This window comes from Aegilops tauschii, chromosome 3 (genome assembly GCF_002575655.3).
Source record: "Aegilops tauschii subsp. strangulata cultivar AL8/78 chromosome 3, Aet v6.0, whole genome shotgun sequence".
Classification (NCBI taxonomy): domain Eukaryota; kingdom Viridiplantae; phylum Streptophyta; class Magnoliopsida; order Poales; family Poaceae; genus Aegilops; species Aegilops tauschii.
This window is the reverse complement of record NC_053037.3, coordinates 164,960,950-165,033,038: the sequence shown is the minus strand read 5'-3', so window position 1 is coordinate 165,033,038 and position 72,089 is coordinate 164,960,950. Positions and strand designations below refer to the sequence as shown.

Below are 72,089 nucleotides of genomic sequence, written 5' to 3'. Positions count from 1 at the left end.
CTCCCCGCTCGTTGCTATGCTTCTCCTAGATAGATCTTGAGTGATTGTAGGAATTTCTTTGAAATACTATGTTCCCCAACACTACCTTCTTGTAATGGATTGAGTTTTCCCTTTGAAGTTATCTCATCGGATTGAGTCTTTATGGATTTGAGAACACTTGATGTATGTCTTGCATGTGCTTATCTGTGGTGACAATGGGATATTCGCGTGATCCACTTGATGTATGTTTTGGTGATCAACTTGCGGGTTCTGTGACCTTGTGAACTTATGCATAGGGGTTGGCACACGTTTTTGTCTTGACTCTCCGATAGAAACTTTGGGGCACTCTTTGAAGTTCTTTGTGTTGGTTTGAATAGATGAATCTGAGATTGTGTGATGCATATCATAGAATCAAACCCGCGGATACTTGTGGTGACATTGGAGTATCTAGGTGACATCAGGGTTTTGGTTTATGTGTGTCTTTAGGTGCTATTTTAGTACGAACTCTAGGGTTGTTTGTGACACTTATAGGAATAGCCCAATAGGTCGATCAGAAAGAATAACTTTGAGGTGGTTTCGTACCCTACAATAATCTCTTCGTTTGTTCTCCGCTATTAGTGACTTTGGAGTGACTCTTTTATGCATGTTGAGGGAGTGTTATATGATCTAATTATGTTATCACGGTTGAGAGAACTTGCACTAGTAAAAGTATGAGCCCTAGGCCTTGTTTCTAAGCATTGCAATACCATTTTCGCTCACTTTTGTTACTAGTTACCTTGCTGTTTTTATATTTTTAGATTACAAAAGCCTATATCTACCATCCATATTGCACTTGTATCACCATCTCTTCGCTGAAATAATGCGCCTATACAATTTACCATTGTATTGGGTGTGTTGGGGACACAAGAGACTCTTTGTTATTTGGTTGCAGGATTGTTTGAGAGAGACCATCTTCATCCTACGCCTCCCACGGATTGATAGACCTTAGGTCATCCACTTGAGGGAAATTTGCTACTGTCCTACAAAACTCTGCGCTTGGAGGCCCAACACGAGTCTACAAGAGGAAGGTTGCGTAGTAGACATCAAGCTCTTTTCTGGCGATGTTGCCGGGGAGGCTAGGTAAGCGGCACTCACACCCCGTCAACTAAGCTCTTTTCTGGCGCCGTTGCCGGGGAGGTTAGTGCTTGAAGGTATATCTTTAGATCTTGCAATCGAATCTTTTAGTTTCTTGTTTTATCACTAGTTTAGTCTATAAAAGAAAACTACAAAAAAGGGAATTGAGGTTGCCTCATATGCTTCATCTTTATATTGTCTTTCGTGAAAATAAGGATTCCGATAATTGTGCTCAATTGCTAGAGGAAGAATGCAATAAAATGTTTGGCACTAAATATTTGTATGATGAGCATGATTGCAATGCTATTAGTATGAATTCTTTGAATATCCATGATGCTAATGATATGCGAAGCCACAAGCTTGGGGATGCTATGTTTGATGAAGATTATATTTTTTGTCCCCCAAGTTTTGATGAGAATATTTATTATTATGATAGCATGCCTCCTATTGATGATGATTATATTGATAAAAGTGGATTTGGAGAGGTCATGACTTTATTTAGTAATGAGTCCACTATTTCGGAAGAGGTTCCAATTGTTTATGAGAACAAAGTTGCTATCTATGATGATTATTGTGATGACATGTGTGCTATAAAGAATAATGATAACCATGAAACTTGTCGTCATGATTTTAATTTTCAATTGGATTATGCCTCACATGATAGTTATTTTGTTGAGTTTTCTCCCACTACTATTGATGAGATAAATTTGCTTATGTGGAGAATAATAAAATTTCTATGCTTGTGCATCATGAAAAGAATGATTTATGTGATAGTTATATTGTTGAATTCATTCATGATGCCACTTAAAATTATTATGAGAGAGTAACATATGATTTTACATATCTCATTAATACCAAGTTTCCTCTCTATGTGTTGAAAATTTTGAAGTCATGCTTGTTTTGCCTTCCTATGCTAGTTGATTCTTATTCCCATAAGTTGTTTGCTCACAAAATCCCTATGCATAGGAAGTGGGTTAGACTTAAATGTGCTTTCCACATATGTTTCATGATGCTCTCTTTGTGTTTCAACTATTTACTTTTATGCGAGCATCATTGAAATCATCATGCCTAGCTAGAAAGGCATTAAAGAAAAGCGCTTGTTGGGAGACAACCCAATATTTACCCCTACTGTTTTTGCATGTTCACGTGATTAAGATACTGTAGTAATCATGTTTTATAGCTTTTGTTTCAATAAAGTGCCAAGTAAAGCCTTTGGGATACTGTGGATGATAGTTGATTCAATTCTGTCGAAAACAAAAACTTTTGCGCACATTCATAGAATTGTTAAAAATCACAGGAGCGTCGAAAAATTCTGAATTCTTTACAGTATGTTTATATACAAATTTCTCAGGTTTTCCTAATTTTTCAGAATTTTTTGAGTTAAGAAGTATGATCTAAATTCAGATCTTTACAGACTGTTCTATTTTTGACAGATTCTGTTTTCGATGCATAGTTTGCTTGTTTTCTAGTTTCTATGGCTTATATTGCTTAATATAAATTGTAGAAATGATAGGGTACAGTAGGCATCATGTGAGAAAAAACAAGAACTGGCACTGGGCTCTAGGTTAATAGGTTAGTCCACCAAAAATAATATAAAATAGCATATTAACGCATATAAAACATCCAAAACAGATAATATAATAGCATGGAACAATCAAAAATTATAGATACATTGGATACGTATCAACCATCCCCAAGCTTAATTCCTGCTCGTCCTCGAGTAGGTAAATGATAAAAACATAATTTTTGATGTGGAATGCTACCTAACATATTTATTCGTGTAATTTTCTTTATTGTGGCATGAATTTTCAGATCCATAAGATTCAAAACAAAAGTTTAATATTGACATAAAAAATAATACTTCAAGCATACTAGCAATGAAATTATGTCTTCTCAAAATAACTTGGCCAAAGAAAGCTTATCCCTACAAAATCATATAGTCTGGCTATGCTCCATCTTCATCACACAAAATATTTAAATCATGCACAACTCCGATGACAAGCCAAGCAATTGTTTCATACTTTTGACGTTCTCAAACTTTTTCAACTTTCACGCAACGCAATACATGAGCGTGAGCCATGGACATAGCACTATAGGTGGAATAGAAGGTGGTTGTGGAGAAGACAAAAAGAGGGAGATAGTCTCACATCAACTAGGCGTATCAACAGGCTATGGAGATGCCCATCAATAGATATCAATGTGAGTGAGTAGGGATTTCCACGCGACGGATGCACTAGAACTATAAGTTTATGAAAGCTCAAAAGGGAACTAAGTGGGTGTGCATCCAACTTGCTTGCTCATGAAGACCTAGGGCAATTTGAGGAAGCCCATCGTTGGAATATACAAGCCAAGTTCTATAATGAAAAATTCCCACTAGTATATGAAATTGACAACATAGGAGACTCTCTATCATGAAGATCATGGTGCTACTTTGAAGCACAAGTGTGGTAAAAGGATAGTAACATTACCCCTTCTCTCTTTTTCTCTCATCATTTTTTTGGGCCTTCTCTTTTTTTATTCGGCCTTTTCTCTCTTTTTTTTCCTCACATGGGACAATGCTCTAAAAATGAAGATCATCACACTTTTATTTACTTACAATTCAAAAATTACAACTCGATACTAGAAGAAAAATATGACTCTATGTGAATGCCTCCGGCGGTGTACCGGGATGTGCAATGAATCAAGAGTGACATGTATGAAAGAATTATGAATGGTGATTTGCCACAAATACGATGTCAACTACATGATCATGCAAAGCAATATGACAATGATGGAACATGTCATAATAAACAGAACGGTGGAAAGTTGCATGGCAATATATCTCGGAATGGCTATGCAAATGCCATAATAGGTAGGTATGGTGGCTGTTTTGAGGAAGGTATATGGTGGTTTTATGGTACCGGCAAAAGTTGTGCGGCACTAGAGAGGCTAGGAATGGTGGAAGGGTGAGAGTGCGTATAATCCATGGACTCAACATTAGTCATAAAGAACTCACATACTTATTGCAAAAATCTATTAGCCATCAAAACAAAGTACTACGTGCATGCTTGTAGGGGGATAGATTGGTAGGAAAAGACCATCGCTCGTCCCCGACCGCCACTCATAAGGAAGACAATCAAAAAATATCTCATGCTCCAACTTCGTTACATAACGGTTCACCATACGTGCATGCTACGGGAATCACAAACCTTAACACAATTATTTATCAAATTCACAACTACTCACTAGCATGACTCTAATATCACCATCTTTATATCTCAAAACAATCATAAGGAATCAAACTTCTCATAGTATTCAATGCACTTTATATGAGTTTTTATTATATCCCTCTTGGATGCCTATCATATTAGGACTAAATTTATAACCAAAGCAAATTACCATGCTGTTTAAAGACTCTCAAAATAATATAAGTGAAGCATGAGAGTTCAATAATTTCTATAAAATAAAACCACCGCCGTGCTCTAAAAGTATATAAGTGAAGCAGAGCAAAATTTCCTAGCTCAAAAGATATAAGTGAAGCACATAGAGTATTCTAATAAATCAGAATTCATGCGTGTCCCTCTCAAAAGGTGTGTATAGCAAGGATGATTGTGGCAAACTAAAAAGCAAATACTCAAATCATACAAGACGCTCCAAGCAAAACACATATCATGTGGTGAATAAAAATATAGCCTCAAGTAAAGTTACCGATAGACAAAGACGAAAGAGGGGATGCCTTCCGGGGCATCCCCAAGCTTAGACTCTTGGTTGTACTTGAATATTACCTTGGGGTGCCTTGGGCATCCCCAAGCTTAGGCTCTTGCCACTCCTTATTCCATAGTCCATCAAATTCTTACCCAAAACTTGAAAACTTCACAACACAAAACTCAACAGAAAATCTCATAAGCTCCATTAGTATAAGAAAACAAATCACCACTTTTGGTATTGTTGTGAACTCATTCTTTATTTATATTGGTGTAATGGCTACTATATTCCAACTTATCCATGGTTCATACCCCCCGATACTACCCATGGAATCATCAAAATAAGCAAACAACACATAGAAAACAGAATCTGTCAAAAACAGAACAGTCTGTAGCAATCTGTATTTCTCGAATACTTCTGCAACTCCAAAAATTCTGAAAAATTAGGACAACGGAGTAAATTCAGAATAAAGTAAATATTTTTGGTATTTTTGGTTTATAGATCGGAAAGTAAAAGCTTGCAAAATAGTAGATCGGAAACTTATATGATGGAAAATAGACCCGGGGGCCATAGGTTTCACTAGAGGCTTCTCTCAAGATAGAAAATATTACAGAGGGTGAACAAATTACGGCCGAGAAATTGATAGAAAAGCGCGAAGTTATGACGATATCTAAGGCAATGATCATGAATATAGGCATCGCGTCTGTGTCAAGTAGACCGAAACGATTCTGCATCTACTACTATTACTCCACACATCGACCGCTATCCAGCATGCATCTAGAGTATTGAGTTCATAAAGAACAGAGTAACGCATTAAGTAAGATGACATGATGTAGAGGAATTAACTCAAGCAATATGATGAAAACCCCATCTTTTTATCCTCGATGGCAACAATACAATACGTGCCTTGCTGCCCCTGCTGTCACTAGGAAAGGACACCGCAAGATTTAACCCAAAGCTAAGCACTTCTCCCACTGCAAGAAAAACCAATCTAGTTGGCCAAACCAAACCTTTAGTTGGAAGAGACTTACAAAGATATCAAATCATGCATAAAAGAATTCAGAGAAGATTCAAATAATATTCATAGATAAGCTGATCATAAATCCACAATTCATTGGATCCCGGCAAACACAACGCAAAAGAAGTATTACATCGAATAGATCTCCAAGAACATCGAAGAGAACATGGTATTGAGAATCAAAGAGAGAGAAGAAGCCTTCTAGCTACTAGCTATGGACCCGGAGGTCTGTGGTAAACTACTCACGCTTCATCTGAAGGGCAATAGAGTTGATGTAGAAGCCCTCCGTGATCGTATCCCCCTCCGGCAGGGTGTCGGAAAAGGTCCCTAGATGGGATCTCACGGGTACAGAAGGTTGCAGCGGTGGAAAAGTGTTTTCGTGGATGCCTCTGGTGGTTTGGGGATATATGGGAATGTATAGGCGAAAGAATTAGATCAGGAGGTGCATGAGGGGCCCATAAGAAAGGGGGCGCGCTCTACCCCCTGGGCGTGCCCTCCACCCTTGTGGCTGCCTCGTGGCTCCTCCGACTTCATGTCCAAGTCTCCTGGGTGTCTTATGGACCAAGAAAAATCATCGCGAAGGTTTTATTCCGTTTGGACTCCGTTTGGTATTCCTTTTCTACAAAACTCCAAAACAGGGAAAAAACAGGAACTGGCACTGGGCTCTAGGTTAATAGGTTAGTCCCAAAAATAATATAAAATAGCATATTAATGCATATAAAACATCCAAAACAAATAATATAATAGCATGGAACAATAAAAAATTATAGATACGTTGGAGACGTATCACCCAACATCTTCACCAACACCGCCTGGGAACGAGTTGGAGACGTATCACCCAACATCTTCACCAACACCGCCTGGGAACGAATATACACTCTATGTCTTCAAAACTTTTTGGTCATTCATGACAAAAGGGGGAGAAGCATATCGGTTGATAGTCTTGAAGCGGGTCCATATGGATCGGGTGCTCATTTTTGCTAAGTTTTTACAACTCCCGTTCTTGAACTGTTGGCTTTTGAGTTGTAACACTTAAAACTTGATGGTCGTCTGCCACCTTTGCTGCTACTGTTTACTGCGATGATAAATTTTGCATGAAGTCATTCTGCAGACGCCCATTTCTCATTATGCATTTCATTATCTTCGTTACATTTGTGTATGCATGATGAATTGTCTTCAAGAGTTGAAGAAGATCTCCACAAAGCAAAACCTGTCATGTGCATTTTCATTCAAAGGCAAAATATCTATAAGCACATCTTCAGGGGGAGCCTCTTTCAACTTATGAAGCCAATGACGTACTCTAACTTACACATATTTTATCCCCGTTGAAAACTTCAACCAGTTTGTCATCAGTCACCAAAAAGGGGGAGATTGTAAGTGCATCTAGTGCCACCCCTAGTTGGTTTTGAGTATTGACGACAAACATGGTTGAGGGACTAATGTGTTTGTGAGAATTGCAGTATAACACAGGTAGTAGTCCCTCATTGATTCAGTTTTCCTACCAGAGATGACCCTTAAAAATGTATGAAGACATTGAAGACAATGGTGGTTCGTGAAGACAATCATATTGAAGATAATGACGTGTGAAGACATTCACTTGAAGACTATGGAGTGAGAAGACATAGTTTCTTTCGTAGTTTCCTTTTCTTCTTTATTGAGTCATAGGAACCACCAAACTGTTAAGTGGGGTCCAAGTGAAGAAAGTTAGAAGACTGACGTGACGCTCAACCCAAATCCTATGTCTTCAAGTGAAGACAATGAGAGCAAATCTTATCCAGAGTTGGATGAGTCAGCTTTGCTTGTATCCCAAGCCAAGCTGTCGCATGTGTTTGAAATCCGACCATTGGACACGTGTTGGTTCCTTAGTGACCCAGGGTCATTTCGGACATATCATGTCAGGTTTCCTCCTGGCTATAAATAGCCCACCCCCTATACCATAAATTCGTGGCTGCTCAGAGTTAGTTCACAGCTTTTGTCGTTTGAGAGCAACCCACCTCCGAAGCCTTTGAGAGAGAGATCCTTGCGAGGACAACGCCCAAAACACCCACAGCCAAAGAGTGTTAGGCATCACTGAAGTCTTTCTTTCCGCGTGACCTGAAGACTTGGTACACTTGAGGACCGTGTATCCTCCAGCCGGTTAGGCGTCACGTTCTGAGGATCCAAGAGTCATTGCGGATCGCCGGTGAACGGAGTCTGTGAAGGTTTGGAAGTCTACCTTGAAGACTTACCAGAGTGATTGGGTGAGGACTGGGTGTCCTTAGATCAAGGGGAATAAGGTGAATTCGTGGTCTTCTGAGTTCAATCTCAGCCTCCCTAACCAGACGTACAGTTGTCACAGCAACTGGAACTGGTCTACCAAATCCTTGTCTTCACCAAGCTACTGGTTCTATCCCCCACCTCATTTACATTTATGTTTGTCTTCGTGAAGTCATTGCTTGCTTGCATGATCTGTTTGACTTCACTGTGCGAAGACTATTGCCTGTTTGGCTTCGTACTGTCTTCCATTCCGATTTGTACTACCTACCTGCCATTAGTCTTCGTGCTTTCATTATGTTGCCTACTTGACTATGGTTTGTCTAGAGTAGTTTATCTTCCGCTGCATATCATATAGGCTCAACTTGATTGTTTGTCTTCAAAGACCTCAGGGTTTGAAGGCTTTCATAAAAATCACCTATTCACCCCCCTCTAGTCGATAACTCAAGAGTTAAGATAAATCTAACCATAGCATTAAACAAAAGGATCCAAAAATGCCCCTTACAGAACAGCTCATAAACTGGGGTTTAGGGTTCCGCCACTCCCGCAACCCATCATCTACAAACTAATTCCACAATGACTTCCCCTGGGCCCAAGCATGGTGAAGTGTCATGAGTCGATGTTCACACGACACCACTAGAGGAAGAACAACATAACATATCATCAAAACATTGAACGAAAACCAACTTCACATGATTACTTATAACAAAACTTCTCCCATGTCCTCAAGAACAAATAGAACTACTCACAAAGCATAATTGTGTTCATAACCATATGATAGAAATATGTAATTAACAATCTGAACATATAATCTTCCACCAAGTAAACTAACTAGCATCAACTACAAGATGTAATCAACACTACTAGCACCCCGAGGAACCAATCTGAGGTTGGATACAAAGATTGAATACAAGATATGACTAGGGTTTGGAGATGAGATGGTGCTGGTGAAGATGTTGATGAAGATGATTCCTCCCACGATGAGAGGAACATTGGTGATGATGATGGCTTTGATTTCTCCCTCCCAGAGGGAATTTTCCCTGGTGGAATTGCTCCGCCGGAGAGCAAAAGTGCTCATATCCAAATTCTGCCTCGAGACGACAGCGGCTTGTCCCAAAAGTCTTCTCTTTATTTATTTTTCTAGGTCAAATGGCTTCATAGAGCAGAATATGGGCCTCGGTGGAGCCCACAAGCTCGGGTGGCGCGCCCACGGGGTAGGGCGTGCCCCCTGGCTTATGGACCCACCGAGGATCTTCTCCGGTACTTCTTTCTTCCAATATTTTTTATATATTCCAAAATAATTCTCTGGCAATTTTCAGGTCATTTGGAGCTCTGGAGAATAGCTATCTCTGTTGTGGCCTTTTCAAGTGAGAATTCCAGTTGTCGGTAATCTCCCTCTTTTGGTGTATCTTGCATTTTAAGAGAGAACGGGTATTAGAATTACATCATAAAGTGGAATATAACTTCGAAACAATAAAAATATCAGTAGGAAAACACGATGCAAAATGGACGTATCAAACACCAGAAACAACACTAGTACTAGTGCTTGCCCAGCTAGGTCCTAAGCGAGAGCACCCTATGGGCATATGCCATGGCAACAAACCCAACACTTTGTGCATTGTTGTCCAGCAGGTGGCTAAGAGAGGTCATCAGAGCCTCCGGACTAAAGCTATGACGACAATGTAGAGGTTAGGGTCGACGTAAACCGGATTGCTTTTCGTAATGGCGGTTGCCACCTCCTTGGCGATGTCAGTTATGTTGCTGAAGACGTTGAGCTCCTCTTCCATCAAGCCACCCATCTTCGTCTTTCTATCAAACACAGTAACGTGATCATCACCCTTATCAGGACCATCAACAACGATGGTCTTTGAGTCTTGGGTGTCTGGATATTCAGGCATAGGCGAACCGAGTGGCTCACTGGAGCCTATGGCATGCTTGTCGGTTGCCAAACAAGAGGACTAGATATGTTGCATATGCAAGTGGTTCGGTATGGGTGTGTTGAGGATAACTGCATCTTGGGGCTGGTCCTAAGGGAGAAACACGACGTGTTTAGTTGTGATTCGCACGTTAGACAGGTTTAAAAAGTGGTATGTGAGCTAACCGTGTTGTGGCCTTGGTAGTGCTCTGCCTCCAACGGGATCGTTTAGGTGCCCTAATCCCATGACGCGCAGCTAAGGTCTCTTAGCTTGGACACTTGGATCCATCTGGCTCTCCAGTTCCTAAGCTGTTGTAGACCTTAGTCGAGGTGACCTCTTGGCCACGGAACTCGAACACTTGCTTGGTAATAGAGTTCAAGTGAACCTCCTTGAAGCCCTTCTGAGTCATCGCCCCACTGGCTATGATATCACACATCTTGTTAAGCATGAAGGTGGACTGTAACGGCTGCCATTTCATCAAGTTTCCTCTCCCAGCTATCTTTGTCTTCCTAGCCTTGACGGTTGCCTTATGTGCACAACCAGCGCATCTGTTGTAGGAACAAATGTTGGACGCACAACAGACCCCTCAAAGACATCTGAATCTGGAGGCATCTTCTTGGTCGTAGGCTCGAGTCCTCAACATAGGATGGCGGCAATTAGCTCTCGCACAAGACAATAGCCTGACTAAACTCTTGAATGTTCATGTCCTACAAGCATTAACGTCGGGACTAGTGGAACACAAGACACATCGACAGTAAGCACAGTACAAATGGATCATGAAGTTCTACGCACCACCCTATGACCGATCGACAAACTCATACATACAATGGAGTTCAACACAATAGCATTCCTACATACTTGCAAACTAGCATAGTACACATGCTCTGATTCACGGGCTAGTACATATCTACCATACTATCATCCTTGCCGACATGGTAACAACATGAACATCATCAAAGCCAACAAGCAACACTCATCCTGCTACCAATCCATCACCACTAACTACCACAACATCACATTCTCATAGATTTATAGTCTACAATGCTACTACATGCTCACATAGTTAGCTAGAATGAGTAGAGAGGAGGGAATGATCGAACTTACAACCATCAGTGTAGTCGGGTGGAGGCGCATAACTGGTCGGAGAAGAGGAGGGAGATGAATCGCCACCACTGTCTACCGCCAGCCGAAAAAGGCGTGATTGCTACCTGCTCGTCGGTGAATATCCGCATGGGATGAAGAACTTGAAGTGGGGGATGGTGGCGGGAGTTTGGGCAGTGAGCCGAGGGTGGCTATATAGGGCAACCAATTCGGTGGGAGGTGAAACAATTACATGTGTAGATTTTTTGGGGGTGCGCACGAGCTCGCACCATCTCCTTGCTCGCATGAGCTCGCTGCCGCATTCCCCTCCCCTACATCGCCTGAGCCTAGCTGAGGGGAAACGGTCGATTCAACAGTTCCTAGCGGTTTTAGCTGGGGTGCTTTAAGTTTCATGCTATGAAGGTCTGACAGTGAATACAACCTACCAAACGGCCCATTTTTGCACCGAGCAGGCCTGGTTGGACCTAATGCAGGCTACAAACATGTCATACATGAATTTGTGGAGTGACCGGAACACCCATGTAATTCTAAGACTTATCCATGTATTTTGAGTCACCATAAAAGTGTGCCAGTGGGATACAGTGATCACACGCCTTGTTGGTAGTCCTTCAGGCTCACCAAAAATACAGAGAATTGGTCAACGACCTGTTGTACACATGAAGGAATTGGTCAACGACCTCTTTTTCTGGAACTGTCACTTGATATAGTTGCAACATATTACATGTGAGATGCTGCTCCTTGATGGCTTTGAAGTTGCAAACTGTTAATGACACTGGAAATTGATGTTGATGAATGCCAGTGAAGATGAATAGTTCCTTTGCTTGAGACGATTGCAATGTGTTTGTCTTTCCAGTCCACTGTCATGGGGTTGTGCTACTCGAGATAGTCCATACCGAGGATTACATCGTACGTGCCCAGCAGTAACACCTTCGTCTCTATAGCAAATATATGCCCCCTACAAAAACTAGTTGCGTTGTGGTATGACAGAGTAACAGCTCAATTCACCTCATGTGACCTTGACACGCCCATGTTGTTGCTGAGGAACCACTCATCTGAGCTTGGTGGCCAGCTGCTAGTCGACAAAGGATGTGGAGTTACCTGAGTCCACCAATATGAGGATTTCGTGGCCTTGGATCCACGCATGCAGCTAGAAGGCGCACGGCGAGACGCCGCCCATGAGCCCTTGCCACGAGATGGCCATCGCAGTGTCGTATGTGGCCAATATTGGAGTAGTTGGTTGCTTGTCAAAACCCTTGTTGATGCCGAAGAGCTCGAGCAACTCCTCCACCGTGTGGAGTTGCACCGATGTGGGGCACGTGTGGTCATGCCCCCACCATTCACCGCACTTGAAACAGAGGTCGCGCGCGGCGGTAATCATGCAGTGCCTTGACGTTGGAGTTGTCGGCACGTGCATCGTTGACGTTTCACCGAACTATTGTCGGTGTTGGTGTAGGTGTCGGCGGGGTTCAAGGCGATGGGGGTGGCAGAGGCCATGGAGCACTCGGCGTACGTGCTGCAACCAGAGCACACGGTGTAGGAGGAGGCGCGTGGGGTGGATACGCCAAATCCACCATCTCCTCCTGTAGCAAGGCCAACAAGCACGCGGTGTCCAAATCCGGTGGCCGATGCATGAGCACCACAGCCCGGATATCCGCGCGGAGTCCCTCCACAAAACAAGTCAAACAATAATGAGGGTAGATGGCCTCAGAATATGAAGCTAGATGATTAACGGCAAGTTCAAATCGCTCAATATAATAAGCTACAGAAGAAGTCTGACGAATAGTGTAAAATTGTCAGATCAAGAGTTGGTGACGGTCATGACCAAAACGAGTACAAAGCAGTGCACAAAATGACTCCCAATCGAACCCTGACAACTTGTTTTGCACCGTCTGTAACCAAACCGAAGCGGAACCCGAGAAATTCAGCGCGGCCATCGGCACCCCGAATGGTGAATGAATCCCAAACATGTTAAAATATTGTTCACAAAGGGTTTTTTAGGGCTTTGGATTTTCACGCGTGAACATAGGAAAAGAAATTGATGGATGAGCCTAGCCCAGACCTGCGAGCAACTGGCTAGCATGAGCGAACAGACACAAGGCAGGAGTAGGTGACTAAAGAGGAAACCGCACTATGCCCGGGAGAGACACCGGTGTGGCCACCAACGTCTGCTCACGGCAAAGGAATGCATCGTCGTAGTCATCGGACCCGTGGGGAAATTCCCTCCTGTTGTTCCCGCCGCCGATGGGGCCACCGGTCGCCGCAAGGCTTGGATTATGTGGTTTACCGACCATTGCCGCACTAAATGCCACCGTCGCAGGCACTCGTCCCAATTGAAGAGCTTCCACCACCGCGCTGATTTCAGACACCTACTTCTTAGATCCAATCGCCAGGCGACCAGATCATCGAGGCGAGCAGAGTGCGATTGGATGGCGTTGGTGTTGTTGCGAAGCTCGTTGCAGAATTCCCCATCAAGGCTGAAAACTTCTCGAAGTAGTCATTGATCGACGGATCCATGGCCTCTAGATGTAGCGAGGTTGTCGTAAGTTGCGTGACTTGATGAAATGCGCAAGATTCGGCAACCGAAAGGGATGGTGACTGGTCTCTAATACCAGATGATAGGGCATCAATAGCTCTCTCTCATCTACTACTAATACTCACAAATTTGGGCTACAAGTTCTGATTACACGACTAGGGATTATGACGTGAGGAGGAAGATAGCCTAGCCGTTGTGTCGATGCCTTTGATTCTCTGGATGCCGTCACTGTTTTGCAATGGGTGTTTAGTAGGCGGGTGACGTGTTGGGCTTCATTAGACTCACTCTGGCCCAACCACCTTGGCGTTGGGCTTGCGTTGACGAACGGGCCTCAACCTTGTGGGAGAGGTGGGAGTGTCACCACCAGATGGGATTGCCATGTCATGGGTGCTGACATGTGAGTGCTCATTTTAGATGAATGCACTTTGATGGTTTGCAATAAGTTGTTAATAAGTGGCCCAAGATGAGGAGCAAGAACACAATGTTTGTGGAATTGAGCCAATAGAAGTTTGTCTCATTAATGCTTCTGAAAAGATTGATGACTTGCATGAGACCTAATGGTTTCCCAACATCTATTTGAAAAATAATCCGGTGAATCCATCCGACGCGGGGGGATGTCGCTAGGCATTTGATTGATAGCGTCACTTACTTCCTCCTTGGAGAAATGATCGGCATGCCCAAGTACCAATGGTCGTCCTATATCCATATTATTAAGGTAAACAGGAGTCGGGATAATGTTCAAATGCACTCCACTATTCAGCTCCACACAAGTGCATGTCGGTAGGAGTGCAAGCTGATTCATCACCAATGTAATGGGGTACCCATGGGCCATGGCACTGCCGACCTTGCATCTGTTTTCTTCAAAAAAAAAAAAATCCTAGCCCTTTCTCTTACCTATAGGTTGCCTCGTTGGCGCTACAAAGCGCAGATGCTCCGCGTCGCTTTCCCGAAAAGGCACCGCGGCGAATTACCCACCCCAGCGGAAAGAAGAAGGTGCCCTCCTCTCCGCCTCATCACTGGTGAAAAAGAAGGAAAGGCGAAACGAATCGGAATGTCTCCCACCGCGGCACGGCGCAAGAAACCCCGATCCCCTCACCCACGCTCCCATCCCATGCATCATCGCCATGCCATCCATGGATTCCTCCCGTGCGGCGTCTCCCAACCCAAGTTCCTAACCCCACCCACACCCACACCCAGCAACCCCAATTCCTTCCTCTCCCACCAACGCAACCACATATTCTGTCGTCGCCGTCACCTTGACGGCTAGACGCGGTTAGAGACCGACCGGCCCCATATATACCATACGTGACTGGGCAACATCGTATCCGGCCGTGGAAAGGAGAAGCCTAGCCTAACTGCGAGGAGTGAGGTCGGTACCGGCTTAGCCAGCAATCTGCAGGTGAATTGGGGCACTAACAGCAGCAGCAGCATCAATCAAGTGAGGATTTCACAATGCGGCCGGCCGTGACGCACGACGACCTGTCCCTCCGCAAGGCGCAGGAGCGCCGGGCGGGGCGCTCCGGCAGCCAGATCGCCGTCGCCCTCGTCGCGCTCTCCGTGCTCTGCGGCCTCGTCAGCTTCATCCTCTGCCTCGCCGCCGAGGGCTCGCGCTCCGAGGTACGCGCGCACCCCGACCAACCAACACGCGGCTTTGCTAGCTCGTGCTGATGCTGCCTGGGCTTGGCACTCTGCAGGTGTCCAACTACCTGATGACCGTGGCCGGGAGCGAGGCGCAGGTGGAGCTGTGCTTCTACAACGGCAGCGGCCGCTCGGCGCTCGCCTTCTCCATCGGCGCCTTCCTGCTGCTGGCCGTCGCCATGTTCGCCGTGCACGGCTACATGCTGCTCGCCGTCGCTTCGCCGGACTCCGCCGCCGCTGGCCTCGCCGTCGCCGAGGACCACCCCCGCGTGTCCTCCGCCACCAACACCCTCACCTGGCAAACCTGCTGCCTCTTCTTCGTCACGTGGTACCAACATTACTTCAAGCATGCATTGGGCAAGATTGATGGTGTGGATTCATAATAAACACTGATCGATGGGTGCAGGATTTGCTTCGGGCTCGCGGAGGTGCTGCTCATGATCGGGATCGGGGTGGAGTCCGGCCACGTCAGCGACTGGCGGAGGCCGCGGCAGGTGTGCCACCGGGTGCGCCCGGGGATGTTCGCGGCGGCGGGGATACTGGGGCTCATCACCGTCGTCGTTGGCTTCGTCGTCTACGTGACCGCGGTGCACACGCAGAAGCTGCTGAGGCAGCACGGCGGCGGCCACTACCCGCCGCACCCCGGCAGCGCCCCGTACCCCAGCGTCCAGCAGCACCACCTGCAGCCGCCCGTGTCGTACCCACCACACCCGGCCCCGCACCCACACCCTCATCCGGCGCCGAATGCGCCGGAGATTACGGCGGCCGCGTGCCAGGTGCAGTCCAGCAACGCGTGGTGCATCACCAAGGACAAGGAGTACACCGATGTTTGAATGCCTGAGCCTGACACAATGAATGGTCGAAGAAGTGCAGAGACGATGAGCCTGACACAATGAATGGTCGAAGAAGTGCAGAGACGATGCACGTAAAATTCCTTTTCGTTTTCGAACAATTGCTTGCTGATTTGAGCAATTGGATTATTATTTGCTGATATGTAAAATAATTTGTTTGTACAAGGACAATATTCATGTTTTAACTTGTTATTATGCTGTTCATTTGGCCTGCCAACACTGTAATCACAATGCCCTTGTCAAGATTGGAACATGCAAATCAAAATTGATCACACAACAAAACTGAGCAACGACACAGGTATACTAATAATTAAGTGAAAGCTGGCATTGACATGTTCGGACAAACTGCAACTCACTTCATTCCTGAAGAACCCCACAAACCAAACCATTCAAGAATTGTCCCCTAAATGCCTCGCAGAGTTGCAGAAGCTTAAACTCAGGCTATACAGTAGCAAAATAGTGCACACCATACTAAAGATGCAAACCCCTACATAGTAGCCTGATAAAAAAGACCCAGACTCCTCAAGTTTGACGATTATACTCCTCTTACAAACGCTGCGATATTGATACCCAGGACCAGTTGCTTCCTTGAAAATCTTCAGCTTATTGGACCCACCACAACCATGACCTTACCCCACACACCGACTAGACCAAATGGTGACAACTGCAGCGACAAGGGAATTACCACCATTGGTCAAATCTGCAAAAGGAATTTAAAATTATATTATTGGTTGTCTCTTTGCTCAAAAGCTGATTCATGCTACCATATCGAGCAAATATGACGAGAGAAACAACAAATATGGTTATATGTTGAGAGTACCGACCTGTATTCAGCCCAAGTTCAGATCAGGGTTGCCACCTTGGCCAAAGTCAAAGGCAACACCTGTGGGAGCTTCCATAGTTGCCCCCATCGCATCATCTTCCTCCTCCATCCAGTAAGCCTCGAGAATCTTCACAGCCTTCTCATAGATTTCATTGTTATCATGGCTCTGCAGGTTCTCAATCTTTTCCAGGCCCTCTGCTTCATCAATCATCTGCGCATAGACATTCCCCTCCCCAGAAGCACCCAAATTCTTATCAGTTTCTCCAACTTTGAGAATGTTCTCAAGACCCTCCAAGCAAACAGTAACAATCCTTGGATCTGGGCAAAGCAGGAGGTCACACAGTGGCTTGATGCAGCCCTCGCTAACCAAATACCTGTTTACATAATACATACACATCAGCACGGGAAAACTCAAAATAGAAGTGCAATATTTGCATGTAATCTGAATAACAGCAAATGAGAACATACTTGATTTGGTCGTGGGAACCACCGGAGGTAGCATTCGAGATGGCCCAAGCAGCCTCCTTCTTGATATCGAATTCAGCCGTTTGCAGCAGATGCACCAGAGGTCCAATAATCCCAGCAGTAATCACAGCCTAAGAAGCCAGCATAGCAAGGTATGTGATCAATGATTAACCTTTAAGAACATATAGATTCAACAAGCTTGATGACTAATACATGGATCCTCTAAACGCTCTTATATTTCTTTACGGAGGGAGTAACTCATTATGTTGAGACTATTAGGTACATAGGCACCCCAACTGGGCAAACGAAGTCATAATGCTTACAAATATTCCAAAAGGAATAGAGCAGTTTTGAGTCAGCAACCAGTTTGTACAGAATAAAGACTGTCATTTACATCTAGTTGAACCAACAATTGAAGGAAATCTTAGTTCTTAGGCGTGTTACTTTTGAGTCACCGGCATTAGTTCTTTGTACCACTAGCATATTGATAACATTAGTTACAATATTTCCCACTAGCCACAATGAACACAGCACAATCTAACATATATGCACCACACAATACATACAGTTATCAAACTAAAATCAATCAATGTCCTGAGTATTTAATACAAACAAAGGTAATCCCCTAAGAAGAAACCATGTGAGAATTATGTAGAACCCGTACCTGTATCTGATCTTTGTTACCAGCAGTGATATTTGAAACAGTCCAGCAGGCCTCTTTCTTGATGCTTTTCTTGTGATTTTGTGTCAACAGACTTAGGAGACACCCAAGAGCTTGATGATCAATGATGCACTGTAGAATAGAAGACAATCTTAATAACACGGAAAAATGAACAAACGAAACTATACATCTCTAAGGAAGCTAGTAATCACAGATACGAATTGTAATTTGCCATGCAAGTGAACACATAATTATTTATTAGTGTGATCACGAAGCAGGCTATGTAAAACTTGACGAGCATTTTACTTGAATAGGGAAACAGACTTGGCAGGATTTCAGTTGACTGTTGGGGTAACAGTGTAGTAAAGTGAGCAACCAAACTATCAGAAGAAACTGTACAGTAAACAAACAAAGATGAGTGATTCAAATTTCAAATATATTTTGTAGACACTAGTCAAATCTGATGTACAATGGCAAACATGATGGTTATAATATATCCAAATAACAATATCCTCTGTAAGAGTATAACTCAAAAGTCACAAAAATTTAATGGTGCAAAATGTAGTGAATCCAAAGAACAAAACGAAAATGAATGAGTTACCTGAGTTTGCGAGTCATCTCCTGTGACAATATTTCCAACAGTTCGTAGTGCAGGTATAAGCACTGAAGGTGATGGATGGCTTCATGTTGTAAACAATATTGAAAGAACAGAAATGAGTGAATGAACATATATTAAGATAAAGAATCGTATAGCAGAGAGTTGTAACGCAGGGTTGAAACATACAGGAGAAGCTCCACAAGCCGGGGACAGACACCAGCATCAATCACAGATTGGATCTTGTCATTGGTGCCATCAGAGAGATACGAAAGAGCCCAGCATGCATCAGTTAAAACTTCCTCATCATTGGAATGGATAAGTCGTGCAAGTGCTGGCAGAGCAGGCTTAGTCTATGGTAACAAATAAAGAATATGTCAACTGCTATTGACTACTAATCACAGGAGAATCTAAATGCAACAGTGTATAAAACCTGATCAAATGCTGGCTGTGGCTTTCCTCTGCAGAAATTTGATAAAGTCCAGGTCGCATTCCTTAACATGGAGAGTTTAGCATGCTCATTCAACTGTGCTAGCAGAGGCATCAATGCACCATTTGCGAGTACAAGGTCGCGGCACTTTGGGGAGTCACCAGCAACATTGCCCAATGCCCAGACAGCCTTGAAATTATTTTCAAGAAGTATCAGAATTGATGACTCCCAACAAACATTCAACCAGGACAATATAAAACTAGTAGCCAAGCAAGTGATCAAATACCTGCTCACGAACATCATCGCTGCCAGATGCAAGAAGCTTCACAAATATTGGAACTGCCCCATGATCAATGACAACCTTGGTATTCTCTGATGTGCCAGACGCAATGTTTGTGAGTGCCCACGCTGCTTCAAACTGCAAAAGTTATTCAAAAACACCAGGGTAAGAAGTTTAGTTGGTAAGGGTCCTGACTTCCAGATTACAAGAATAAGATTCAGTTGACACACACCTGGAGTTGGGGGAAATCCTCTCTAGTAAGAAACTGCACAAATCGAGGAACAACGCCTGATTGGATAACTTCTTCGATTGGGGGGCTCCTTTCTGATTAATACAAGTTACAACCTCAGTTAATGTTCACTCACTGAGTGATATAAGAGATTAGTTTTACAAACAAACAAAAACTGAGAAGTTGGTACCTATAGAAAGCAACTTGCGGAATTGTGTCGTTGCCTCAAGCTGCAGGTTGTTATCCTCGGAATAAACCCCACCAACCATAGCAGGTAAGCTTTCAAGCTACAAAATCCAAACAGAAAACAAAAATGATCAGGTTAATAATGTATCAAAGCAATAAAAGGTCTACAAACAGCGCACTGTTCTAAACAAAGGTAGTTTTGGCAAAGATGGGAGCACCCAAATCAAATGAAAACTGAAGAACTGATTAAATTAACCACTGGAAGTGCAAGACGAACAACTAACTGTGTGTCTCCAATAACCATAACTAAAACAAAGGACAGAGAGGTCACGAGTCATAAGGCTGGTGTGGGCAGGCGTGCCTCAGAAAGTCATGACCAACGAAGCATGTTTATCAAACCACCAACTAATCTGGCCTCTGAACGATCCCCACAAGTCAATAGTCACTAGTCAGTATCTGAAGAACTACCACGAGCCTACGACTTGATATTTCTTCAAGCCGCAACGCAAGCAACACACACCCACACACAAGTAGACATGCGTGCGTTCAGTCGCGCGGACGCAAACATCTCTTGAGCATAACGAAGCAGTTACTAAACCAATCTACTGCAGACGAAGCAAATACTAAACTCATCTGGAACCTCGTGTACAATTCACAGTAGAAATAAACTACGATTCAGACTCCAGAAGCACTGAAACAGGAAGCTAGGGGAAGGGGAGTGGGGCAGAAGTGTGCAGTATCCTCACCTTCTTCTCGACGCCGGCGGCAGGGATAGGAGCCTGGGCCTGGAGCCCCTCGCGGCGCTTCTTGAGGAGGCTCTCCTCGCGGCGGTTCTTGCGGATCTCCACCATGTTGTCCTCGCGCCGCCGCCGCCCCTCATCGGCGTCCACCGTCACCTTGTAGCGGTTCCGCCGCGCGTCGGCCCGCTCGCTCGGACGCACCGACATGGCTGGGTTGGTCGCTGTGGTCTCTCTCTCGCGCGCGCGCGGCGGTGGCGGCGGGGAGGCAAAAACCCTAGCTAGGCGACGGGGCTCTGGGGGTGGGGAGGAGCGCGCGAGGGGAGGGGAGAAAAGAGGGAGAGGAGAAACCCTAGCGGCCGCTGCGAAAGGGAGTTAAAGCTCACACCACGATCGAGATATTCTCTCGTTTCCTCTCTCCCTTTTATTTCTTTTTTCGGTGCCCATTTTCTTGCCTTTTTAGAACTGCCCGTTTTCTTTATGGGCTGTGCATGGCCCAGATTTATTGGGCCCGTTACTGATCCACCATGTGAGGTGAGAGTGGTCTGGCCCAAATCTAAACATGGAAAACTCTCGGTATCCATAAATTTGTCCGACTATGGATTTTTTGTACTCTATGTGAAGGAGTAGATGTCATGCCACATGCACTTTTGATCAAGCAGATGATGGTAACCCGTTGGGCAATCTAGACAGCCCGGCGGAAGGCATTCATGAAGGAATCCTGCAGAGCCCACATGCCAATCATTCATTTGTTAACGCTGGGCTCGAAACAATCCAGGTTTCGCCACGGGTTCACGTTCAACGGGGAAGCTCATCTGCTAGAAGACCTGATGTTGAGTATGTGTGGAAGAAGCCGGGAGTAGGAGTGGTGAAGATACATGTCGATGGTGGCTTGTCTAGGATGGAAACGTGGGAGCTTCAGCGCCAGTTTGCAGAGACCACGAGGTTAACTTTATGGTTCCTCGGCAATGGTGTTCAGCAACATCCATGATCGGCAGCATTGGAAGTACTAGCTTGCCGAGAAGCTTTAGCCCTTGCGCTTAATCCTCGCTAAGGCACATTGTTATCGCATGTGATTGTAAACCGGTAGTAGGTGAGATAAAGCATGGATCAAAGGGAAGATATAACGCAATGATCAAGGAAGTTGAAGCAAGATATGACGAGTTCATTTCATGTGAATTTATCTTCGAATGGCGTACTCTAAATTTTGAGGCTCATAGTTTAGCAAAAAATTCATCTTCTTTAGCAGTGAGTCCCCATGTGTGGTTGGGCATATCTCATGGCCCGTTTATTATTCATGTAAACCAAACGCCGTCTTAAGGAAGTGTGATTTACCGCTAAAGAATTATTTCTCTGAAAAAACAAGTTGTCCTTAAAAAAATGTGAATCCCTTCACCCGGCTGATCCAGCGCGGTGGGTTCACCGCCTTTAGCGTAGGATGCCTGCCCTGTGTAACTCTCCATGTAACATCCCAAAATTCTAAAATTTGGAATGTTATATTAAATAAATAGATTTGATTGATTATTTGATTGTGGTGTGGTTGCTTGTGTGAAAGTGAGTGAAATTCGAAACTTTTTGAAAGTTAAATGAGAGGGAATAAAAGGACTTTCCCAAACTTTCATTTTTTGCATTTATGATCTCCGTGAATTCAAATTCATTTCATCATAAAATCCTAGAGAGAAGATGACATGACTTCTTCCATTTAAATAAATGAAAAGGGTTTTGAAAAGATTTGAATTCCATTTGAAAATATTTCCAGTTCAGAAACTTTAAGCAACTCAATGATTTTCATGAGAAAAGATAAAATGACTTTTTCAAATCATATGAAATATGAGTTGGAAGTTTCAAAGAATCAAATTTAAAGTCCCCTTTGAAATTATTTTCAATTTGGAGTGATTTGGGTTTTATTCAAATTATTTTTCTTCAAAAATAAAATATATGGAAAATAGGGTAAAATGATTCCCTACAACAGAAAATTGGAGAGAACTAAATTTGAAATCATTTTCGTATTTCTAAAATGACTTTTATTGGGTTTTATTGTAGCAGTAGCACTGTTTGAATTGTTTGAATTTTTGTGGATTTTATTTGATGCTAGAAATATGTACATGTTGTAGAAAATATTTTTTCAGAAAATTTTGATATATTATATGCCTATATAATATTTTATTTTCTTTTGTTTTATTATTTTTTCTTTGTCTGTGTTTAAAAAAAACATCGGACCGACCGGACCGGGCCGGCCCAGCTCGCCAGTCCACGGCCGAGCCGGCCCACGCCGCTCAACCGCTCGTCCCCGAGCTTCCGCTCGGAGTTCGCCACCACGGCGCGCTGCCGCGCCGACCTCGGCGTCCGTGCCGAGGCCGGACTTCTCCGGCCCCTTCCGCAAGCCGTCGCCCCGCCCCGTTCTTTAAATAGCGGAGCCCCACCGCCCTCCTCTCGCTTCGCGCCGCCACCCGCCGCCGCCCGCTGTAGCCGCCGCCGCCTGTCGCTCGCTGCCGTTGTCCCGCGTCGCGCCGCGCCGCCGCTTCGCCTCGCTTCGTCGCCCCGCCCGTAGCTGCCCTGCGCCACCCCGCCGCCGCACAGGAGTCTGCCACCGCCGGACCCGATCCGCCGCCCGACCGTGGACTCGCTGGTTTTTCCCGGACCGGTACGAACCGCAGACCGCCCCGGTTTTTTTGGTTTTCTTTTGGTTTAGACCGGTTTAGTTTTTTTAGTTATTTAACGAACGTTTTCTGTTTAGGTAGTTCTAGTGAACAGATTCGTTAGTTAGCGTTCGGCAGCGAACGTTCGTACGGTAGAGTTTTTCTTTTTAATTTCGGCCAGGGACCCATCCGTGAATATTTTATTTATAGATTAGTCCCTGATCTTCATTCTATCACAACTTTTTGCTCGTTGGTCCAAATCCAACGAAACCAATGCCCACTTCTTCGTTATGATCCCCTCTATCCAGTAATCCAACTCAAACCTATTTTTGAAATTTTTAAAATTTGAATTCAAATAGATTTATATTTAAACTTCGTTTGATCGTAACTTGAGTTTTATAACTCCGTTTGAGTTGATTCTTTTTGCAAATCGAAGCTCTTGACCTAAACTTTTTGATAAGGCCAAATTCACATAATTTTGGTACTGTTAGAAATTGTTTTATGTTGCAAGAGTGTTTGCTTGGTTTTGATGCTTCCCGAATTGTCTTCTTCGTCCTTTCCGATCTTTTGAGTGATTGCTTATGTGTGGTTACTATTGCTTGCTTACGATAGATTGACCGGAGTGTGACGAGTAGATCTATCAAGAGTTATGAGTGCAAATCATCTTCATCAACAGTACAAGGCAAGTTCACACTTTGATCATATCCCTTATTACCCTATTTTATGCATTAGTTTCAATCCTCAAACACTGCATGGTTAGGATCTGATTAACATGTGGGTATTGGAAACTAGTTGATGAGGTAGGAACCTATTGTCCTACATTCAAACCTTGGGAGTTACTACTACGTTATGCTTATACTGCTCTGCTATGCTGGTAGACGTGGATTGGTTGAGTGTATTCATGACAGTTGTGAGAGTTATCATTAATGATTAACTTAAGGTGGCTACTTTAATACACATCTGGGTGGATTGGTTGGGGCACCCTGGAGCACCCAGTGGTTTGCCCGGGCACCTGGAGAACCCAGTGCTTGCCCAAGGGGATCCCGGAGTACCCGTGTGATCACCCTATGGAATGCCACCCAGGCTCAAAGGGATCATAAGATTATTCATGCTAGAAACTTCCGTGTGCAGCCACAAGCTATTATGGGCTCTAGCATAGTTGAGTATGTTGCATGACCTTTTTCAGTGGTGGGCTAGCAGATGTAGGGGAAAGTAGGTGTAACTGTCCACCCAGAGTAAAGAGTTAATGTTTCTGAAAGACTGTGTTTCGGTCATCCGTTTCTCAAACACCATGTAGTGCGAGAAATCCAATGGAGGAGATCGAGTCTTGTGGGAAAAGTGCGCAAACCTCTGCAGAGTGTACAAACTAATCATGATTAGCCGTGTCCCCGGTTATGGACATCTTGAGTATCTGGTTCTTGAATTATCATGTTGATCTCATCACTTTACTTAATTAATTTGTTGGGTTGTTAACTTTTAATTGGGATTGAGTTGGAGGAACCTTCTCAATAATTTTCAACCAACTTGGTAGTTAAATAAAATATATTTCTTTGATGTAGGGAAAAATTAGCTTTATGCAAAATAAACTTAGAGCCTCCACCAGCCAAATATGCATGTAGTGATAGCTATTATTCATCATTATCCTATGGTGTGAATTTGCCAGTACATTCAATATACTGACCCTTTGTGGCTGCAACGTCTCATGTTGCAGGATTCTTACGACGAGTAAGTGATACGTTAGGGTTACGATTTCTACACTCAACTTTGCCGTTGGTGTTGATAGGAATCCGCAACCTTGTTGTTACTTCCGCTATTTGGATTGAGGTAATAGTATTTACGTTACTTTATACATGTGATTTACCTCTGTTATAAATCCTCGAGTACTGTGTGTGTCAGCTTACCGATCCAGGGATGACACTTAAGCACAGAGACTTGACCGTTTGAGGTCGGGTCGCTACAAGATGGTATCAGAGCACATGTTGACTGTAGGACGTGACCCCTAGAAACTGGCAAGCCCATAGAAAAGATTTTTCTCTACAACTTTCTCTTCAAAAAGATCTTTTACCTCTCTTCTCTTCTGAGCTTATTCAAATATTCCCTTATAGTGAGACTATACCCCTTTTCCCCTTTTGACCACGGAGATTCGACTGATGAGACCACTCCAAGAAGTACAAGATATCGGACCACTAAGACCGCTTTGGAATGAAGAGGATTTTACCATGCATTATAATAATGGAAACTACAACAGTTGATGAATCCGAAGACTAGGAGAATTTGAAGGCCCTGTAGAATTTCCAGATTTGTATGACCTAGGAAGGCTACCCTTATGGAATTTGTCAGACTATGGAAGCTGTCAATACCCGAGATCAAGATGTGTCGAAGAAAGACCGGAACATGGAGCGTTAAAACTCAAAGTTTTTGTCAAGAAAACCCTAAGGCAGGAGAGATCAATTATGGAATGAAAGCTTATGGCAGTAACATGGGCATAGACACGACTAACCATGGTATTATCGCCCGCTTAGGCTATTGTCACTGTGCTGAGTTAAGCATGCATTTCTTCAAAAGGATTGGATGGTAGAAGGCTGATGGAGCATCTATCAGCAAAGGATGCACTTTTAACCTTAGCTGGTGTATCACCAGGATCTGGAGTATTACATCAAGAAGTTTAAGATGGACCTTCGGGAAGCTGTATTTAATAAGGAAGCATTTCGTGAAGAACTCAGGACCCAGAAGCTGAAAGTAGCCAAGCTGGAGGAGCAAAACCTCGAGATACCGGAGATTCGTCAGGAACTGAAGGACAGTGGGACCATGGTTCATGCTAAGGATGTTGAAACCCAGAAGTTTGGAACGCAACTCCAGAAATATTAAAGGACGTCACGAGAGACTTCACGTCAATAGAGATGATCTGGCAGAAGAATTGAGAAAGACAAGCACGATCGGAAGTAGACACCGGAGACATGAACAAGACCTGAAGAGTTTGGCGACGTTGAAGATTTATTGATCTTTAAAAGACCAAACCCCTGCCATACACATACGTTAGATGCGACGTTTGTGAGATGTCATTTGTTTGTTGTTTTTCCGACAACCACAATAAAAACCTATCTCTTCAAAACCATTGTTTGCATTGTGTGTATCCCTCTCTATCTCTCTTAACCCACCCCAAACCCTTGGAACCAATAGAGGATGAATGGAGATGAACCCATATTTTCTGGACCGAAGACTCAATTGGAGACAGACCGATGGATTCATAACATGGAAGATCATATGGAGAATAACACTGTAGTCGGAAAGGATATGGCCCAACATACTCTTCAGTGCTTTGAAAGAGGTGTTGTTACTTGGTGGAGGATGTACCAAACCGTCAATGGATGGCAAGGAGTAACCACTTGGAAAGAACTTAAGTTAACTCTGCAAAGATCTCGTCTTGTGTCCCAGAAGTTGAGGCCTTATGGAAATAATGTTGGATAACGTAGCAGAAATTCAAAATTTTCTACGCATCACCAAGATCAATCTATGGAGTAATCTAGCAACGAGGGGAAGGGGAGTGCATCTACATACCATTGTAGATCGCGATGCGGAAGTGTTGCAAGAACGCGGATGAAGGAGTCGTACTCGTAGCGATTCAGATCGCGGTTGATTCCGATCTAAGCACCGAAGAACGGTGCCTCCGCGTTCAACACACGTGCAGCCCGGTGACGTCTCCCACGCCTTGATCCAGCAAGGAGAGAGGGAGAGGTTGAGGAAGACTCCGTCCAGCAGCAGCACGACGGCGTGGTGGTGGTGGAGGAGCGTGGCAATCCCGCAGGGCTTCGCCAAGCACCGCGGGAGAGGAGGAGGAGGGAGAGGGGTAGGGCTGCGCCGAAAGAGAGACGTTCTCGTGTGTCTTGGGCAGCCCAAACCTCAACTATATATAGGGGGGAGGGGGCTGCGCCCCCCTCTAGGGTTCCCACCCCAAGAGGAGGCGGCCAGCCCTAGATCCCATCCAAGGGGGGCGGCCAAGGGGAGGAGAGGGGGGGCGCCACTAGGGTGGGCCTCAAGGCCCATCTGGACCTAGGGTTTGCCCCCTCCCACTCTCCCATGCGCTTGGGCCTTGGTGGGGGGGCGCACCAGCCCACCTGGGGCTGGTCCCCTCCCACACTTGGCCCACGCAGCCTTCTGGGGCTGGTGGCCCCACTTGGTGGACCCCCGGGACCCTCCCGGTGGTCCCGGTACATTACCGATATCACCCGAAACTTTTCCGGTGACCAAAACAGGACTTCCCATATATAAATCTTTACCTCCGGACCATTCCGGAACTCCTCGTGACGTCCGGGATCTCATCCGGGACTCCGAACAACATTCGGTAACCACGTATATCTTTTCCCTGTAACCCTAGCGTCATCGAACCTTAAGTGTGTAGACCCTACGGGTTCGGGAACCATGCAGACATGACCGAGACGTTCTCCCGGTCAATAACCAACAGCGGGATCTGGATACCCATGTTGGCTCCCACATGTTCCACGATGATCTCATCGGATGAACCACGATGTCGGGGATTCAATCAATCCCGTATGCAATTCCCTTTGTCTATCGATATGTTACTTGCCCGAGATTCGATCGTCGGTATCCCGATACCTTGTTCAATCTCGTTACCGGCAAGTCTCTTTACTCGTTCCGTAACTCACATCATCCCGTGATCAACTCCTTGGTCACACTGTGCACATTATGATGATGTCCTACCGAGTGGGCCCAGAGATACCTCTCCGTTTACATGGAGTGACAAATCCCAGTCTCGATTCGTGCCAACCCAACAGACACTTTCGGAGATACCTGTAGTGCATCTTTATAGTCACCCAGTTACGTTGTGACGTTTGGTACACCCAAAGCATTCCTACGGTATCCGGGAGTTGCACAATCTCATGGTCTAAGGAACTGATACTTGACATTAGAAAAGCTCTGAGCAAACGAACTACATGATCTTGTGCTAGGCTTAGGATTGGGTCTTGTCCATCACATCATTCTCCTAATGATGTGATCCCATTATCAACGACATCCAATGTCCATGGTCAGGAAACCGTAACCATCTATTGATCAACGAGCTAGTCAACTAGAGGCTTACTAGGGACATGGTATTGTCTGTGTATCCACACATGTATCTGAGTTTCCTATCAATACAATTCTAGCATGGATAATAAACGATTATCATGAACAAGGAAATATAATAATAACCTATTTATTATTGCCTCTAGGGCATATTTCCAACAAATAATATGAAGAAACCTTGTGCATGCAAGATTTGTGGAGAAATGGGACACACCCATGAAGAACACAAGGGTGAATGCCCTCATTGTGAAGAGAGTCATCCAGCTGAAGAATGCCCAACTAGGCAGATTACTTGTTTCTTGTGTGAAGGGACTACCCACTACCTTGCTCAGTGTCACATTTACCCCATGGTACAACAAACCATCCAGCAGAAGAAAGAAGCAATGAAAGGAGCCCTCATGGAAATTTTAGAAGAACCGGTGATGAAGGAAGAGGTGGAGGACACACCCAAAGAAGACCCAATTAAAACATGCACTAAGTCATGCTATTCATGTGGAGAAGAAGGACACATCTCCCAAAATTGTCTGAATGGGGATCTAGTAGAATTCTTGACATAGGAAGTAGAGTATGACCTACAGGAAATAGAAGCCCGGATTGGCACGGAAAAGTCCAAGAAGAGAAGTAGATTGGATACCAGGAAGGACCTGAGTCATATCACCTATTTCAGGTGCAAGGAGTCAGGGCACTACTTCAGCAGTTGCCCAAAAAGGAAACCTCGAGACTTGTCAGAAGTAATATGTTTTCGTTGTAATGAAGTAGGGCACCTTGCCAGAGATTGTCCCAAGGAGAAAGAGACTTGTGATAATTAGTTGTGTCTGTGAGAAGTATAGTAGAAGTAGTGAGAACACTTTCCCTTTATATTGAGGCGATGAGTTGAGGCATGTAATGGAAAAGCAAGATATGGTAATCATTGGAGAATCAATAAAGTTAGCATTGTTGGTACTGATTGGATTTTATGAGTTGATACTCTATGAAGAAAGATTTTGACCATTTTCGAGGATATGAGAAATATGGTCTATGGATGAATTTGTGCATTTCAAGGGTGGTAGTACCCTGTGAGGACCCTTGACCTCTGGAAAGAATAATGATACTCCACAGAGTGGACCACAGATAAAATAAGTACGAGTTTATCTCGATATGTGGGATACCCTAAGATTATGAGGGGATGAAGTACTGTTGAATATAAAGGAGATAGAATGTTGGTATATGGAGCAATAGCAACTCCATGAGGAGTTTGAGTAATCACGTCTGAGTTTGGTACAAATAGAAAGAAGGGAGACAGTACAACTGGATGGATTTAAGAATGCTAGGAAGCTCGATGTTGGAATAATGATCAGTTGCCCCCTATGATGAGTTCAAGGATTAAATGTGATGGGGTGGGCCATAACCCACAGGCCCTAGGACCTGCCAAGAAGCAAGCACACTCTTGCTAAAGGAAAAAGCCTGGAAGAAGTTACGATTTTATCGACCGACGATCTTATAGGAGTTTATGCAAAACCTGAGAGTGGTGAGGAACGATAGATGTTCGTTTGGCTTGCAGAATCCATGGATTTATCCGAACTTGGTTCGTCGACAAAAGAAATTCTGCAATGCCTATGAGGATGACCAAGTGTTAGAATGCGAGATTCGCTAAACCATATACCAGGTAATGATTTGGGTGCGGGATGGATTGATCACCATACCGTCTTACTCTTATTATTCGCCTTGCTATGTGGGATGGTAAATCTGAGTGACTTGCCTATAGTAGAGAGACGACAATCAAAACCTTGTTTAAACCTTAGCATGGTATAGCAATTTTCCTTTGTACAAGGCAGTTGTTGCCAACCGTAGGTCATACGGTGAGAATGAAGCCTAGACCCATTTCCTGCAGGAGAAACCATAAATGGTTGACCACCATGAGATATCGATAGTTGATTAGTATTGGCGCTAGACCCTTTAGCTAAGAAGACCCAGTCTCGGAATAACCTTACCAAGATGAATGGACAGATGAATTGCGGTAAAGGTTATGCCACTACCGGAAGAGCCCAGAGAAGGAATTTTTTTTCCGAGAATCTGAGAAGACCGACACTGTCAAAAATGAGGATGGAGTATAAGAGTTTTGATGGAACCGTATCAATGCTTCTAAGGGTGGTAGCACCCCAGACCCCCTGTGTAACACCCACGATGCGGCTATATCTCCCACGTGTCGAGGCACGACTTAGAGGCATAACCGCATTGTAGGTTTTGTCGCAAGAAGGGTCATCTTCACACAATCCCATGTAATGAACAAGAATGGGATAAAGAGTTGGCTTACAATCGCCACTTCGCACAATACATGAATAAATCATACATCAATCAGAGTACACACATAGGTCCGACTACGGAACCAAAAGAAAAGAAGACAACCCCAAATGCTAGATCCTCGATCGTCCCAACTGGGCTCCACTACTGATCAACATGAAACGAAACATAGTAACGACCAAGGTCCTCGTCGAACTCCCACTTGAGCTCGGTTGCATCACCTGCACTGGTATCGTCGGCACCTGCAACTGTTTTGGAAGTATCTGTGAGTCACGAGGACTCAGCACTCTCACACCTGCGAGATCAAGACTATTTAAGCTTATGGGAAGGAGAAGGTAGTGAGGTGGAGCTGCAGCAAGCACTAAGCATATATGGTGGCTAACATACGCAAATAAGAGCGAGAAGTGGAGCAACGGAACGGTCGTCAACTAGTAATGATCAAGAAGTGATCCTGAACTCCTACTTACGTCAAACATAACCCAAAAGTCGTGTTCTCTTCCCGGACTCCGCCGAAAAGAGACCATCACGGCTACACACGCAGTTGATGCGTTTTAATTAAGTCGAGTGTCAAGTACTCTACAACCGGATATTAACAAATTCCCATCTGCCACATAATCGGGGGCACGACTCTCGAAAGTTTATACCCTGCAGGGGTGTCCCAACTTAGCCCATTATAAGCTCTCATGGTCAACGAAGGATATTCCTTCTCCCGGGAAGACCTGATCAGTCTCGGAATCCCGGTTTACAAGACATTTCGACAATGGTAAAACAAGACCAGCAAAGCCGCCCGATGTGCCGACAAATCCCGATAGGAGCTGCACATATCTCGTTCTCAGGGCACACCGGATGAGCAAGACGTCGGGTTGGCATAGACCCTGGTTGCCCAGGGGGCGCCGGACATCGCTCGGTTTGGACCAGCACTCAAAGGAGCACTAGCCCCCGGGGGGGGGGTTAAAATAAAGATGACCCTTGAGTCTGCAGAACCCAAGGGAAAAAGGCTTAGGTGGCAAATGTTAAAACCAAGGTTGGGCCTTGCTAGAGGAGTTTTATTCAAAACGAACTGTCAAGGGGGTCCCATAAATCACCCAACCGCGTAAGGAACGCAAAATCAAGGAACATAACACCGGTATGACGGAAACTAGGGCGGCAAGAGCGGAACAAAACACCAGACATAAGGCCGAGCCTTCCACCCTTTACCAAGTATATAGATGCATTAATTAAGATAAGAGATATTGTGATATCCCAACATATCCATGTTCCAACAAGGAACAAACTTCATCTCGCCTGCAACTAACAACGCTATAAGAGGGGCTGAGCAAAAGCAGTAACATAGCCAAACAACGGTTTGCTGGGAAAGGTGGGTTAGAGGCTTGACATGGCAATATGGGAGGCATGATATAGCAAGTGGTAGGTAGCGCGGCATAGCAATAGAGCGAACAACTAGCAAGCAAAGATAGAAGTGATTTCGAGGGTATGGTCATCTTGCCTGAAATCCCACAAGGAAGAAGAACGAGTCCATGAAGAAGATAAACGGACGTAGTCGAACGAATCCTCACAACTCCGGAACGAAACCGAAGATAACGAGAGACGCAAACCGGAAAGAAGCAAACAACATAGTAAGCAACCACCACATACACATGGCATGATGCAAAATCAAGTATGATGCATGTCCGATTTAATGAGGCATGGCATGGCAAAGTGCACAAACAAAACTACAAGTTAAGTGAAGCTCAATATGCAACTCGTTGCATATTGACGAAACACCACATTCAAGTTATTTAGTTCGCTCTTGTTTATGTACCCAACAATATTAAATGTTATTAAACATGGAAAGGGGTGAAGCATAAACAAAACTATCTATTTAGGCAAGTTTAAATGAGGCCGGAACAACAAACAACAATTCCGGAAAATCCTCATATGCATATTTCGAATTTGCTACTGTTCTGCCCTAAACCATATTTTAATGTTGTTAAACAGCAAAATAAAGTGCACCATGTTAAACTAGGCATTTTTCCACCCCATTTACATATAAAGTTTATTAAATTTGGAGCTACGGTTAATTAGTTATGAAATAAATCATTTTAGCATGGCATTTGAGCAAATTTAACCAAACAGCAATTTAAACATTTTAAACATGGATGAAAGTGGCATAATGTGAAACTAGATAAAATTCTAAGCATTTTACATATTAAAATCATTTTAATCCGATGCACCATTTGTGAGTTAATAAATGCATGATCTAGAGGGACTTTACTGTAAATCTGTTATCTCAGGATAAATGCTAAAATCGCTGGACAGGAAAAAAACATGACGGGCTGAATAGCTGGGCGCTGGGCTGGGCTCTCACCATGGGGCAAGGCCCAGTCGGAGGTGAGGTGAGGCCGGAAGGGGGGCGCTGGGCCGGATCTGGAGACGCGCTGCAAGGGCACGCCTTGCGGTCCACGAGATGGAGCGGGGGAGGTCGATGCGGTCAACGAGCGGGCGAGCGGGAAGCAGAGGAGGCCGAGGTGCCATGGCAGGGGAACGGCAGCGACGGCGGGACTTGGGGGTGCCGGCGGCAGGGACGGGGCCCTGGCGGCGGGATCGGCCGAGAACAGGCAAGGGCGGCGGAGGAAGGCGACGGCTTGGCGGTTGGTGTCCACGACGTTCGCTGTTGCCTGCAGAACAATGACAGGGGAATTCAGAGAAGAAATCGGGGAAGTGAAGAAGAAGGAGACGGCGAGGGAGATGGCATGGGCGCGACGGGGCCTGCCTGGGGTTGCCGGCGACAACGAGGATGGTCGTCGGAGGCGCGAAGGCGTGGCCGTGGTTGCCAGGGCGGCGAGGACGGCGGCGCGAGGGACTGGCCTGGGCAAAGCGACACGGGCATCTCTTCGGGCACAACCGCGCCATGACAACAAGATGGCGACGACGGGGAGATGACCCGGTCGCCGGGAACTGGACGAAGGGACGAGGTGATGGCGACTTCGGCAGCGCAGCTGCTATGGGTTGGAGTTGGGGCCTCCATGGCGGCACTGCGAGGACAACAGAGAGAGAGCAGCGTGAGAGAGAGAGAGAGAGAGAGAGAGAGAGAGAAAGAGAGAGCAGATGGGGAAGGAAGGGAGCAGGGCACGGCGGGGAACTCATCTTCGGCGAGGCTACCATGCTGTTAATCGCAGATTCGTGTCATTCTTGTTTTGCTTGCCATTTGCAAACCGTGCATCCGTTTCCGGTGATCTTTATATCGATTTCGACCGAAATCATCTCATCTTTCCAGTGGCTTGCTTGGTTTTCCAAGTTACTACCTTGTTCATCTTTTTTCTTCCGGAGCACGCATATGCATCGCATATCATATCTTGCATATCATACATGTTTTGCATCATGTTGCTTGTGCATTTCTCGTGGTTGATGGTGGTTCCGTTGCTTGTGTTCTTGTCTTGGGTAGATCCGGGAGACGAGTTCTTGAACGAGGAACCTGTTGAGTACGCTTACGAGGATCAAGCTTTCGACAACTCTGAGAACCTTGCAGGCAAGATGACCACCCCTCGAAATCACTTCTATCTTTGCTTTGCTAGTTGTTCGTTCTATTGCCATGCTGCGCTACCTATCACTTGCTATATCATGCCTCCCATATTGCCATGTCAGCCTCTAACCATCCTTTCCTAGCAAACCGTTGTTTGGCTAAGTTACCGCTTTGCTCAGCCCTTTTTATAGCGTTGCTAGTTGCAGGTGAAGTTGAAGTTTGTTCCATGTTGGAACATGGATATGTTGGGATATCACAATATCTCGTATTATATTAATGCATCTATATATTTGGTAAAGGGTGGAAGGCTCGGCCTTATGCCTGGTGTTTTGTTCCACTCTTGCGGCCCTAGTTTCTATCTTACCGGTATTATGTTCCTTGAGTTTGCGTTCCTTACGCGGTTGGGTGATTTATGGGACCCCCTTGACAGTTCGCCTTGAATAAAACTCCTCCAGCAAGGCCCAACTTTGGTTTTACCATTTGCCACCTAAGCCTTTTCCCCCAGGTTTTCGCGAGCCCGAGGGTCATCTTTATTTAAACCCCCGGACCAGTGCTCCTTCGAGTGCTGGCCCAAACCGAGCGATGTCCGGCGCCCCCTGGGCAACCAGGGTCTATGCCAACCCGACGTCTTGCTCATCCGGTGTGCCCTGAGAACGAGATATGTGCAGCTCCTATTGGGATTTGTCGGCACATCAGGCGGATTTGCTGGTCTTGTTTTACCATTGTCGAAATGTCTTGTAAACCGGGATTCCGAGACTGATCGGGCCTTTCCGGGAGAAGGTTTATCCTTCGTTGACCGTGAGAGCTTATGATGGGCAAAGTTGGGACACCCCTGCAGGGTTTTATCTTTCGAAAGCCGTGCCCGCGGTTATGAGGCAGATGGGAATTTGTTAATGTCCGGTTGTTGAGATCTTGTCACTTGACCCAATTAAAATACATCAACTGTGTGTGTAGCCGTGATGGTCTCTTCTCGGCGGAGTCCGGGAAGTGAACACGGTTTGAGTTATGAATGACGTAAGTAGGAGTTCAGGATCACTTCTTGGTCATTGCTAGATGACGACCGTTCCGTTGGTTCTCTTCTCGCTCTCTTTTGCGTATGTTAGCCACCATATATGCTTATTGCCGCTGCAGCTCCACCTCTTTGCACCATCCTTCCCTATAAGCTTAAATAGTTTTGATCTCGCGAGTGTGAGATTGCTGAGTCCTCGTGACTCACAGATTCTACCAAAACAGTTGTAGGTGCCGACGATGCCAGTGCAGATGATGGGATCGATCTCAAGTGGGAGTTCGATGAGGAACGTGGTCGTTACTATGTGTCTTTTCCTGATGATCAGTAGTGGAGCCCAGTTGGGATGATCAGGGATCTAGCATTTGGGGTTATCTTATTTTCATTTGGATCTTGACCGTAGTCGGTCTATGTGTGTATTTTGGATGATGTATGAATTATATTTATGTATTGTGTGAAGTGGCGATTGTAAGCCAACTCTTTATCCCATTCTTGTTCATTACATGGGATTGTGTGAAGATGACCCTTCTTGCGACAAAACCACTATGCGGTTATGCCTCTAAGTCGTTCCTCGACACGTGGGAGATATAGCCGCATCGTGGGCGTTACACCACTCCGGTTGAAACGGAATAAGCAAGGAAAGAACATGATCTTTGATAAAACGAGATGATGGTTAGAAGGGAGTTAAATCACATTGCCTCTGGAACGAGAGAATAGAAGATAGATCATTGGAAAAACAAAATGGAGAAGAAAATGCCAACTTCTGCCACCAATGATCTTGGAAAGCACCCTTCCAAGAAGGTTAGAACGGAGTTGTTGGAAAAACCAACAACGAAACGAATAAGCTTGCAGTGGGCTTATAGAAAACTTGTCAAGATAGAGGCGAAATTCTGCCACTACAGAAACAGTTGATAGGATTGAGATCAACAAGGAGAAGAAAACTTCTTCACCAAGATGAGAAGGAGAAAATTTGATCATTGATAACCACCACCAGTAGCTACATTCCTTAGGGAAGGCTATAGGTGAAATAACCCAAAACAACTCCAACAAAAAGATTGATTGGTTGAAAAGATCTTGAACGAAGATAAAATGATGGATTTAAATATGTCACTCTTGAAAATTTTGTGAATCATGAACCCGAAGGGAAATTATCCAGAATGACATAGCACCACCTCAAAAGATAAGGTAGAAAGAATTGCACTTCGGAATGCAAGATGAAGAATGCTTGAACTCCTCAAAACAAACATGTGTTGAGCACCATGTTTATTTTAGAGTATAGCTTGGCGGGTCATAACTTCAAGAGAAATCTTGAAGAACTATTGAAGAATGAAAGGAATCCTTGACGAACCACCATGTAGAGCCTCCATGAAGAACTCCGGTAATAAAGGATGATAAAAATAAAGAAAAGAGAAGTTGAAAGAACAAGGTGAAGTCTTGCAATGATTTAGATGGAGCTTCAGGACGATATAATGAGAAAACTTTGAACTCCGAAAAAGAAAAGATGAAGCATCTCGAACCGAGAAATGTGACATGATGAACAACTCTGGAAAGAAGAAATTAGACCACTTGGATGAAACAATAATAAGAATTATGTTATGCATATCCTTCACCAATTTAAATTGATGACAAGCAACGGATTTGGCATACTACTTATTCTCGTAGAAAGGATTAAGAGAGATATAGCGCAAACTTGAGAAAAGTATTCAACGATCCGCCGGTAGGATTTGGAAAGAACGAATGAATTGATATGATAACCAAGGAAGAGAACTCCTGAACGAACCACCGTAAGAATTGGAAATGAAAGTAGCAAAGGCACAATTCACCGGGAAGAATTAGACAAATGAATAAAGATACTTGACGGAATATAAATATATGAGAACGAAGAGATCACGAACTGACTAGGGAATACTTGAGCGGTGCACCGGTAAGATTTGGAGAACGAGAGCTAAAACTGGAATGAATAATTCTGAGATGATGGGCTTCGGAGAATCAAACTGAAAAGACTCCTGAATTGCTCCGGATGGGTGAAAAAAATTCTCGCAATCGAAAACAATTATGAGAGGATGGCATCAAGCTAGAACCATGAATCTTCAAGAGAATGGACAAGATTTAAGGGAAACTCTTCTTCAGTCTTCAAAATCCGAGAATGACGATGGGAAACCACCATGAATTGTTGAGATACTCCGGGATGAAAATTTGAAAGGTTGAACCAACGATGAAAAGAATTTGAAAGTGATCTTGGAGAAGGAATATGACTCATGATACTTCATTCTTACGTCAAACTTCGAAAATAATTTGGGAATAGCTCCGGGAAAATTAGAAGAGTCAGGTAAGATCCTGGAAAAAGACCTGTGGGTTAGGGCCCACTCAAAAGAAACACCGTTGAAATGATTACTTGAAAAGGAGATAGCACCGGTTGAATTAGATGGCTTGAATGAGGTAAGAACCTCGAAATAGTTAGAATTGATGCGGAGTGGAAACACGAATCTTCAGAGATATCTTCAGCACTCCGGAATAATTGAATAGCAAGCGGGGAATGATTAAGAGATATACCGGCATGAGAAAGCATTTGAAAGGAGGAAAGGGCTATAATCAACACTGAAAGCTTCAATTGAATCCACCGGAAAAGAATACGAGAATGAAGAATGATAACCTTGAAGCTTCCTGAGCATCTTCCTGAGAATCACCAGATAAGAACATTGAAAGAAAAGAAGGAGAGACTTCCCATCAATAAAATGATACTCGATTAAGAAATCTGAATCCTTGAATAAAAGGGTGGGAGGGCGGGAAAACAAAGGCAACTTGGGATGAATGAAACAGACATCATTGAGAGAACTTAGAATTGATCTTGCGGATGGGGAGAATGATGGGATCATCTTGAAGAGAAGCGCACCGGTTAGAAATAGAATTGGGATGGCACTCTTGATGACCAAGAAGGATTAACACTCCCATAGAAATATGAGAACACCGCTTAGAATAAGGTATGGAATCAACACTTGGCATTGAAGCAACTCGAATACCACAAAACAAAACAAAACAAAGGATTGGCTTGCAGAATAAGCCAGAAACAAACATATGATAGATCCCATATCGTATCATGTGTCTTTTGGAAAGATATTCTAGGAGCTACTTGAATTCCCACTTATAAACTCCCGAAACTTTCTGGTTATGCAATCAGGTGTTGGGGATACAGGGGACACAATATATCTCACCCAAACTAACAATACCTAGATCCAGCTGTATCCATCCTTCAACACATAACCAAGAAACCTTCGGAAATCATTTACCTCAACCTTCGAAAAGCATCCGTTATACGAGTTATGGCAATACTCCCGAACTCCCGCCCCAGTACTGGGTGGCGTCGAGGTGATCTCACCAACAACTGCATAAAAGAGATTTTTGATGTCGGCAAAACTCAGGTATTCCAGGACTGCAACGATAAAATTGTGACGACAACACCTTGGAGCTCAACTCCCCGGGACACAGCCACAACCCCTAAATGTCAGGAGGCACCAAGAACAATTTTCTCGTCACAAAACCATCGAAACGATTCCAAGATACCCGCGTGATCCTAAAAAAATTTAGTGAAATTTTGAGGAGAGGAAAGTCAAAACATCTACGTCAGGAGGCCTCACCAGAGCGACGAAGGGACTGAGGAGTAAAAAGAATCCTACTCTCCGATATATATAATCCTAAGACTCAAAACATTTTTGATCTAGACTCAACAACGCCAGCGATTCGATCAAGCAGGGGGCTCCTAAGTCGGGGATGGCTCTGATACCAACTTGTAACACCCATGATGCGGCTATATCTCCCACGTGTCGAGGCACGACTTAGAGGCATAACCGCATTGTAGGTTTTGTCGCAAGAAGGGTCATCTTCACACAATCCCATGTAATGAACAAGAATGGGATAAAGAGTTGGCTTACAATCGCCACTTCACACAATACATGAATAAATCATACATCAATCAGAGTACACACATAGGTCCGACTACGGAACCAAAATAAAAGAAGACAACCCCAAATGCTAGATCCCCGATCATCCCAACTAGGCTCCACTACTGATCAATAGGAAACGAAACATAGTAACGACCAAGGTCCTCGTCGAACTCCCACTTGAGCTTGGTTGCATCACCTGCACTGGTATCGTCGGCACCTGCAACTGTTTTGGAAGTATCTATGAGTCACGAGGACTCAGCAATCTCACACCCGCGAGATCAAGACTATTTAAGCTTATGGGTAGGAGAAGGTAGTGAGGTGGAGCTGCAGCAAGCACTAAGCATATATGGTGGCTAACATACGCAAATAAGAGCGAGAAGAGGAGCAACGGAACGGTCGTCAACTAGTAATGATCAAGAATTGATCCTGAACTCCTACTTACGTCAAACATAACCCAAAAGTCGTGTTCTCTTCCCGGACTCCGCCGAAAAGAGACCATCACGGCTACACACGCAGTTGATGTGTTTTAATTAAGTCGAGTGTCAAGTACTCTACAACCGGATATTAACAAATTCCCATCTGCCACATAATCGGGGGCACGACTCTCGAAAGTTTATACCCTGCAGGGGTGTCCCAACTTAGCCCATTATAAGCTCTCACGGTCAACGAAGGATATTCCTTCTCCCGGGAAGACCTGATCAGTCTCGGAATCCCGGTTTACAAGACATTTCGACAATGGTAAAACAAGACCAGCAAAGCCGCCCGATGTGCCGACAAATCCCGATAGGAGCTGCACATATCTCGTTCTCAGGGCACACCGGATGAGCAAGACGTTGGGTTGGCATAGACCCTGGTTGCCCAGGGGGCGCCGGATATCGCTCGGTTTGGACCAGCACTCGAAGGAGCACTAGCCCGGGGGGTTAAAATAAAGATGACCCTTGAGTCTGCAGAACCCAAGGGAAAAAGGCTTAGGTGACAAATATTAAAACCAAGGTTGGGCCTTGCCGGAGGAGTTTTATTCAAAGCGAACTGTCAAGGGGGTCCCATAAATCACCCAACCGCGTAAGGAACGCAAAATCAAGGAACATAACACCGGTATGACGGAAACTAGGGCGGCAAGAGTGGAACAAAACACCAGGCATAAGGCCGAGCCTTCCACCCTTTACCAAGTATATAGATGCATTAATTAAGATAAGAGATATTGTGATATCCCAACATATCCATGTTCCAACAAGGAACAAACTTCATCTTCACCTGCAACTAACAATGCTATAAGAGGGGCTGAGCAAAAGCAGTAACATAGCCAAACAACGGTTTGCTGGGAAAGGTGGGTTAGAGGCTTGACATGGCAATATGGGAGGCATGATATAGCAAGTGGTAGGTAGCGCGGCATAGCAATAGAGCGAACAACTAGCAAGCAAAGATAGAAGTGATTTCGAGGGTATGGTCATCTTGCCTGAAATCCCACAAGGAAGAAGAACGAGTCCATGAAGAAGATAAACAGACGTATTCGAACGAATCCTCACAACTCCGGAACGAATCCGAAGATAACGAGAGACGCAAACCGGAAAGAAGCAAACAACATAGTAAGCAACCACCACATACACATGGCATGATGCAAAATCAAGTATGATGCATGTCCGATTTAATGAGGCATGGCATGACAAAGTGCACAAACAAAACTACAAGTTAAGTGGAGCTCAGTATGCAACTCGTTGCATATTGACAAAACACCACATTCAAGTTATTTAGTTCGCTCCTGTTTATGTACCCAACAATATTAAATGTTATTAAACATGGAAAGGGGTGAAGCATAAATAAACTATCTATTTAAGCAAGTTTAAATGAGGCCGGAACAACAAACAACAATTCCGGAAAATCCTCAGATGCAAATTTTGAATTTGCTACTGTTGTTAAACAGCAAAATAAAGTGCACCATGTTAAACTAGGCATTTTTCCACCCCATTTACATATAAAGTTTATTAAATTTGGAGCTACAGTTAATTAGTTATGAAATAAATCATTTTAGCATGGCATTTGAGCAAATTTAACCAAACAGCAATTTAAACATTTTAAACATGGATGAAAGTGGCATAATGTGAAACTAGATAAAATGCTAAGCATTTTACATATTAAAATCATTTTAATCCGATGCACCATTTGTGAGTTAATAAATGCATGATCTAGAGGGACTTTTCTGTAAATCTGTTATCTCAGGATAAATGCTAAAATCGCTGGACAGGGAAAAAACATGACGGGCTGAATAGCTGGGCGCTGGGCTGGGCTCTCACCATGGGGCAAGGCCCAGTCGGAGGTGAGGTGAGGCCGGAAGGGGGGCGCTGGGCCGAAGCCAGGCTAGCTGGGCCAGATCTGGAGACGCGCTGCAAGGGCACGCCTTGCGGTCCATGAGATGGAGCGGGGGAGGTCGATGCGGTCAACGAGCAGGCGAGCGGGAAGCAGAGGAGGCCGAGGCGCCATGGCAGGGGAATGGCAGCGACGGCGGGACTTGGGGGTGCCGGCGGCAGGGACGGGGCCCTGGCGGCGGGATCGGCCGAGAACAGGCAAGGGCGGCGGAGGAAGGCGACGGCTTGGCGGTTGGTGTCCACGACGTTCGCTGTTGCCTGCAGAACGATGACAGGGGAATTCAGAGAAGAAAACGGGGAAGTGAAGAAGAAGGAGACGGCGAGGGAGATGGCATGGGCGCGACGGGGCCTGCCTGGGGTTGCCGGCGACAATGAGGACGGTCGTCGGAGGCGCGAAGGTGTGGCCGTGGTTGCCTGGGCGGCGAGGACGGCGGCGCGAGGGACTGGCCTGGGCAAAGCGACACGGGCATCTCTTCGGGCACAACCGCGCCATGACAGCAAGATGGCGACGACGGGGAGACGACCCGGTCGCCGGGAACTGGACGAGGGGACGAGGTGATGGCGACTTCGGCAGTGCAGCTGCTATGGGTTGGAGTTGGGGCCTCCATGGCGGCACTGCGAGGACAACAGAGAGAGAGCAGCGTGAGAGAGAGAGAGAAAGAGAGAGCAGATGGGGAAGGAAGGGAGCAGGGCACGGCGGGGAACTCATCTCCGGCGAGGCTTGCCGGCGGTGATGTGGCACGAGGCGAAGGCTCGGGCTCATGCTGAGACGAGGGAGGAGGAAGGGCCTCGATCCAATCGGGACCGAGCTCTAGCTGGCTGTGCGAAGGTTGGTTGAGGCATGATCTGGAGGACAGGGGAGATCCAGGAGAGGAGTGGCGGCTGCGGGTTGGCTCGGGATGGATCCCGAGGGAACCAGAGACTGGCGGCGGGGAGGAGGATCCCTAGAAATTAGGGATTTGTCTGATGATTGCACTGCTATTTATAGTAGGTGGGTATGGGTAGGGTTATCTCGTCCCTTCGTTTGTAATCGGACGGACCAAAATAAATAGGTTAGGAAGTCCAATAAATAAAACGAAGATATCTTAGGGATACTTGGAGATGATCCGGACCCAACGGTGACAACTGTCCGGGTTGAGTTTGGGGAAGTTTCGGACACGCACGCAAAAGGGGGGGGGGTAAGGCGGTCACGGACAAGAGGGAAGCGAAAACCCGATGGGACTCGGAACGATCAACGAAAGAAAGGGGGAAACGTGGCAACTACGAGCGGATGCAAGTTTTGAAAACATGACGGCAACGAAGTGCCGATGCAATGCGAATGATGCGATAATGAATGCAACAAACAAACGAAACACATGACAACAACGAAAAACATGGAAGCCGTCTGGAGCGTCGGTCTCAGGGCGTTACAACACTCCACCACTACAAGAGGATCTCGTCCTAAGATCTAGGATGGCACCGGAGAGAAACGGAAGAGGAAGAGGTAAAACAAAGTTGCTTCTTTGACAAACGAGTGAAACCACGAACCTTGAGAGGTCGCAAAGCTTGAAGAAATGACACGACGGAGGTGAACAATATTTAACATACTCCATTCAGCAAGAGGAACAAGGAACAATATGAGAACTTTGTGGGTTGAAAGACATGAATGAAGAGTTCCAGCGTTAAGAAAGGACCTGTAACCACTTGTAACACCCCGGATGTAACTTTCCATATTTGTAACTCCAACTCTTGCCATTTTCGGCTATGTGTTATGATATTCCCTTCGTGGTCGGGTTTTGTCTTTCGTTTTGCATTTTGTTCATGGCATGCATTTCATATCATGTCATCATGTGCATGCATTTGCATACGTGTTCGTCTCATGCATCCGAACATTTTTCCCGTTGTCCGTTTTGCAATCCGGCGCTCCCATCTCCTCCGGTGCACCCCTTTTGTTTCCTTTCGTGAGCGGGTGTCAAACGTTCTCGGAATGGACCGAGGTTTGTCAATGGCCTTGGTATACCACCGGTCAAGTTTCGTTCCATTTGGAGGTCGTTTGGTACTCCAACGGTTAACCGGGTAACCGCAGATGCCTTCTGTGTGTTCCAGCAAACCCCCCCCTAAAAACCAGCCCAAAACCACCAAACTCTCTTCCATGCTCTAGGTCGTTCGATCACGATCGTGTGGGCGAAAACCGCACCTCATTTGGACTCTCCTAGCTCCCTCTAGCTATATAAGTGCATCCCCTCCCGAAAACAATCGCAGACGAAACCCTAACCTCGCCCTCCTGCGCCGCCGGACATTTCTTCCACCGACGGACACGTCCACTTCCACCGCTGCCGCCACGTGTCGCCTCCGGATTCGCCGCCGCCCGCGCCCGTACGCCGCGGCCCGCCAGGCCCGCCGCCGGCCCCCGCGGGCCCGCGCGCCTCCGCCGCCCTCGCCGCCTCCGCCGCGCCGCCGCCACCGCGCCGCTCCCGCGCGCCGCCCGCCCCGCCGCCTCGCCGCTGCACTCCGCCGCCCGCGACCTTGTCGCGCCTCACCGCCGCGCTCGCCGCCGTCCTCCTCCTCCTCGCCGCCAGATCCCGCGCCCCGGCCTCCTCCACTTCCCCCGACGCCGGCCGCCGCCGTCCCTTCCTCTCCCTTCGCCGGCGAGCCCGAGCCTGAGCTCCCTCGATCTGGATCCAGTCAACGAGGTTGACCCCGAGACCCCCGTTTTTCCTAAGTTTTTTTTGCATTTTCTCAGCATATACCCCTGTTCATCATGGCATAACTCTCTGCATGTAGCTCCGTTTCATGCGTGTAATATGTCAAATTGTTCGTCTCGTGATGCTCTACATTTTGTTCAATTGCACCATGTTCATTAGAGGCCATCTTGATGCCCAAATCTCTGGTGCAAGATTGCTAGTTTCTGTTGTCTGCTGTTACTTAGCAGAACTTGGAGATTTGTTATTTTTGTATCATTTAATCTGTGCATCTTATGGGCATGAGCTCTACATGTGTTTTGTTGTATGCCATGCCATCTTTCCAAGGGTGTATGCCATGTATTTTTGTGATCTCTGTGGTGACTAGAACAAGCATGCAAACTAGGCTCCGTAATGTTTCTGATTTCAGGGACTTAGTGATTCTCTTTGTCTGCTGTTATTTCGTTGCCATGTAAACTTGATGGTACAGAGAGATCCATGCATATTTTGGAGATGTTCATTAAGGATGTTTTGCAGATATTGTTGTAATTGATCCATTCCTGCCCTTGTTTGGAATTATGGAGTGCCATGGCATGACTTAATCTTGCTCTACTTTTGCTATAAAATATTCCTGGCAGATTCTTAACATGATATTCATTCTTGCCAAGCTTGTTGTAGTTGATCCATACATTCTATGCTTTTGTTCTTGCCATGGATAGCTTCATAAACATGCCATCTTGCTGTAGGTATGATAGTTTTGTCATGCATTGCTTTGTGGTGAGTGCATCAAGCTCACCAAGATGCCTTCATATTATTGTTTCTGCCATGCTCTGTTTTCTGCTGAGTCTGAAACCTGTTAACGGAACTTGCTATGTTTACATGGTTGCCATCATATCTTCTGGTCCTTTTTGGCTTATGGTCAGTAAGCGACTTTTTTCATATGCATTTAGTAGAATACTTCCATGCCTTGTTTTGCCATGTTAAGTTCCTGTAGCATGTTGATTTCATGCTCTGAACACTGCTACCTGATGCTGTTTTCTGCCATGTCCAGTAATTTCACCAAGTCTGTGAACCTGTTATCTTTTGCACTTTTGCCATGCTTGTTTGAGCTTGTTATGTTGTGATCTAGCCGTAGCTCAGTGTTCATCTTTTGTCAAGCATCTCCTGTAGATTACTGTCATATGCTTTGTTGCTATGTTGGAGTGCTGTAGCATTGTTACTTGTTGCATTCTAAGTGCTACCATGCTGTTAAATCGCAGATTCGTGTCATTCTTGTTTTGCTTGCCATTTGCAAACCATGCATCCGTTTCCGGTGATCTTTATATCGATTTCGACCGAAATCATCTCATCTGGACGGACCAAAATAAATAGGTTAGGAAGTCCAATAAATAAAACGAAGATATCTTAGGGATACTTGGAGATGATCCGGACCCAACGGTGACAATTGTCCGGGTTGAGTTCGGGGAAGTTTCGGACACGCACGCAAAAGGGGGGGGGGGTAAGGCGGTCACGGACAAGAGGGAAGTGATAACCCGATGGGACTCGGAACGGTCAACGAAAGAAGGGAAACGTGGCAACTACGAGCGGATGCAAGTTTTGAAAACATGACGGCAACGGAGTGCCGATGCAATGCGAATGATGCGATAATGAATGCAACAAACAAACGAAACACATGACAACAACGAAACACATGGAACCCGTCTGGAGCGTCGGTCTCGGGGCGTTACACCCTGTGACGATCGATGGATTTTGAGAAGACCCCCAACCCTAACCTATTTCTTTCTAGCCTCTCCGAATCTCGAGGACGAGATTCATTTTAAGGGTTGTAGGTTTGTAACATCCCAAAATTCTAAATTTTGGAATGTTATATTAAATAAATAGATTTGATTGATTGTTTGATTGTGGTGTGGTTGCTTGTGTGAAAGTGAGTGAAATTCGGAACTTTTTGAAAGTTAAATGAGAGGGAATAAAAGGACTTTCCCAAACTTTCATTTTTGCATTTATGGTCTCCGTGAATTCAAATTCATTTCATCATAAAACCCTAGAGAGAAGATGACATGACTTCTTCCATTTAAATAAATGAAAAGGGTTTTGAAAAGATTTGAATTCCATTTGAAAATATTTCCAATTCAGAAACTTTAAGCAACTCAATGATTTTCATGAGAGAAGATAAAATGACTTTTTCAAATCATATGAAATATGAGTCGGAAGTTTCAGAGAATCAAATTTAAAGTCCCCATTGAAATTATTTTCAATTTGGAGTGATTTGGGTTTTATTCAAATTATTTTTCTCCGAAAATAAAATATATGGAAAATAGGGTAAAATGATTCCCTATAACAGAAAATTGGAGAGAACTAAATTTGAAATCATTTTCGTATTTCTAAAATGATTTTTATTGGGTTTTATTGTAGCAGTAGCACTGTTTGAATTATTTGAATTTTTGTGGATTTTATTTGATGCTAGAAATATGTTCATGTTGTAGAGAACATTTTTCTGAAAATTTTGATATATTATATGCCTATATAATATTTTATTTTCTTTTGTTTTATTATTTTTTCTTTGTCTGTGTTTTAAAAAAAACTTCGGACCGACCGGACCGGGCCGGCCCAGCTCGCCAGGCCACGGCCCAGCCCGCCCACGCCGCTCAACCGCTCGTCCCCGAGCTTCCGCTCGGAGTCCGCCGCCACCACGGCGCGCTGCCGCGCCGACCTCGGCGTCCGTGCCGAGGCCGGACTTCTCCGGCCCCTTCCGCAAGCCGTCGCCCCGCCCCGTTCTTTAAATAGCGGAGCCCCGCCGCCCTCCTCTCGCTTCGCACCGCCACCCGCCGCCCATGCATCCCGCGCCGCCGCCTGCCGCTGTCCCGCGTCGCGCCGCGCCGCCGCTGCACCGGAGTCCGCCGCCGCCGGACGCCACCGCTGGACCCGATCCGCCGCCCGACCTTCGACCCGCCGGTTTTCCCCGGACCGGTACGAACCGCAGACCGCCCCTTTTTTTGTTTTCTTTTGGTTTAGACCGGTTTAATTTTTTTTGTTATTTAACGAATGTTTTCTGTTTAGGTAGTTCTAGTGAACAGATTCGTTAGTTAGCGTTCGGCAGCGAACGTTCGTACGGTAGAGTTTTTCTTTTTCTTTTTAATTCCGGACAGGGACCCATCCATGAATATTTTATTTACAGATTCGTCCCTGATCTTCAATCTATCACAACTTTTTGCTCGTTGGTCCAAATCCAACGAAACCAATGCCCACTTCTTCGTTATGATCCCCTCTATCCAGTAATCCAACTCAAACCTGTTTTCGAATGTTTTAAAATTTGAATTCAAACAGATTTATATTTAAACTTCGTTTGATCGTAACTTGAGTTTTGTAACTCCGTTTGAGTTGATTCTTTTTGCAAATCGAAGCTCTTGACCTAAAATTTCTGATAAGGCCAAATTCACATAATTTTGGTACTGTTAGAAATTGTTTTATGTTGCAAGAGTATTTGCTTGGTTTTGATGCTTTCCGAATTGTCTTCTTCGTCCTTTTCGATCTTTTGAGTGATTGCTTATGTGTGGTTACTATTGCTTGCTTACGATAGATTGACCGGAGTGTGACGAGTAGATCTATCAAGAGTTATGAGTGTGAATCATCTTCATCAAAAGTACAAGGCAAGTTCACACTTTGATCATATCCCTTATTACCCAGTTTTATGCATTAGTTTCAATTCTCAAACACTGCATGGTTAGGATCTGATTAACATGTGGGTATATGAAAGTAGTTGATGAGGTAGGAACCTATTGTCCTGCATTCAAACCTTGGGAGTTACTACTACGTTATGCTTATACTGCTCTGCTATGCTGGTAGACGTGGATTGGTTGAGTGTATTCATGACAGTTGTGAGAGTTATCATTAATGGTTAACTTAAGGTGGCTACTTTAATACACATCTGGGTGGATTGGTTGGGGCGCCCTGGAGCACCCAGTGGTTTGCCCGGGCACCTGGAGAACCCAGTGCTTGCCCAAGGGGATCCCGGAGTACCCGTGTGATCACCCTATGGAATGCCACCCAGGCTCAAAGGGATCATAAGATTATTCATGCTAGAAACTTCCGTGTGCAGCCACAAGCTATTATGGGCTCTAGCATAGTTGAGTATGTTGCATGACCTCTTTCAGTGGTGGGCTAGCAGATGTAGGGGAAAGTAGGTGTAACCGTCCATCCAGAGTAAAGAGTTAATGTGTCTGAAAGACTATGTCTCGGTCATCCGTTTCTCAAACACCATGTAGTGCGAGAAATCCAACGGAGGAGATCGAGTCTTGTGGGGAAAGTGCGCAAACCTCTGCAGAGTGTACAAACTAATCATGATTAGCCGTGTACCCGGTTATGGACATCTTGAATATCTGGTTCTTGAATTATCATGTTGATCTCATCACTTTACTTAATTAGTTTATTGGGTTGTTAACTTTTAATTGGGATTGAGTTGGAGGAACCTTCTCAATAATTTTCAACCAACTTGGTAGTTAAATAAAATATATTCCTTTGATGTAGGGAAAATTAGCTTTATGCAAAATAAACTTAGAGCCTCCACCAGCCAAATATGCATGTAGTGATAGCTATTATTCATCATTATCCTATGGTGTGAATTTGCCAGTACATTCAATATACTGACCCTTTGTGGCTGCAACGTCTCATGTTACAGGATTCTTACGACGAGTAAGTGATACGTTAGGGTTACGATTTCTACACTCAACTTTGCCGTTGGTGTTGATGGGAATCCGCAACCTTGTTGTTACTTCCGCTATTTGGATTGAGGTAATAGTATTTACGTTACTTTATACATGTGATTTACCTCTGTTATAAATCCTCGAGTACTGTGTGTGTCAGCTTACCGATCCAGGGATGACACTTAAACACAGAGACTTGACCGTCTGAGGTCAGGTCGCTACACTCCATGCCGCTCCATTCTTCTTCTCTGTGTTCTCATTGTTGTAGTTTGCCGATCGTGAATCTGATCGCTTTGGGGTTATTTTCTTTTTTTCTTTGCCTACCCACAACATAGCTTTGGTCTTATATGATTTTGCTAGTTGTCGGCGTGTTTTTGCATGTGTATGTGTTGGTGTTGGCTATGTGCATCTTAGCTATGCAGAGGTCGGGTGTGTGTTCATCATGTTTTTGTATCATCTTGATACTTCATTTTGAGCAAATAAAATCCACCTTTGGTCAGGAAAAAAAACAGCTCCTCTGTTGCAAACTTATGCAACACTACCCCTTGCAATATGCACACGACCCTCTGTCTTTGCAAAAAAAGATTCTGCAACATGATCGTTGTTGCAAAATGACAACAGAGAAAAAAGGTTCAAAAAAGATTTGCAACAAGGCTCTTGTTGCAAAAGGCGGCGCAACAAAGCTTTTGTTGCAAAGATCAAAATAAAAGAAAATGTTCTGAGGCTTTTTGCAACAAGTTCGTTATTACATAGACAATTTGCTTGTTGCAATTAGGTTGGCTCACGTGTGTGGGGGGAGGGATCCAACTATTCTTTTTGACGGTAGATCTTTTCCATTGCTTAAAATGCCTATGAATCAAGCTTCATAAAACTAAGAGTCATCATATCCCAATCATTAAATAACCATTTTATCATTCAAACACTTGGATTAAACACTTGATGTCATTCCAAGAGTAATCATGTACGCATTTTTAAACAAGTTGCATGAACAAAAATAAAGCATTCAGCCGACATGTCTTAATCGTATATTGTCAGCTCCGGGGTTTGCATCGTCCCATCCTTCGGTGACAGTCTGCTGCTCCGGCATGTGCATCGTTCGCTCCTCCGGCATGTGCATCGTCTGCTCCTCCGTCATGTTGGTCGCCCCATGTCATCCTAAAATGCATGATAATTGCTCATGTGAACTCCCAAAATTATATTGTTATTGGATCCATGGTATTCGGATCCTACATCATGAACCGGTTCTCCTTGTGAATATCCTGGCTTGCATCAACCGACCCTCCTCAAGTTTAAGCATACATGTCTCTGTCCCTTTCTTGCGCCCTGTACTATCTTGAATAGCATCCCACCTCGCTCTCTTCTTTTGTAGTTTCTTTCCCTTCATCGTCAATGTTTCCTACTTGCCTCCTTCGAGCCATGTAGATATGTTGATTACAACTTTGTGGTCTGTGCGGTTTCATTTTTAATGAAACCGGGAGCGAGAGGCTCGGTCAGGCTCCTTAAGTAAAAAACATGTTGATGAAGCTCCCGTGAGCTGAAGCAGGAGGCTGGAGTGAACATAGGTCTCCAATATGGGATGATGACGATTCAGAAACAAAGAAGAAAAGGATCCTAACCAAGGATAACTTATCTAGACGAGGGTGAAAAGGATTAAATTTTTGTGACTTTTGTAGTGTCTCCGAGAGAATTGATCATCTATTCTTTTCAAGCTCTTTTGCTAGGTTTTTATGGAATGTGATTTGTGGTTCGCTAGGTAACCCAAAATTACCTTTATCTTCTTTGATCTTTGTCAAAACTAGATACCACCATATTTTGGTAAGGATAGGGCTATTGTTTCTATTGGTGCTACTACTGCTTTGATCTGGAAAATTTGGAAAACAAGGAACAAATTCTGTTTTCAACGTGTTTTCCTTTCAAAATCTATCAATGTAATATTTACCCATGTGTTCTTTATTGGATTCATGAGCAACTCTGCAAAGAAAAGGAGTGCAAAAAATGCTTAGGGAGGTTTCCAAGAGGCTATCTCGGGTAGCAAACGAAGTCTACGGAAGAGCGTATGGGTGGAATCCTTCTGCTCAAAGACTGGGTTTTGTCTCTACCTAAAAATTGAGCGGCTCTGTAGTGCGTTCAGATTATAGACATGCTTTTGCTTTGGCTGATGTGCAAATTGTAAAAGATGTTAAAAGTATGCTCTCTCTCCATAGTAGTGGATGGTTTGGCATCAAATAAATGTGGTTATATGTCTAGGATGTAGGTTGTTCATCAGTTAGGTGGGGTGATGCATCAGGTCTAGGAAAATGGTGTGGTGTTGCGTTTTGTTGTATCCAGACTCCTATTCTCATAATAAAAATGAGGGCTATGTGGCCCCTTTTATCCAAAAAAGAAGAAGAAAAAGATCCACAAATGCACGAAAATAACAGCGGTATCAGAATTTAGAAACAAATTTCAATTCACCTCCCCTTCCCAAGACCGGGTAATATACACATCTCACCGGTAAACAAGATGAGACGAACATAAAAAAATAGTAGAAAAACACGTGAAATCAACAATGTGTGCAGCGTTAACGGTAGCGGCAATCAAGGTCAGGTCGACCGATCGATCCGTCTACGCGCGTGTCCGATCCATGAGACGAGATGTGACCTATATGAGATTAGATCATGTTGGAGAGGGCGCGGCAGTTCTCAGATATCTTTAGGAGCGACTGGTCGAAGCGGTCCATGGGGTTCTTCTCACCGACTTTCCTAAACTCCTCGTCGCAGTTCTGCATGTCCTGGGCCGCCATGCTCATCATGGCTCGGACGGTTGTGGCGTCCTTGAAGCCTAAGGCACGGCGTGCCGCACCGAGGTTGTCCTCCACGTCCGAGTAGAGGCTATCGCACAACTCCAGCGCCTTCTTGGCCGCGGGGCTCGCCTCGGCGGACATCTGGGTCACGTGCTCCTTCGCCGCCGACGTGCGCTTCGCGAAGGCGTCCACCTGCATGTTCAACACCGCCACCGCGTCCATGGTGGTGTAGTGCCCCGCCTGCTTCCCGGCCGTGGCGCTGCACAGATCCGCGAACGGGGTGGTCTTGCAGACTGCGGCCACCTCGGGTGGCACCTGGGCCGCAGCCGAGGAGCAGGTCGCCGCTGCGACGGCGACGACTAGGAGGAGCAGCGCGTGGGTTGATCGCCCCATGGCTGGTTTATTTACTTATGGCTGCTTGGTGCCGACGTACGTGAGTACGTGCGAGCGTGGTGCGGCTGCCTGTATAGGATGGAGGTGGCCGACGGGGAGGGCTGGGGTTTTGCTGCAAGGAGGAGGGAGGGGGGGTAAATACGTGACACGGGTGGCGGGGGCTCGCTGCATGAAACCACAACGGAAATGGCGGTCAGCCTCCGGTCAAGTGGTGGCCAAGCCACTTTAATGTGGCCCGTTCGTTGGTATGCCCAAGGTTACCATTTTTAACACACGACGAGCGGTGGACGCTGGGAATAGGATCTTTTCCTTGGTTTTTGAGCGAAACATGCTGCGCAAATCTATCCGCCGTTTGCCTTTTAATTACTTTTTTTTGGAACATAAAAATATCTCTCTTTTTTAGGGGAAGAACATAAAAATATCTGGGGCATGCCAGCTGGGCTGGGGCTCCCGCTAGTACGCCCCCTGTTTAGGTCCATTTAACTTTTATTTAAATGTCATCAACAAAGACCTTAATTGCCATGATCTAATTCATGAAAAAAAAGAACGTGCTACTTTATAAAAACTGACATCTCTATAATTTTATAAATACACAATGAGTATTATTGAAAAAAAGGACGTATGAATTACAAAATAAAAATAGGAATGCTGAACTTTAAAACTGCCATCCTCTACATAAAAAATGTCATGACAAAAAAACATACATCCAGCTAGACCTGCTCGTGCTCAGCAAGACATCCGCCGCCTCATCTCCAAGAAAAGCTTAGGGTTCCTTTGCCTCCCACAGGCACCGCCGTCGGCCCGTCTCCTCTCCGATGGCCCTAGGCGGAGACCCTAATCTTGCTCCGTTTTTAGATGTTTTTGTGAGTTTGTTTAGGATTTGTGTCCTGTTTGAGAAGACAAGGCGGTGGCGGTTCCCTGAAAATGGAATAAGGTTCTCACTGCCTAACCCCCATTCCGGTGATGTGTCTAGCGTCATCAGAGCGCTTGTGGAGGTGTGTCTCCTGCGGATCTCGCGGGATTCAATCGATGCTGGTCTTACGTGAATCTTTTTGGAGAAAGTCTTTGTTTGTCTTTGTTCGTGTGTCTACTGATTAGATCCTTTTGATCTATACTTCTTTTCATCGGCGATGATTGTTGTTCTGGTGCGCTGGTCCTGTGGGGCCTTAGCACAATAACTTTCCGACTATCTACTACAATAAGTTTGGCCCGGATCTGGTGATGGAGGGGTGATTACGGCGTGCGCGCCTTCGGCTTGTTCTAATGCTTCTAGTCGTCACGAGGTGGTCTACGCACATGTTTATAATTGTTTTATTTCTGCGTTCTTTGTACTGCCATGATATGATGAATAGACTAGAAGTTTCATTGCAAAAAATACGAAAAAAATCATAAATTTGTAAAATGCCATGCTCTAATATATATATATGCCATGCTCATAAATTTGTGGAGTGAGGCGTTTTGGCTCCCAGGAGCATCAGCACCTGTACTAAATAAAAAATCAAAACAAATACTAGAAAAATTAAAAAAATTCCAATTTTTTTGGCATGGTGGATAATTTGGTGCGTGATGTTCGGTCCAAATTTCAAATCATTTGGACATCTGAGTAGCTCTCGGCAAAAAAGACAAATTTGGGGTCTGTTAAATAGTGTACTGTTCATATACTGTTCTGACCCAATTTGTCTTTTTTGCTAAGAGCTACTCAAATGTCCAAATGCTCCGAAATTTGGAGCGCACCCCACGTACCAAATTATCTTCCATGCTTTTTTGAATTATTTCTTGACCGGGTGCAGATGAGCCCAGGCTCAGAATTGGATATTTGTAATTTGTGGTGCTACTTTATAAAATTACGATCCTCTAGATAATATTTTTATCTGGATAAGCCCCAAAATAATCTGTCATGCCATTAAAAATAAAAATGCCACCCTCTCAACCATTAAAATAGCATTCTCTATAATAAAAAAATGGCATCCTCTCAATAATAAAAATACCATCCTAATATTGATAAAAATGTCATGCTATTGTTAAAAAATGTCATGCACTTAGTAACAAAACTACCACGCCATTAAAAATAGAAATGTCATCTCCTAATAATAGAAATACTATCATGCCATTAAAAATAAATATCTCATCCTCTCGATAATTAAGATGTCATCTACTTAATAACAAAGTTGTCAGTCCCTTATAATAAAAAATGGCATCCTCTTATAATAACAATGTCATCCTATTAATAATAAAACTACCATGTGAGAAAGTTAAAAAATTAAGATTTTATGACAGATTTAAAAACAGTAAAGCTTTGAAAATGTTAAGTTATATATAAAATATCAGTTTTAACATGAATGTTCACAACCCCCCTCTCCGCCTAGTGAAAAAGCTCGCGCTATCTCAAGAGGTCGCGAGTTTGAAACCTCCCTTGCGCGTGGGTTACACATTTTTAAGGGTCTTTTACATCCGAGCCCCTAACTGGAACCCACTACTCATATTTGCCCCTAATCTCGAAGCCTGCTCAAAATTGCCCCTGTGCCGTCATGTGCACTTATAGAAGTGCCCTTCCATGCCGTTTCTGTCCAGTCAAGGCTGTTTGACCGCTAACCTGCCGTTTCTTTGACATTTTTGCCCCTCCATCCTTACAGCTGGGCCCAACTTACCGGTTCACTCTCTCTCACTCTCACTCTCTCGCCCGAGCCGCACGCTCTCAATCTCCCCCAAATCACCTCTCGCCATAACCCTAACCCTAGCTCGATCGATCCCAATCAAGCAAGGTTGGATTGATTGATGGCGTCCATGGTGGAGCTTCGGATCTGGTTCATGGTGCACTCTACTGCGGCTGGAAGGACGCATCGGGGCCAGGAGATGGAGGGCAACAGTGGTCTTGGTGGCGGCGGCCAACCATGGAGCACACCGCAACCAGAGAAGAAATCTTCGGGGGACGATTCTTCGATAGGGTAAGTTTTTTCATTTCAAGTCTGCCGCATCCTCATGGCATTCGTAGTTGGATTTGTCCTTGTAGTTTAATCTGTTGACATAGTTCGTACTGCTCATGGCGTTCAGTCCTCTTTGTGTTTTCCATGGTTATCGTAGGATTGATCCCGATAGAGCAATTGGGATGGAATGTAGAATGGAAACCACACTGCTAGGTCATGTTGGAACAAAAGCAACCAATACAGGCTTCTCATTTCCTTTTGTTGCGGATAGTGGATGGACGTTTAACTAGTTTAGATCTGCCATATGCACTAAGTATCCATGGGGAGTACATGATGCAGTGGAATTCAGGTACTATAACATTGATAAATCATCTTGGGTCCTTGTCTAATGTGATGATGAGCTGGGGATCATGTTTGCAATATATGATTCTTTCCCTGCCAAACTTGAAATCAGTGTCATACAAAGGAAAAGAGGACAACCAGAGAGCAGAGAAACAAGATCACAGTCTAGTTCTAGAGGTAGAGGAGGGAGCAGCCAATCCAGGGGCAGAAAAACAATAGCTCAAAGTAGAGTTAGAGAAGAAGGAGACAGCTTAATGCAGGTACCAGGAATGTTGGGGAACGTAGCATGCAATTTCAAAAAAATTCCTATGCTCACGCAAGATCTATCTAGGAGATGCATAGCAACGAGAGGAGGAGAGTGTGTCCACGTACCCTCGTAGACCGAAAGCGGAAGCGTTAGCTTAACGCGGTTGATGTAGTCGAACGTCTTCGCGATCCAACCGATCAAGCACCAAACGTACGGCACCTCCGAGTTCTGCATACTTTCAGCTCGATGACGTCCCTCGAACTCTTGATCCAGCAAAGTGTTGAGGAAGTGTTTCGTCAGCACGACAGCGTGGTGACGGTGATGGTGATATGATCCGCGTAGGGCTTCGCCTAAGCACTACGACAATATGACCGGAGGAGTAAACGGTGGAGGGGGGCACCGCACACGGCTAAGAAATGCTTTGGGGTGCCCCCTTGCCCCCGTATATAAAGGAGGATAGGGAGGAGGCCGGCCCTAGGGGCGTGCCATGGGGGGGGGAACCGACTTGGACTCCTAGTCCTAGTCGCCCCCTTCCTTCTTTCGAAGGGGGGAAGGGGAAGGAGAGGGAGAGGGAGAAGGAAAGGGGGGCCGTGCCCCCTCCCCTTGTCCAATCAGACTGCCCATGGGGGGGCAGCCCTTGTGGGCTGCCCTCTCTCTCGCCTATGGCCCATGTTGGCCCATTACTTTCCCCGGGGGGTTCCGGTAACCCCTCGGTACTCCGATAAATATCTTAAACACTCCGAAACCATTCCGGTGTTCGAATACTGTCGTCCAATATATCAATCTTTACCTCTCGACCATTTCGAGACTCCTCGTCATGTCTGTGATTTTATTCGGGACTCCGAACAATCTTCGGTCACCAAAACACATAACTCATAATACAAATCGTCATCGAACGTTAAGCGTGCGGACCCTACGGGTTCGAGAACTATGTAGACATGATTGAGACACATCTCTGATCAATAACCAACAGCGGAACCTGGATGCTCATATTGGTTCCTACATATTCTACGAAGATCTTTATCAGTCAAACCGTAATGACAACATACGTCATTCCCTTTGTCATCGGTATGTTACTTGTCCGATATTCGATCGTCGGTATCCTCATACCTAGTTCAATCTTGTTACCGGCAAGTCTCTTTACTCGTTCCGTAATGCATCATCCCGTAACTAACTCATTAGTCACATTGCTTGCAAGGCTTATCATGATGTGCATTACCGAGAGGGCCCAGAGATACCTCTCCGATACTCAGAGTGACAAACCCTAATCTCGATCTATGCCAACCCAACAAACACCTTCGGAGACACCTGTAGAGCATCTTTATAATCACCCAGTTACGTTGTGACATTTGATAGCACACAAGGTGTTCCTCCGGTATTCGGGAGTTGCATAATCTCATAGTCAAAGGAATATATGTATAAGTCATGAAGAAAGCAATAGTAATAAAACTTAACGATCATTATGCTAAGCTAACGGATGGGTCTTGTCCATCACATCATTCTCCTAATGATGTGATCCCGTTCATCAAATGACAACACATGTCTATGGTCAGGAAACTTAACCATCTTTGATTAACGAGCTAGTTAAGTAGAGGCATACTAGGGACACTTTGTTTTGTCTATGTATTCACACATGTATCAAGTTTCCGGTTAATACAATTCTAGCATGAATAATAAACATTTATCATGATATAAGGAAATATAAATAACAACTTTATAATTGCCTCTAGGTCATATTTCGTTCAGTATCTCACTTGCACTAGAGTCAATAATCTAGATTACATTGTAATGATTCTAACACCCATGGAGTCTTGGTGCTGATCGTGGTTTGCTCGTGGAAGAGGCTTAGTCAACGGGTCTGCTACATTCAAATCCGTATGTATTTTGGAAATCTCTATCTCCTTCCTTGACTTGATCGTGGATGGAGTTGAAGCGTCTCTTGATGTGTTTGGTTCTCTTGTGAAATCTGGATTCCTTCGCTAAGGCAATTGCTCCAGTATTGTCACAAAAGATTTTCATTGGACCCGATGCACTAGGTATTACACCTAGGTTGGATATGAACTCCTTCATCCAGACCCCTTCATTTGCTGCTTCCAAAGCAGCTATGTACTCCGCTTCACACGTAGATCCCGCCACGACGCTTTGCTTGGAACTGCACCAACTGACAGCTCCACCATTCAGTATAAATACGTATCCGGTTTGTAACTTAGAGTCATCCGGATTAGTGTCAAACCTAGCATCGACGTAACTATTTATGAGAGGCTCTTTATCACCTCCATAAACGAGAAGCATATCCATAGTCCTTTTCAGGTATTTCAGGATGTTCTTGACCGCTTTCCAGTGATCCACTCCTGGATTACTTTAATACCTCCCTGCTAAACTTATAGCAAGGCACACATCAGGTCTGGTACACAACATTGCATACATGATATAACCTATGGCTGAGGCATATGGAATAACTTTCCTTTTCTCTCTATCTTCTGCAGTGGTCGGGCATTGAGTCTGACTCAACTTCACACCTTGTAACACAGGCAAGAACCCTTTCTTTGACTGATCCATTTTGAACTTCTTCAAAACTTATCAAGGTATGTGCTTTGTGAAAGTCCAATTAAGCGTCTTGATCTATCTCTATAGATCTTAATGCCCAATATATAAGCAACTTCACCAAGGTCTTTCATTGAAAAATTCTTATTCAAGTATCCTTTTATGCTATCAAGAAATTCTATATCATTTCCAATCAACAATATGTCATCCACATATAATATTAGAAATGCTACAGAACTCCCACTCACTTTCTTGTAAATATAGGCTTCTCCGAAAGTCTGTATAAAACCATATGCTTTGATCACACTATCAAAGCGTGTATTCCAACTCCGAGAGGCTTGCACCAGTCCATAAATGGATCGATGGAGCTTGCACACTTTGTTAACACCTTTAGGATCGACAAAACCTTCTGGTTGTATCATATACAACTCTTCTTTAAGAAATCCATTAAGGAATGCAATTTTGACGTCCATTTGCCAAATTTCATAATCATAAAATGCGGCAATTGCTAACATGATTCGGACAAACTTAAGCATTGCTACGGGTGAGAAGGTCTCATCGTAGTCAACTCCTTGAACTTGTCGAAAACCTTTTGCAACAAGTCGAGCTTTGTAGACAGTAACATTACCATCAGCGTCAGTCTTCTTCTTGAAGATCCATTTATTCTCTATGGCCTGCCGATCATCGGGCAAGTCAACCAAAGGCCACACTTTGTTCTCATACATGGATCCCATCTCAGATTTCATGGCCTCAAGCCATTTCGCGGAATCTGGGCTCATCATTGCTTCCTCATTGTTCGTAGGTTCATCATGGTCTAGTAACATGACTTCCAGAATAGGATTACCGTACCACTCTGGTGCGGAACATGCTCTGGTTGACCTACAAGGTTCGGTAGTAACTTGATCTGAAGTTTCATGATCATCATCATTAGCTTCCTCACTAATTGGTGTAGGCATCACGGGAACAGTTTTCTGTGATGAACTACTTTCCAATTCAAGAGAAGGTACAATTACCTCATCAGGTTCTACTTTCCTCCCACTCACATCTTTCGACTAAAACTCCTTCTCTAGAAAGGATCCATTCTTAGCAACAAATATCTTGCCTTCGGATATGTGATAGAAGGTGTACCCAACAGTTTCTTTTGGGTATCCTATGAAGACACACTTCTCCGATTTAGGTTCAAGCTTATTAGGCTGAAGCTTTTTCACATAAGCATCGCAACCCCAAACTTTAAGAAACGACAGCTTAGGTTTCTTGCCAAACCACAGGTCATACGGTGCCGTCTCAACGGATTTAGATGGTGCCCTATTTAACGTGCATGCAACTGTCTCTAATGCATGACCCCAAAACGATAGTGGTAAATCGGTAAGAGACATCATAGATCGCACCATATCTAATAAAGTACGGTCGACGTTCGGACACACCATTACGCTGTGGTGTTCCAGGTAGCGTGAGTTGTGAAACTATTCCACATTGTTTCAAATGAAGACCAAACTCGTAACTCAAATATTCGCCTCCGCGATCAGATCGTACAAACTTTATTTTCTTGTTACGATGATTTTCCACTTCACTCTGAAATTCTTTGAACTTTTCAAATGTTTCATACTTGTGTTTCATTATGTAGATATACCCATATAATGCTCAAATCATCTGTGAAGGCCAGAAAATAACGATACCCGCCGCGAGCCTCAACACTCATCGGACCGCATACATCGGTATGTATTATTTCCAATAAGTCAGTTGCTCGCTCCATTGTTCCGGAGAACGGAGTCTTAGTCATCTTGCCCATGAGGCATTGTTCGCAAGCATCAAATGAATCATAATCAAGTGATTTCAATAGTCCATCTACATGGAGTTTCTTCATGCGCTTTACACCAATATGACCTAAACGGCAGTGCCACAAATATGTTGCACTATCATTATCAACTTTTCATCTTTTGGCATCAATATTATGAATACTAGATAATTACCCGTGCGTTGCAGCGGGACATTTTCTCCAAAATACTTGTTGAAGAGGTGTGCGCAAAACTGGAAAATAATATATAGCAACAAATAGTAATAAAGAATTGTGTGAGCCATTCACCACAAATTTTCGCACCTTGATTTCTAAAATGTTTATCCTAAAACTAATATCTTGCAATTAAAGGATTTAACACTAATTAGTGTGTACATAGTTAGATTGTGCGAAGAATATTTGAAATTTTGAAAGACATTATGAAAACTTTCCTAGCTAGCCTTTCTGAAAAACAGAACAAATCTGTGCAATCTGAAATTATTGCTCCTCATCCGGTCATGTTTCTTCATGTGTAATTATACTCAGCCACGACGAGAAATACAATTTTCCTGCTTGCAAAAAGTTCTTATATTAGATTATTATTGAGCAACATTGAAGATGAAGATCGCTGAAAAACTAAAAGCACTTAAGTGTAGCAATAGAATATGTAGGAACCAAGAATATAAAAAATAGACTCGCTGAACTTGAAAGTGCTATAACTGCTAGTGCTAGAGCCTGTGCAGTCGTGGGATCAACATGCGGATTGTGCACATAGTTCAACCTCTATGCAACCATTTTGATGACGTTGAAGATGCAACGCGGAATACATATTTTATAGGATACGGCATCGTCCTGGAGAGGACAAAGATATCGCTGAAGATCCATTAGGCGAGGCCGCACCTGCATGCTCAACGCTCCACCAAAGCAGTCCTTGTCAACCGCCATGACATATTGACATGCCAAGGCGAAGGCCGACTTCTGCAGCTGCTCCTTCTTCCCATCCCAAAAAGGATGCGAGCGAGACTAATCCACACCCGATCAGATTACTCTGGATACAACTGGAACCAATCTCCACAATTTCCCCAACAGCGGCCGAGCTAGTTTTCCCAGAACGTTGAGAGAGGAGGTCCAAAAAGGCAAAGAAGCACCACAACCACCATCTAGGTCTCGACGGTGCTACATGGCACCAGATCGGTTACCACCGGCACCAGAACCGCAACTCGAAAGAGCATGAAGAGGTGTCAAAAGCGACGTGGACGGGCGGTGATGCCAGAGGAGCAGACCACACACGGCGATCGCCTCCTCGCCACGACACTCATATGCTCTATGGTAGCGAAAGGAAAAAGGTTGATCCTTTTTATGGAGAGAGAGCTGGAAACGCAAAGCACGGCATGCGGAAAAGACGGGTGGGCTTCTTGTGAATAAGACGACTGGGCTTCCTTCATTCTGTTTGTGAATCACGACGGTTGGGCTTTGTCGGTCATTTATAAATCTGGAAGACGACGTGACACGTATAAATATTAGTAGAAATAAAAGAAAATAATTATTGATGTGGCGGATTGCTTAGGTGGATAGGCTGCAGGTCAAGATAGCATGACGTGGCACATCGCTGATGTGGATAGTGTGCATGGTGAGAGAATAGGAAGTAGTGGGGAGAAACTTCTTAAGAATGGTAGATGTGTATCACCACGATCGAGATTCAACAAAAATAGACCACTCTTCAAGGGTGCATGACCATAAAAGATATTACTCATATAAATAGAACAACCATTATTCTCTGATTCAAATGAATAACCGTCTCGCATCAAACAAGATCCAGATATAATGTTCATGCTCAACGCTGGCACCAAATAAAAATTATTCAGGTCTAAAACTAATCCCGAAGGTAGATGTAGAGGTAGCGTGCCGACGGCGATCACATCGACCTTGGAACCATTTCCGACGCGCATCGTCACCTCGTCCTTAGCCAATCTTTGTTTAATCCGTAGCCCCTATTTCGAGTTGCAAATATGAGTAATAGAACCAGTATCAAATACCCAGGCGCTACTACGAGCATTAGTAAAGTACACATCAATAACATGTATATCAAATATACCTTTGTTCACTTTGCCATCCTTCTTATCCGCCAAATACTTGGGGCAGTTCCGCTTCCAGTGACCAGTCCCTTTGCAGTAGAAGCACTCAGTTTCAGGCTTAGGTCCAGACTTGGGCTTCTTCCCGGGAGTGGCAACTTGCTTGCCATTCTTCTTGAAGTTTCCCTTCTTTCCTTTGCCCTTTTTCTTGAAACTAGTGGTCTTGTTAACCATCAACACTTGATGCTCCTTCTTGATTTCTACTTCCGCAGCTTTGAGCATTGTGAAGAGCTCGGGAATAGTCTTTTCCATCTCTTGCATATTATAGTTCATCACGAAGCCTTTATAGCTTGGTGGCAGTGATTGAAGAACTCTGTCAATAACACTATCATCTAGAAGATTAACTCCCAGCTGAGTCAAGTGGTTATGGTACCCAGACATTCTGAATATGTGTTCACTGACAGAACTGTTCTCCTCCATCTTGCAGCTATAGAACTTGTTGGAGACTTCATATCTCTCAACTCAGGCATTTGCTTGAAATATTAACTTCAACTCCTGGAACATCTCATATGGTCCATGACTTTCAAAACATCTTTGAAGTCCCGATTCTAAGCCGTAAAGCATGGCACACTGAACTATCGAGTAGTCATCAGATCAAGCTTGCCAGACATACATAACATCAGCATCTGCTCCTGCAGCAGGCCTTGCACCTAGCGGTGCATCAAGGACATAATTCTTCTATGCAGCAATGAGGATAATCCTCAAGTTACGGACCCAGTCAGTGTAGTTTCTACCATCATCTTTCAACTTAGCTTTCTCTAGGAACGCATTAAAATTCAAGGGAACGGTAGCACGGGCCATCTACAACATAAATATGCAAAAACTATCAGGACTAAGTTCATGATAAATAAAGTTAAATTAATCATATTACTTAAGAACTCCCACTTAGATAGACATCCCTCGAGTCATCTAAATGATCACGTGATCCATATCAACTAAACCATGTACGATCATCACGTGAGATGGAGTAGTTTTCAATGGTGAACATCTCTATGTTGATCATATCTACTATATGATTCATGTTCGACCTTTCGGTCTCAGTGTTCCAGGCCATGTCTGTACATGCTAGGCTCGTCAAGTTTAACCCGAGTATTCCGCACGTGCAAAACTGTCTTGCACCCGTTGTATGTGAACATAGAGCTTATCACACCCGATCATCACGTGGTGTCTCGGCACGACGAACTGTCGCAACGGTGCATACTCAGGGAGAACACTTATACCTTGAAATTTTAGTAAGGGATCATCTTATAATGCTACCACCGTACTAAGCAAAATAAGATGCATAAAAGATAAACATCACATGCAATCAAAATATGTGACTTGATATGGCCATCATCATATTGTGCTTTTGATCTCCATCTCCAAAGCACCGTCATGATCTCCATCGTCACCGGCTTGACACCTTGATCTCCATCGCAGCGTCGTGATTGTCTCGCCAACTATTGCTTCTACAACTATCGTTAACGCATAGTGATAAAGTAAAGCAATTACATGGCGTTTGCATTTCATACAATAAAGCGACAACCATAAGGCTCCTGCTAGTTGCCGATGACTTTTACAAAACATGATCATCTCATACAATAACTTATATCACATCATGTCTTGACCATATCACATCACAACATGCCCTGCAAAACAAGTTAGACGTCCTCTACTTTGTTGTTGCAAGTTTTACGTGGCTGCTACGGGCTTCTAGTAAGAACCCTTCTTACCTATGCATCAAAACCACAACGGTGTTTCGTCAAGTTTGCTGTTTTAACCTTCAACAAGGACCCACTGCAGTCAAATTCGAATCAACTAAAGTTGGAGAAACAGACACCCGCCAGCCACCTTTATGCAAAACTAGTTGCATGTCTATCGGTGGAACCAGTCTCATGAACATGGTCATGTAAGGTTGGTCCAGGCCGCTTCATCCAACAATACCGCCGAATCAAAATAAGGCGTTGGTGGTAAGCAGTATGACTATCACCGCCCACAACTCTTTGTGTTCTACTCGTGCATATCATCTATGCATAGACCTGGCTCTGATGCCACTGTTGGGAAACGTAGCATGCAATTTCAAAAAAATTCCTACGCTCACGCAAGATCTATCTAGGAGATGCATAGCAACGAGAGGGGGAGAGTGTGTCCATGTACCCTTGTAGACCGAAAGCGGAAGCGTTAGCTTAACGCGATTGATGTAGTCGACGTCTTCGCGATCCAACCGATCAAGCACCAAACGTACGACACCTCCGAGTTCTGCACACATTCAGCTCAATGACGTCCCTCGAACTCTTGATCCAGCAAAGTGTCGAGGGAGAGTTTTGTCAACACGACGGCGTTGTGACGGTTATGGTGATATGATCCGCGCATGGCTTCGCCTAAGCACTACGACAATATGACCGGAGGAGTAAACGATGGAGGGGGGCACGGATAAGAAACAATTGATGTGTTTGGGGTGCCCCCTTGCCCCCATATATAAAGGAGGAAAGGGAGGAGGCCAGGCCTAGGGGCACGCCATGGGGGGGGGGGGGACCGACTTGGACTCCTAGTCCTAGTCGCCCCCCTTCCTTCTTTCGGAGGGGAAAGGGGGAAGGAGAGGGAGAGGGAGAAGGAAAGGGGAGCCACGCCCCCTCCCCTTGTCCAATTCACACTGCCCATGGGGGGGGCGCCACCCCTTGTGGGCTGCCCTCTCTCTCCCTATGGCCCATGTTGGCCCATTACTTTCCCAGGGGGGCTCTGGTAACCCCTCGGTACCCCGATAAATATCCGAAACACTCTGAAGCCATTCCTGTGTCCGAATACTATCGTAAAATATATCAATCTTTACCTCTCGACCATTTCGAGACTCCTCGTCATGTCCGTGATCTCATCTGGGACTCCGAACAATCTTCGGTCACCAAAACACATAACTCATAATACAAATCGTCATCGAACGTTAAGCGTGCGGACCCTATGGGTTCGAGAACTATGTAGACATGATCGAGACACATCTCTGATCAATAACCAACAGCGGAACCTGGATGCTCATATTGGTTCCTACATATTCTACGAAGATTTCTATCGGTCAAACCGTAATGACAACATATGTCATTCCCTTTGTCATCAGTATGCTACTTGTCCGAGATTCGACCGTCGGTATCCTATACCTAGTTCAATCTCGTTACCGGCAAGTCTCTTTACTCGTTCCGCAATGCATCATCCCGTAACTAACTCATTAGTCACATTGCTTGCAAGGCTTATCATGATGTGCCTTACTGAGAGGGCCCAGAGATACCTCTCCGATACTCGTAGTGACAAATCGTAATCTCGATCTAGGCCAACCCAACAAACACCTTCGGAGACACCTGTAGAGCATCTTTATAATCACCCAGTTACGTTGTGACATTTGATAGCACACAAGGTGTTCCTCCGGTATTTGGGAGTTGCATAATCTCATAGTCAAAGGAATATATGTATAAGTCATGAAGAAAGCAATAGCAATAAAACTTAACGATCATTATGCTAAGCTAACGGATGGGTCTTGTCCATCACATCATTCTCCTAATGATGTGATCCCGTTCATCAAATGACAACACATGTCTATGGTCAGGAAACTTAACCATCTTTGATTAATGAGCTAGTCAAGTAGAGGCATACTAGGGACACTTTGTTTTTTCTATGTATTCACACATGTATCAAGTTTCCGGTTAATACAATTCTAGCATGAATAATAAACATTTATCATGATATAAGGAAATATAAATAACAACTTTATTATTGCCTCTAGGGCATATTTCCTTCAAGGAACACCTACTGAAGAAGTTCCTAGGCATGCAAGTCCCACTATTAGCAGAGATTCTGCTGATCCCTACATTGAAGAGAGACTACCTGATGATTGGCCTAATGATGATGAGGATGAAAGGCTATTTCCATAGTTTGTTACAAGGAAGAAGGGCAAGGAGAAAGATGAGGGGGATGATGATTATGTTCCACCACAAGACGGCATGTTTGCTGAGGCAGGTGAAGATGAGAAGGAGGATGACATGGACATGGGATATTCTGAGACATCTGATGAGGAAAGACCAGATGTGCAATACAATAGAGATGATCCTTCTTTAAAAGAGGGAATAATTTTTTCCAGTGCTTTAGACTGTAGGAATGCTCTTGCAACTTTCTCAATAAAAACTCAAAGTGAATATGTGATAGACAAGAGTGACAATACTAGGTTGACAGTACATTGTGCCTGTAAGAGGTGTCAATGGAGGATGCATGCCTCCTTAATGAGACATAACACACTGTTTCAGGCATCAACTTTAGCTACTCATGTGTAGTAAGTCACATTTTGTTTGTTTGAAACACATCTGGTTCTGACATGTGTCTGGATTTTCATGTATGCAGGTTAAGGTGAACAAAACTGATCATACATGTCCGAGTGTCAGCATGAGGCAAAGATTGAGGTCAGCTAAGAGCAGATGGGTGGCTGATGTAATGAAGAACTGGGTTTTAGAGGATTTTGAATTGGGTCCAACACAACTCCAGAAAAATCTGAAGAAGAAGTATGGCCTGGCAGTTCCATACATGAGAGTTTTTTATGGGAAGAAAATGGCACTTGACAATATCTATGGTAAGTGGACTGAGTCTTTCTAGTTGTTGTACACTTTCAAGGCAGAGGTGGAGAAAGCATCTCCTAGCAGTGTAGTAAGCATTGATAAACACACTGTAGAGTATAAAAAAAAGGGAAAACTAGACAGAAAGAGTGCTTTAGGACTGTAGAGTACAAAAAATGGGAAAACTAGACAGAAAGAGTGCTTTAGGAGAGTGTTTGTTTCTTTCAAAGCATGTTGGTGTAGTGACCCGACCTCAGATGGTCAAGCCTCTATGTATCTGTGCCATCCCTGGATCAGTATGCTGGCACACACAGTACATCAATGTATATATCAAAGTGCAATCACATGTATAAATAACGTAAAATTGATATATACCTCATAAGTCTCAGCGGAAACAAACATTCGGGTGTGGAGTCCCATCAACGCCAGCGGCAGGTTGAGTGTAGACCGTAACCCAATCAACAAAACTCACTCGTCGTATCAAATCCTGCAACATGATACGTTGCAGCCGTGTAGGTCAGTACATTGAATGTATCGGCAAGATCACTGTAAGAAAAACAGATGATAAACTATACTATATGCAATATGGCTTTGTGGCTCTTGGTCTGAGTTTTGTTCGCACAAAAGTTGATTTTATTTTCCCTACAAGAAAGGAATATCAGGAGTCTGTGCTAAAAAGTTTTCTATCATGACATGGTTCCGCCAACCGATGTCTCATAGCCCAAATCATCATAAGTTGCCCACAGTTAAGTTATCAGTCCGGTGTTGAGAGTTCCGAGATAGATCCAAGTCCAGAGGCTCAAGTTGTCCGTAACCGGGGACACGGCTAATCGATTAGGTTTTAACCCTGTGCAGAGGTTTGTACACTTTACGCGCAAGATTCGATCCCTCTTTTTACGTTCTCGCACTTCAAGGTGTTTGAGAACAAGATGACCGAAACATGGTCTTCCGAAGAGTTCCTCTGACCACTGTCCGGTGCTCATCCAATCCTACCGTAGTTCTACATCTGCTAGCACCGTCCCAGCCAGATTCTCAACTAAGGTCAACCAAGCCAGAGCCCATAATGACTTGTGGTTGCACTGGTAAGCTTCTGGGCATGAAGTATTCTTCCGTCTCTTTGAGCCTGGGTGGAGCTTTCCGCATGATATCATGGCGCTTCTCCGGAATCACCGAGTACTGGACGCACCAATGTACCCTTCTTAACCATTCTCCACCCGGAGGTATATTGAATTCTTGTCTTGAGTCTTGAAGTCTTGGCCTTGAAGTTGCAGTCCTTGCAAATGCCATCATGGAGTTGTCGTCATTGACGTAGGGTTCTTCATACTCACACCACTCCCGAGCACTCATACCAACCCCGTCTACGATAGCGTAGCATTTAAACTACATAACGTCCCGGGCTTGATAACAGGGGGATGGGTTCCTACCTCATGCATTCTACTCAACCACAAGGAGTCAATAACACTATTGGAGGGAATGATAAAAAGGCAGCACTACATGCAAGTAAAAACATAGGTATGAATAACATGGTCAAAGTGAACTTGCCTGGTAAGTTGATGAAGATAATAGCGCTCTCAGAAATAACTTGATATTATTCGTCACTCCGGTGAAAATCTATATTAACATACATAGCATTCATATAAGCAAACAATTCTAGCACTCAAAAATAACAACTAAGTCAACAAAGAAAACGCAATAAAAACTCAAATGAACTCCAAAGAAACTTCAAGTAAAACCACAAAGAAAACTACTAAGGAAAGTCTACGACTTTACTACAAACACCTAACATAGTTTTGCCGTAAGTAAAAACTTAACAGCAATTAAAACACTAAACTAATAAGTTAACATAAAGTAAAATGTAAAACAACTAAGTTAACAAAAAGTATTTTTCATAAAATTTTATTTGAAAAAAGAAACAAATAAGAAAAAGCTTTTATGAAACACGAACTATGAGCTAAACAAGTTTTCATACAAACTAAATAAAATAAATTTTTAAAGTAAAAATAAAATTTTCTTTGGTTGACTAACAGAAACAAAACTAAATTTTTCAAAAGTAACAAAAAATGAAATAATTTAAAACTAATAAAAACAATAAAGAAAAGACCAAAATAAAACTATAACTAAAAAATAGTGTTTTGCTAAAAACCTAATTTAAAATAAACTAAAAATAAATTACTATATGCTACTGGATAGACAAAACGATAACAAAACAGTAGCAAAAAGAATCAATCAAAAATATTTTATACAACTCAAGATACGGCCAAATTAGTGATTTGAACAAATTTCATCAAACTCAAGTTTAAACTACTCACATTTGAAACCTAAGTGCACAAACCGAAACTTGAACAAATTTGTGACACAATGCAAAAAGAATCACTCAATTTGGATCTAAAACATAAAAGTTATTGAATTTCTAAATACAGAACTATTTTGTTTTTGAAACATAAACGAAATAAAATAAAATAAAACAAAACGGGCAGGTGCTACGTGGCCTGCTGCTATTGGGCTAAGAGATGAGCGTTCGGTAACTAAACCGCGCTCGGCCGATACTTAACAAAACCACACGTGCTAGTAAAACAAAAACGACCGGCTAAACCGATTAGATCTAAACCGTAAATAAACTGAAGCTAAACCGATCTAGTAAAAAAACCTAACTGTTCGATCTAATCTAATCACGACCGTATAATCTAGATCGGATGGACGAGGAGGAAGAGAGATCTCACCGCGGTGGTGGTCGAAGGCGAGCGCGTCGGGCGACGACGGTGGCGGCGCTTCAGTGATCTTCTTCGTTGGTGGGGTGGCCAGGGAGATGAAGCAGGCGACGACGAGTCCAACGGTGGTCGTGGCGTCGGTGGAGGTGGTCGGAGACGGTCGGCGGCGAGCTCGAGGCGGCGGTGGCGTTCGGGTGGTCGGCGTTGCCGGCGTTCGGGTGGTCGGCGTTCCAAGGGCGCAGGAGCTCGGGCGTGTGCTCGGGGAGGTGCGGTGGACGGGGTCGAGGCGATTGGTGGAGGTGGTGGGGCTCGGGGGCGACGGAGAGAGTAGCTAGGGCGACAATGGCGCGGTGGCGGAGGCGGAGCTCCGATGAGCAATAGACGACGAGGGAGAGGGTTCGTGGCGTCTTTAGGGGCGAAACGGAGAGGAGAGAGGGGTATTTATAGAGGGGAGGCCGACTTGGGAGAGGGGGCGAGTCGGGGAGAGGATCCCGTGATCTCCGGGATACGGTGGTGGCGGCGGCGCGATCCTACTGCGGTGGTTGCGTGCGGAGGAGGAAGATGGGTGCGGGTCCCACGCGTTAGTGGAAGCGGGGAGAGGGGGAGCGAGTGGGTGGCCGTCCCGAAGGGTTCTCGGTTGCGGGCGCGCCGAGCTGGGCCAGTGGGCCGCATGTGAGGGGAAAGAGAGAGGGGCCTGCTGGGCTTCGGCCGTTTTTTTAAATAAAGACAGACAGGAAAACAAAAGAAAAAACTAATTAAATGCAAATGATATATAGGAATATTATATATCAAAATGTTCAGAAAAACATTTCCTAAAACTTGAACTATTTTTAAAGTTCAAATAAAATCCTAAAAAATATAAATAAAGTAAACAATGCTACTGTTGCATTAAAACCGAACAAAAATCTTTTTTAAAATACCAAAATGATTTCAAATTTATTTTCTCCTAATTTTTCATTGAAGGGAATCATTTTACCCTTATTTCCACTTATTTATTTTTAGGAGAAAAATAATTTGAATAAAATCCAAATAATTCCAAATTGAAAGGGAGTTTCAAAATACTTCCAAGTGACTTTCAATTGATTCTTTGTAACTTCCAACTCATATTTTCATGTAATTGAAGAAGTCATTTTATCTTCTCTCGTGAAAATCATTGAGTTGCATAAAGTTTCGAATTTGAAATATTTTCAAATGGAATTCAAATCTTTTCAAACCCTTTTCATTTCAAATGGAAGAAGTCATATCATCTTCACTCTAGGGTTTTGTGATGAAATGAGTTTGAATTCATGGAGGTCAGAATGCAAAGTGAAAGTTTGGGAAAGTCATTTCATTCCCTCGCATTCAACTTTCAAAAAGTTTCAAATTTCACTCAGTTTCACACAAGCAATCACACCATAATCAAATAGACAATCAAAAATATTTATTTATTATAACATTCCAAAATTTAGAATTTTGGGATGTTACAAACCTACCACACTTAAAATGAATCTCGTCCTCAAGATTCGAAGAGGCTAGCAAGAAAGGTTAGGGTTTGGGGGTCTTCCAGCAATTCCATTGATCGGAATGGTCTAGTGTGCTACCACACTTAAAAGCATGGTTAGGTTTCCGACAGAACTCATGTAGTCCATCCCTTTGGGTTGACGGTGTCGGTCTTCTCATGTTCTCTCGAATAACTCCTTCACTGATGCTCTCCCGGTAGAGGCATAACCTTTTCCTCAAACATGTGTCCTTTCATCCTGGTGAGGTTCTTCCGAGACTGGGTCTTCTTAGCTGACTGGTCTGTCGCCAATACTAAATAACTATCGAAATTCTCATGGTGGTCAACCATGTATGGTTTCTCCTGCAAAAAAATGGGTTTGGTTGAATCTCACCGTATATCCTACGATTGGCAACGGTTGCCTGTAAAGGGTTCCATCGTCCTACCATTCTATGGTTTTATGGCTTGACGTGTTGACACTCTTCTAAGGTTTTCAAGGCTCTCTGATTTTCTATCAACATATGATAGTTCATGATAGAAGTCTTCGGTATGGGGGCCAATCCATGCCATACTTGAACCAATTACTACATATGCAGACATCGAATCATGTATTCTAACACTTGGGCATACTCACAAGCATTGCAGAATTTCTCTTGTCGACGAATTGAGTTCGAATAAATCCATTGATTCTGCAAGCTGAATGGAACATCTATCGTTACTTCACAACTCTCAGGTTTTCGTATCCTCCTAAGAAACGTATGCTCATTAAATCGGAGTTTTTCTTCCAAAATTTCTTCCTTCAGCAAGAGTGTGCTTGCTTCTTATTAACTCCTGGGCCTGTGGGTTATGGCCCACTTCAACTCTTCTACAATTTTAACTCATCCTTTCGAGGATTATTGTTCCATATTCCCACATTATACCTCTTTTAAATCCAATAGTATTTCATTCCTTCATACCCTTGTGGTGACGATCATACAAGACTCCAACTTATTTGGTCCAGCTCCCTTCTATGGACCATTATGAATAACACATTTCTTTCTTCATTGATCATGTGGCTTTATAGAGTACTACCACACCTAAAATGAAATGCACTAGTTTATCCATAAATCATATTATTTTCATATCAAATCTTTTATTACATCCTTAACCATTTTTCGTAAATCCAAATTCAAAAAGTACTTTATTACAAATGCTGCCATCCACATGGTTTGGTATGGTCAGGCATTACTTCCAACTTTATTCATTTTTCCTCCTTGAGGATTCTTTAGTCCCACTGGAATTGTGCGACATGCGCCTTGAAATCTTCAATCTTCTGTTTCATCGTAGTGGCCTTGGGCTTCATCTCCATCATCTCTGCATGCACTTCTCTTAGGTATTCTTGAGTATAACGGAGTCTTGCTTCAAGTATTTCTCCGATCTGGCATATGGCTTCCATGGCTGCTTCATGAAAAGCGTCGAAGAAAGTTGCTTGTGGTACACGTGAGATGAAAAAGTACTGCCCCATCGTCTTTGGGCAAACTCCTTTCATACGGT

General features: G+C 44.3%; 3 protein-coding genes across 3 annotated transcripts; 1 reads left to right on the top strand and 2 right to left on the bottom strand.

Annotated features, from left to right (window-relative positions):
- Positions 1-14,615: 14,615 nt before the first annotated feature.
- Positions 14,616-16,303, top strand: LOC109739022 (uncharacterized). The gene is made up of 3 exons (XM_020298103.4): positions 14,616-15,214; positions 15,292-15,563; positions 15,642-16,303. Exons 1-3 carry the CDS (start codon positions 15,050-15,052, stop codon positions 16,066-16,068), a joined length of 864 nt encoding a protein of 287 aa, XP_020153692.1. The 5' UTR covers positions 14,616-15,049; the 3' UTR covers positions 16,069-16,303.
- A 118-nt stretch (positions 16,304-16,421) lies between these two features.
- On the bottom strand, positions 16,422-20,914 carry LOC109739021 (importin subunit alpha-1a). The gene is made up of 11 exons (XM_020298102.4): positions 20,502-20,914; positions 19,760-19,856; positions 19,573-19,664; positions 19,347-19,478; positions 19,064-19,249; positions 18,820-18,983; positions 18,637-18,715; positions 18,039-18,167; positions 17,378-17,505; positions 16,911-17,283; positions 16,422-16,786 (listed from the first exon to the last, which is right to left on the bottom strand). The coding sequence occupies exons 1-10, from the start codon at positions 20,700-20,702 to the stop codon at positions 16,917-16,919; spliced, it is 1,575 nt and encodes a 524-aa protein (XP_020153691.1). The 5' UTR covers positions 20,703-20,914; the 3' UTR covers positions 16,422-16,786; positions 16,911-16,916.
- A 30,174-nt stretch (positions 20,915-51,088) lies between these two features.
- On the bottom strand, positions 51,089-51,858 carry LOC109749606 (uncharacterized). Its single transcript, XM_020308556.4, has one exon. It carries the CDS (start codon positions 51,838-51,840, stop codon positions 51,316-51,318), a length of 525 nt encoding a protein of 174 aa, XP_020164145.1. The 5' UTR covers positions 51,841-51,858; the 3' UTR covers positions 51,089-51,315.
- Between the last annotated feature and the right edge of the window lie 20,231 nt (positions 51,859-72,089).

What these genes read in the sequence shown, in the direction of transcription:
- LOC109739021 (XM_020298102.4), bottom strand. Translation starts at nt 20,702, where the DNA reads ATGTCGGTGCGTCCGAGCGAGCGGGCCGACGCGCGGCGGAACCGCTAC. An exon ending in CCGCCGGCGTCGAGAAGAAG is followed by an intron (nt 19,857 to 20,501) that starts GTGAGGATACTG and finishes TGGATTTTGTAG; the next exon opens with CTTGAAAGCTTACCTGCTAT. An exon ending in CGGCTTGTGGAGCTTCTCCT is followed by an intron (nt 18,716 to 18,819) that starts GTATGTTTCAAC and finishes TACAACATGAAG; the next exon opens with CCATCCATCACCTTCAGTGC.
- LOC109739022 (XM_020298103.4), top strand. Translation starts at nt 15,050, where the DNA reads ATGCGGCCGGCCGTGACGCACGACGACCTGTCCCTCCGCAAGGCGCAG. An exon ending in CCGAGGGCTCGCGCTCCGAG is followed by an intron (nt 15,215 to 15,291) that starts GTACGCGCGCAC and finishes GGCACTCTGCAG; the next exon opens with GTGTCCAACTACCTGATGAC. An exon ending in TGCCTCTTCTTCGTCACGTG is followed by an intron (nt 15,564 to 15,641) that starts GTACCAACATTA and finishes CGATGGGTGCAG; the next exon opens with GATTTGCTTCGGGCTCGCGG.
- LOC109749606 (XM_020308556.4), bottom strand. Translation starts at nt 51,840, where the DNA reads ATGGGGCGATCAACCCACGCGCTGCTCCTCCTAGTCGTCGCCGTCGCA.